General features: G+C 35.4%; 2 protein-coding genes across 2 annotated transcripts; both read right to left on the bottom strand.

Annotated features, from left to right (window-relative positions):
- Nucleotides 1-22174: 22174 nt before the first annotated feature.
- On the bottom strand, nucleotides 22175-25976 carry LOC149152445 (BAHD acyltransferase DCR-like). Its single transcript, XM_089443481.1, has 2 exons — nucleotides 25413-25976; nucleotides 22175-23197 (listed from the first exon to the last, which is right to left on the bottom strand). The coding sequence occupies exons 1-2, from the start codon at nucleotides 25974-25976 to the stop codon at nucleotides 22175-22177; spliced, it is 1587 nt and encodes a 528-aa protein (XP_089299607.1).
- A 6721-nt stretch (nucleotides 25977-32697) lies between these two features.
- On the bottom strand, nucleotides 32698-44135 carry LOC149152444 (uncharacterized). Its single transcript, XM_089440751.1, has 4 exons — nucleotides 43925-44135; nucleotides 33405-33491; nucleotides 33219-33311; nucleotides 32698-33047 (listed from the first exon to the last, which is right to left on the bottom strand). The coding sequence occupies exons 1-4, from the start codon at nucleotides 44066-44068 to the stop codon at nucleotides 32850-32852; spliced, it is 522 nt and encodes a 173-aa protein (XP_089296877.1). The 5' UTR covers nucleotides 44069-44135; the 3' UTR covers nucleotides 32698-32849.
- Nucleotides 44136-72089: the final 27954 nt, after the last annotated feature.

The following is a 72089-nucleotide window of genomic DNA, read 5'->3' as shown; positions in this document are numbered from 1 at the left end:
TGATTCGAACCCTAGGAAGGAGTGGTTCGTTCCTGTTTGTAATTGAACAGGTCCTTTACTGTGAAATTTTAACGAGGCCATTATAGGAGAAACTCGGCGTTTTTCAATTTTAGAGAGTCTGAAAAACTTAAGAAGACTCCAGGTTGAACTTTTTCGTAAATTTGTGTCCCCCAAGCCCGAAAAAGTATAAAATAATACCTGGGAGAACCGCTTGATCTTGCGACCAAGGAGTACTTTCATGATTAGTGCCACTGACCTGAAAAGTAAAAAGCGATCAAGGACACGTCATTTTATTTCCAGTATCGAGTTTGAAACGACAAAAACCCGGCAATCTATTCCTGTTTTTACGGTCAGAAAAGGGCTATAAGGGGACCGTCTTCTAATTCCGTTTTAACGAGTGTAAAAGAAACGCTCGGCAATCTTTTCATATTTTTAGGAGTCAGAAAAGGGCTTAAAAGATGACTCTGATGTTTTGGTTCGTGAAAAATGACAATTTTCCCTCTAAATCCTTTTTGTCCTGCACAAAAACAACACATTACTCATACCTGTTTAAGATAGGCAAAAATACATTGAAAAACATCTTTCCATGGTGAAAAATAAACAAACTTAACATTCATTCATCCAAAAAACCTATAAAAAGACTTTTTACCATGTCATTTTTACCATTTCACTGTTGAGGTTGAGAAAAGGGTTTTTGACAAGAAAACTTCCCGTGGACATTGCGGAGAATCCGACCGTCAGAATCGAGCACTGTCTCTTTCAGGTATTCCACAACATCCTCCTCTTCAATTTCATCCGTTTAGAATTTCATTTCAAGTTTTAGTTTGATTTTTTAGGGGGTTTAGGGTTTTAGGATATGTTTCTCGGGGTACGCAGGTGCCCCATGGGCGACCTGCGTACCCCGACCTTTTTCGTATATAGGAAAAAGGTCGGGGTACGCAGCCCGCCTTCAGACCAGCTGCGTACCGCCGCTCTGTGTTCTGAACGCGGGGTGCGTACCCCGTGAAACACGCATTTTGAAACCCCAAACTCCAATTTCAACCAACCAAATTTTATCTAATGAATTCTAACTATTGTTTTTTGGTGTGTAGGGCATTCACCATGCTAGATTGGAGAGAAAGAGAACACGAAGACGTTGATTTGGCCGCAATTGGTCATCAACCTTCTATTGATGCGTTAAAAGCATGCGGCCTGTACAAATACTGGGCCATACCTGGCATGAGGGGCCAGGTGCCATTCCTTGAGTGGCTGGTTGAAAGGTGGAACATTCAGGATCAATGCTTCTACATCAGAGAGAACCAGCTCGAGATAGAGCCCTCCGACATATATTTTCTCTCTGGCTTGCCAAATAGGGGCGAGCAACTGACTCTGTCCGGGACTACGCCGGGTGGCCAATCCCTTGCTAGCCTCCAGCTAGAGTGGTGCAATAATCAAAACCAGGAGAAAGGGATAGAAATCAAGTACATATCCCTGCCCGAACTTATGGTGATAGCCTTTACTATTACCAGACTCTGCGGCGCAGTCGCCTTGCACATTGCCACCGGGTCCCAAATGCGGATGGCGATAGATTGCTACCGAGGCACCATTTTCAACTGGTGCGATGCTGTGTTGGCCAATATGAAGGGCCAACTAACCAGGGCAAAGAACGGACAACTGAAGACCTTTGGATATGGGCCTTTAGTTGTGAGCTTTGCCTTAGAGAGAGTTCCAATGCTGATCCCCCAGCATCTTACTGTTCCAGTTGGGGCTCCTCGGGAGCCTAAGTTGACGAGATGGGTTGCGGTAATGGCCCGGCATCCTGATGAGAGTGCGACAGTTGTTCGATTTCCTGATGGTTACTTTCACTGGCTAGAGGGCCAGGTCTTTGCTATTCAGGATTTTCCCTATGCCGGAATGGATTTTCGGAATGATCCGGACATGGTTCTTCCACAAGGAGAACAGTGGGATGACAGAGGTATTCCATTTTTCATAAGTTTTTAAATTATGTATTTTTTTTTGTTTTTATGTATCGCCTCAAAACTGACAGCACAAATTTTCAAAATGAAGATGTAGGTCCACGGCGTCCGGCCAACCTCCAGGATTTTGAGAGGAGAGTACCAGCTGTACCAGCACCAGCCCCACAGGATGCGGCCGCAGAGACCTTAGCCGAGCTGGAACAAGATCTAGAGCGTCTGACGGCGGGTATACCAGAGACCACCATAGATGACATTCCTATTCGGCTTCAGCGCTATGTGGTCGCAGTCCCAGGACCTTTTAGGAGGTTCCTGTGTAGGGTAGCGCAGGCAGTGGTCTCGTATAGAGAGCACCACCAGTGATTGGCTAGTCACTTTTGTAGACACATATGACATTTTTGGTTTTTTGTACTTATCATTTTTCCGATCATAAGGTGTTTTTCAACCTATGACCGAAGACGATGTATATTTTTGACACACTCCTATCTATATATATATATCATTATTACCGGCTTATCTTGTTTTAACATATGTGATGAAATGTTTTTAAATTTACTTGCATGATTATCGCAAATGTCTGTCCAACATTCGAGAAGCAATTACATCTGCTAATGTATTTAAAGACCTTGGAATATGCTGATATTCAATGTAATCAAATTCACGTTCCAAGAGGCGCACTCTCAAAAACAACCTTAATAACACAGGATTTCTAATGGCATATACTCTATTAAGTTGTAATACAACGAGTTCAAAATCTAACCTCACTATCAAACGTCGAATTCCAAATGAAATAGATTCAGACAATAATTCAACCACTGCACTGTATTCTGCAATGTTGTTCGTTGTTTGACCGAGGCTCACCCCATGCATAGAAACTAACTCGTCAGAGGGCGAATAGATAACCCAAGCTGCGGAAGAGATATTCCGTGTACTACGACAAGCACCATTGGCAAATCCAATGTACGTTTGGAGAGGCGTCGACATCTGCAATATCAAGAGTAAAACCAAGATAGGCCAGAATAACGACGAAAAACACACTTTCTAAGCTAAGCACACTATCTAAACTAACAAACATACTAGCTAGAAAGAAAACCTAACCTAACTAAAAATTCTCCATACCCATCATTTAAGCATAATACCTCTTTAGGTAAAGTCCATTTCTGGGTTTACCCAAAGAGTCCCCATCAAAATCTACCAGCTCATAGGCCCCTTTTGCTAGCTTTCGCTTTACAATGTAGGGTCCATGCCACATAGGAACGAATTTTCCAGCACCTAGCTTATCGTTAGCTTGATCATATAATAGCACTAGGTCTCCCTCCGAAAAACTTCGAGGGGTCACATTTCTATCATACTGAGCTTTCATTCGCTTCGCGTGAGTCTCGATTGCCAATGCAGCGTCACGTCGAGTCTCATCTAATTGAGCTAAGTATAATAAACGTTTCTCCTCTTCGGAAGTAGCTGGGAGTAATTCGATAGCCATTTGAAGTGATGGGATTTCGCATTCAATAGGTAACACAGCTTCCAAGCCATAAACTAGCTGGAAAGGAGTGAACCCTGTTGAAGTTTTCACTGAAGTTCGGTATGCCCATAGCGCTGAAAATAACATGTTGTGCCAATTTGACCGATGAATACCAATGATTCGTCGGATCATGATAACCAGAACTTTGTTGATAGACTCAACCAAACCGTTGGCTTGCGAATAATAAGGAGTAGAGCTATCGTGGCGTAAACCAAGCTGGCTTGTAAGCTCAGTCATCATGATGTTTCGAAAATGGCTCCCATGGTCAGTGATGATTGCTTGCGGGACACCAAACCTAGTTATAATGTGATTGAATACGAAAACTGCAGCTGTTTTGCCGCTTGCGTCGAATGTAGGCATCGCCTCGGCCCATTTAGTAAAATAATCAACCGCGGGATCTCTAAAACTCTGGGTCACAAGACCAGTCCCAGGAGGAGGATATCCAGGATAACTAGGAACAGGAATCGCATTAGGGATATTATATCCTCCTGGAAAACCAGGATTAACCGGACCGTACTGGGGTTGTTGAGGTTGTTGATAAGTGTACCCAGGATACGGTTGATACTGGTAAATCGGCTGTTGGACAGCTTGCCCATATTGGTACTGTCCCTGGTACGGTTGATGAACAAATTGAGGTTGAGTAGTGACAACCGTACTTATACCAGGCTGACCTACAGGCATCTGAACCGTAGTTTGAATCGTAGATCCAGATAAGGGTAAAGATGTCTGAGGAGTAGTTACAGAGGCAGTAGAAACAGGAGCTGTCGATACTCCAGAAGTAAGTGCGGCAGATGTTGCGGTAGTTGTAGCAGCCGTTTGAGATGGAGTACTGGGTGCAATTGGCGGCTGAGTAACTACCGAAGTTACAGAAGTTTGAACATTTGACTGGACAGGTTGTGGTTGCTGGGGTGAACCAGAAACTACGGGTTGTCCGGTTTGAGGTAACAACTGTATACTTGGTTGCAACACCTGTTGACCTTGTGATGGATCCCACACTATCATTCCAGGGTATTGACCCGTAACAGGTTGAGGATACTGGGATCCATAACCGGATTGAGGATAGGATTGATAACTGAAAGGCATAGTTCCCATACCTTGAACATATGACTGACCTTGAGGTGGTTGATAACCTTGACTTGAGTATTGACCTTGAGGTTGATAACCTTGGGGTAAATACTAATACTGGGGTTGACCTTGACCTTGAGGTTGATACCCTTGAGGTAAATATTGATACTGAGGTTGACCCTGGGGTACATATTGAGGCTGGGGTTGACCTTGAGGCATGTATTGTACCATAGGTACATACTGACCTTGAGGCTGCCCCCCAGACACAATTTGTGTACCTTGAGGTTGCCCCCCAGGCGTTAATTGAGGCTGCCCCCCAGGCGGTAATTGACCACCTTGAGGTTGAGAAATGGGAACTGAACCTGACATCATGTAAATGTCCCCTACACCCAACGGTCTATTACCATTGTTTCCAGCTAATAACCCATGATCAACGGGTTGAGGAGATGCCCCCGCAAAGATACCAGAAAGTGACTGATACCCGGTGGGAACAGAAGGTCCACCGTGTAAGAAAGATTCAGAAGATTGAGTGAACACGGACCACTGACCAGACATATTTACAGGAGTATAAATACCTCCAGGTGGAAAAGGAGTACGAGGTGGAGAAAAACTTAACCCTGAGTTGTCTAAATAGTTAGTTAATGAAATGTACCAAGTAGTACTTCTAGGAGGACTGTAAAAGATAGATTCACGCTCCCTTAGATCAATAGTAGGTCGATCTTCAAGGTTAGAGACGCCTATTTCTTCCTCTGGAGCAAGTTCTTCAATAGCAATCAAACCAGTAGGAAGATTTTCGGTGATAACTCGTTCTACTCTTGGTGAATCTGGAACACTAGAAGTTGGAGTAACAGGTTCAGATATTTCAGGTTCTTCGCCTATATCACTAGTAGATGAAAAGCTACCAGCAAGCTCGGAAACTGTAACAGCTTCGGGATTATAACCTGTCTCTAGACTTTGATAATCTGGATGGACTACCAAGGAAGACTCTCCTTCTTCAGGTGAACCTACTCTACTGCCACTACGAGGAGTTACAAGGACCTTCAATCCTTCGTACTGACCCGGGACGTCTTCAGGAGGTCCACCCCGTGATCTACGGAGTTTCCTCAACAAATCAGTTCCGGTAACAATCTCAGGTGACTTGCCCCGAAGTCTACGGGACTGTCTCGGTAATTCCGCCACAGCTAAAAACTTTTAACTACTGCACACGAAAACAAAGTAAAATATCAAATCAAACCACCTAAAGTCTCTAAAGAACCAAACAAATTTGAATCATACGCCTAAAGAATCTAGGGCGTCAAACCAAACACAAACAGTAGCCTTCCAGACCGAAAACGCTAGTTGGAGATGAAACCCAACATCGCTGGATTCAGTACAGAAGTGGTGGGTGGAACAGTTACCCCGGCAACCTGCTTAATGAATAGACCGGCACAAGTTCCTCCACTTTAACCGTCTCGAGTGAAGTGAACCCCCCGGAAAATCCAAGTGAGTCTAGCCGACGTCTGCTCCAGGTACAGTGGGATCTTCCCTCCACCGTCACCTCGGTAGAATCCTAAAGATAATGGTCACTAAGGTTACCAACCACAACAAATGCACCTGGGGGAACAGTCTACACTCCGATAGCACGCAAGGGCAGAGTATCAAGCTCAATCCCCTTGTCGATTCCTTGACAATAATCCAAGGTTTACCGACAAGTGACCCCTGGCTCCTCGACAATGGTTAATCCGAGGTTTACCGTTTGTAATACGTGTGTGTCTGGCGTCGTTCCCAACGAGGGAGGATTGATCCCCTCACTGGTTCGGACACGAGCTCGTGCTTCTCCTTTAAGAGGAGCTTTCCTAGAGTACAAATGAGACGATTGGATTTATTCTATCACAAGATAAGCTACTTGTTTGGTTTTGTTGTCTTGGAGAGTTAATTACTCTCCTACTCCAAGACACTAGCCTGATCTAAATTGGTGTTTCAGAGCCCTATTAAATAAAAGTTACTAAGTTGATTTTACTTTAAGCGTTAATTTTATGGTTTTTCTTAAAGGCAAAAGGTAGCGGAAATGAAACCAATGGTGTGTAGACTCGACTCGCAACCACTACAAAGATGCACCTAAGATTATTTACGCTACTTTTCTTTTTCAATGAAATTCTTAGCTAAGAAAGTTTAGAGAATGCAAATTTATATAAAAACAACTCTCTTGGCAACGAAAATCAAGGAAATAAAACTCTTTATCTCTCCAAGCATACAAACATGACCACTCATTACGTGCACGAAAAATCCTTTCTCTTTCAAAACAAAACTTTTCAAAGGAGATGTTTTTGTATTTTTTTTTTTAATAAAGCATATAAATCTATTTTAACGAAAATCAATCTCAAAATCTATAAAATCTATGAAAAATTGACTCACAAGCAAATCAAAAGGAAATTTACTCTAAAGCAAACCTAACGAGGCAAAAGCCTACAAGGATGATTCTAGGTTGTTTTACTTGACCACAATCAAGCCAAGGACCAGCTAATGCAGAATCAAAAAACCAGTCAAAACAAAACTCAAATCTTTTTGTTCTTTTTGTAAAATGGAATTCAATACTCAATCAACAAGCACTTCGAAATTCGCCAAAGAGACAACTCAAAGGTAAGTTGCTCTCACAGGTAGACTTTATGATAGGTCCGACTCCTAAGAAGGCTGACAAAACCAGAGAGATCTAAGGCTTGACAACTTCTACCGCCAAAGTCACTACAGGACCTACTCAAAAATCAAACCCTAGGGCTTAAATTTCTATGAAATCCACTAAAACACTCAATGCTATCGAAACAAGTTTAGGTGAAGATCTTTGACAGGAGACTAATGGATCTGGGCAGTAAAAACTAAGAAAAAGCAAAATCTAAGAGGAAAAATGTAAAAAATGGAAATTTCTTAATTTTTAGCAGGGTACGCAGGCAACCTGTTAAGATAGGTGCAGGCCCGCTCTGTGCACACAGCAACAGTGCGTACAGGTACGCACTGTGCAATACTCAGAGGGTGCGTACTACTGGAAAAATCAAGAAAAACTAAATCTAATTTAACCCTAAGCTAGCCCACCTAAATACAAAGTCACAGAGCCAAAAACCAGAAAATAAATGACTTTTCTCAGATCAAAGTTGCATACAAAGGAAAAAACTTTCACATCAATGGAGTCCCCAGTGGAGTCGCCATTTTGTCAGGCGGAAAGAGTCGATAGTGCGGACACAACCAACCTCCCTAGGAGCCTAAGACTCTCTAGTGACAAACAAGACAAACAAGAGCAATCCTTCTCTAAACATGCATTTACCATACGAGAAATCAAGTGTTTAGATCCTACCTGTAGTCCAACGCTGTTGTAGCAGTCCAGCCTCGCCGATCCGGATGAGCTCCTCCTTCACTTCGAAACCTGCATTCACTAACAATCAAACGATTAAATAGCACTTGATAATCTCATAAAATAAAACATATTTAACATATAGACCAAGGAGTACATGAAACAACTCATAAATAACAAGTTATTGAGAAGAATGGACTCATTTGCATTAATAGGAAACAAAAGGAACAATTACAACCTGAGCCTTGGTGTTGTGCAAGTCCCTCCCAGGGTCCATCAAGAGTTCTCCTTTACTTTGACAAAGCTCACCCACTTCCAAATGAAACAAGAAAGGATGGGAATCTCTCCTCACAAGCTTCTAAATGGGAGTCCTAATTCCAGCAGCATCTACCCTTAGAAATGTTTAGCTTTCAACCTCTCCTCCTTCTGGCCCAATGCCTGTATTTATAGTCCTCAAGAAGAAGTTAATCAGGTCCACCATCAATGGGATAATCCCCTTTTTGGATGGGATAGCTCCTCTCTTGATGGGATAAATTCCTCTTTCATAGGGGTACATGAACCATCTGGAGGCGATCAATACACGTCGAAAAACCTTCTAGAATGCTCTAGAAATGACCACAAGTAACTTTTGAAAGATGAAAATCGCGCCTTTTGACCTTTACAGGGGTACGCACCTGCCCCTTTACATACAGAGCATACAAGTACGCAGTTTTTGTGAACATTAGGTGCGTACACGCAGGTAAGGCCGAGAGAATCTGCGTACCCAGAGATAAACACATTTACTAAGACTTTCTCTCTTTTTGGAGTTTGACATGTGAGAGCAGAGGCATAAGACTTGCCCAGGAGGATAGCATGATTGTTGATAGAGCCATACTAACTGTAAATAGCCATGGTGACATTTTTTTGTGTAACAGTGACATGGCTTGTGTCAGCCAATTTACTAAGTAAATTTATGTTGGAGGAGTTAGAGTTCAGTTAAGCATGGGTGATTTCTAATTTGTAGCAATCAAGGTCAGTTATCTCAGGTTTTTTTCCAGTTAAACTAGTTCCAACTATTTGAGGAACTAGTGGAAGGTCAATTGTGTAGTGGGACTTGAGTAAAACTCATTGGTCATCTAATTAACTGATCAATCATCCCAAATAGCTAGTGCATGCAGAGAATTCGAGTTCCCCATCTGTGGTGGAGTTTCCAATGCAATGTAACATCAATTGTAGACTAGTCTTGAGTGTACATGTGGTGCATGAAGTCAGATGATCAAACTTGGGAATTGTGTAATCCATTTTGGAGAAATTCCTAAATAATAGGGGCCTAATTTATCAAGGAATCACATAAGTAAATAGGGGCTCAAGCAGAGGTAGAAATTTACTAAGTTTGGGTAAGAGCTTCTCAGTGAGCAGAGAGATATGTTATTCACTTGCAGGTTGTGCTCATTTGAGCAAAGCAATTGTAATACATCTCTATTCATCAGATTAATGCAAGCATGAATTAGTGTTTTTAGTAGAATGCTTCCCCCTAAAACAAATATTGTGTGCAAGTGAGTTATTTCTGATTGCATGTTTGTGATTAACGTTCTAAATTGTGAATTGAATTCTGTAAAGCAGTAGAGTAGGTTTGTTTCTTGTGATTTTGATTAAAACTTCATGAGTAGTTGAAAATCTACAACATAATTTCTACATGTTTAAAAGGGCTAGAGAACCATTGAAAGAGGTTCCAAATTTTGAAAGTTCAGAGACTTTTCTACATATATTTGTGTAATGTGTAAGTGATTTTGGAAGATGAATAATGTTTATTAAGTTGATTCCAAAATACTTGTTGCTTAATGTATGTGTGTTCTTATATGATTTGTTCAATTTTATTCTCTCTTTCCAAAGTATGTGTATGACTGCAGTTGGTTTCTTACTTTGAAAACATATTTATATTTGAATTTTTTCAAAATTTGCAGAAGATACCTGTAATTATTAAAAGAAACCTTAATAAAGTGCTCCACTGCTTCATCACTACCTTTTTCCTTTCTTTCAATTGTTTTCTTCTAGGGTTTATTATATTTGATTTTGTAATAGCCCAGTCCATAAAATTTGTTTCTTTGATATTTTCTTGCTATTTCGCAAACTTCAAAATAGATTGTGATCACTAATACAAGGCCAACTTGAGGGTTTTTCAAAATTCCAAGATTGAAGTCTCATTACACTTAAAGGGTTTGTCTCTGGGCATATTTTAACAAAATATTTATCATATTTGAGAAGATGTCCTAGGCACTGGTTCCCCTTCAACCAATAACCGTGTCTAGGGAGACAACACCATGGATGGCATATGGAGTTATTTCTAAATTTATAAAACTTAATTCTCAATGATCTTTTAATTACATGATATGATAGTTTTACTCATTTCATTATATTATTTAATACGTTACTCCATTATATTCTTACACATTATCCGTAAACCATTTAGGGAAGTGCTTGATCCTACCATCATTTGGCTAATTTTGAGCAACCCTCCTCAAGTTGTGTTGGATGAACTGACATGTAAAAGTACATGTAAATGGGAAAATATCATTGAAGAATCTAAAGTAGTAAATGCTAGTAAGGAAATGAAATTTTACTATGTAAACGAATTTTCAGAATGACATACATATTATGGAATAAACACAAGTCAATATGTAAATGAAATTTCCTCTTATGCATGCAACGAAACATTTAAAGTGTTCTTATACACAACAAGGGTTGGGTATAGGAAATAAGCCATTAAGAGATTCCCTGTAATCATAACTTGCATGGATTCTTTGCAGGGGCTAGAACATAACAACTTATACACCCTCTTGTCTACTTGTTATGGAAAAAAAATTCAAAAAATCCTTTAAGGTATGAAGATTCTTAGCGAATAATGAAATGAATATATGTCTAAACTTTTTATGTATATCAATGTAATTAGTTCCTTTTCACTTCCACAAATAGGAAGAAGAGTAGTCTCATTTTGTTTGTACGATTTTGTAGTTATGGATATAGTTTCTAAAAACATACGTGGAATTACAAGAAAATAATGCTCAATGCAAATTTAGAATTTCACCTCAACCTTGAGGATTTTCCCTAGATCTATTTTCTATGAACTTTTAGCTTTAGGGCTGAATTTGAAATATAAATTACAGTAGTATATATTTCACTTCTTTCCAATACACAAGGGTTGGGGTTTCATCATGAACCCCACAACACATGAAGGCACCCCTGGCATTTTGTCAACACTTTCAGAACAATGAAAAGTAACAATAAATAAGCCTACCGCAGTTTGGATAGGCTCAAATTGATGGCAATACATGGGTTTGATCAATTTCACAACCACATCCTACAACCCTATCCTACATAACATTCTGATAGATGCATGTTGAGTAACCTCCATATTTCTGTTAGTAGGAGCCTCAAGATCAAGAAGAATGTCTTCTAGTAGAATTAGCTGAAAATATGTTGCATTATATAGATGTTCATAGAGCTAATGATGAATCATTTCCAAGAATTTTGGTAGGGTGGCATTTAAACCTACTGATGCCTCCATAAATATTTTGGGTAATTTTTCATAGAACAGTTTGGTCTCTTCAAAAATCAATGTTATCTAGGGTTCTTTTCCTTTGATAATTTCAAATTTACATTTTTGGGTGGAGGAGGATTGACAGGAAAACACAACTTGATGTTTCTCATACAAAAGAACAAAAACACTGACCAAGGAAACTGTTGTCCGCATGAAATTTCTACAAAAAGGGATCTCAAATCAATTGATTCCCTTCCTTTTATTACTGGTGTTCATGTCACTGAAAAACCTTTCTTTCAATATCTCTTCACTTTAGAATATAGATCTCAATATAGTGCCTTGTTGGAGCATGTCTAACACACATGGACATCTTTTGCTGAACATTTGTAGGTCACAGATCTAAAAACAAAAACAAAAGACTGACTCTTTCTAATCCCCTAATGATCGAATTTAATTTGTGCTGAAGCATCTCATGAAATGATAAATTACAAGAAAACACATTATTAACGAGTTGCAAATTATTATGATTAATGATTGAAACATTGTCACATCCTACCACCCACGAAATTGTGTTTTTAGCAATAAGAATTGGATGTGATACAAAGAGTTTCCTACTTCAATTAATTGTTAATGTGCAATTGTATGACAAAAATGTTGGAAGCCATCCAAGAGGATCCCATAACCATGCTTGGTACTTGGGACACTGACTAGGTGTGAAAATTTGCTAGATTATTTCCTGGTTTATTTTATGAGTCATGAAACCTGCAATGATATGCTTGAAAAAGTGTTTTCGTATAGCCATTGGCACCTACCAATCAATATTCATAGCTTAATATACCCATGAAACAAAATTTCTTGCACTTATCGCAGAAGTTATTATGCCAAAAGTGGTTGGATCGCATTGCACGACTCACATGTTTATTGCAATGTTGAATAGAATTTTAATAAGCTCTCATGCCAAAGGTGGTTGGATCTCACGACACGGCTAACCTAATTATTAAAGTTGAACTCAAATTTAGCTGAGAACTTTATTTTTGTAGTATAAATAGATAGTTTAGATATCTCATCAGGTAACACCTAATTGACTGAATAAAGCCCTTCAAGTAACCATATCAATATTAAAGATGTTTTCCAATAAATAACGGTCTTTGGAATCTCTCCAACACCTGAAAGTGGCAATAGATCACTGTTGCAATGTTTAAAAAACCAAGTTTCTATTCTTCAATGTTGCTTCAAGCTTCATCATTGTTCTATCATCCCCACACTAAGGGAAATTATATAAAAAACAATTAGTATAACTATCATCAACTTACTATCAGTTTGTTTCTTAATTTGCTAATTTAAATTGTCCACTTTTGTAGTTCCACCGTGACCACTTAGATATTTCCTTTACCACCATAACTTTTGATGTGAGTGACTAGTGACAAAGAATGCCAACGTGATATCCAACAGTTGATTTTAAAGCTAACCCACATGTATTCCCTTAGAATTGCGTTGTTGAAGAAAAAGGAGAGACAAACTCAATTCTTGGTCTCCAAAGATAAATTGCCTACAGAATTTAAACCCAGAAAACATCCTGCCTGAATTGATCTGATTTTCCAATCCATATTTACACTTATTTGCAACATGGGTTTAATAGAATCCATTGCAAACATGGAACAAACACCCCCAAAATTTGATCATCTTTCTATCAATTTAGTCTGTGCCCCAATTCATTTATTCTCAAGCTCTATTAGCATTAAAATTTTGCTAAAGCTGACTGTGTGTCCTCGAGAACTCAAAGTGAAGGGATTACCTATCTTCGGTGATGATGATCTTGACTAGAGGTGATAAAAAATAGTATTTATGTAAATACCTAAAATAACTCAATTAATGTCACACTGTTTGTAAAGCAGGGACTATAGGAGGGACTTCCTTGGAACTAAAAATGAAGAATATTATTGAGAAGGGGGTTCACCCAGTGCAACAAGCCTATTTGGATGCATTTTTAAAAATCAACTTCAACGGCTCTTTTTACCACATTTGTACATGTATGAATTTCCGATTACACCGAGCTACCTCATATTAAAAAATTTAATTCGTTATTAATTTTCTAGATCTCAATATTAAGTGGTTAGATCCTTCAAATATAGTGACCATGACCAATAAGCTCTGTAATGAAGGAAAATTGATACCTTTAGATGAACTCCACGTTTGAATTTGAAATAAAATTGGGGAATGAAACAGACTCTTAACTGCTTTTAGATCAGATCGCCAGATCAAGGATATTCTGGACCTTTTTTGGTCGTTGGGAATTATGCAAAGAAGGTTATGGGGATTGAAGGAAGCTTGCTATGAAGGGTTTTCAATGGAATAATGGAGATTCTCGAAGCAAGGATTTATGAAGAATTTTCAAGGTCCCAATAAAATAGTTAAAACTGTGATCAATGACTTCTTTATCCTACGGAGATGTGAGCAAGCAGTAGATAATGTTGCATAAAATTATACTTATAAGAGGAACTTTTGTCAGCGTATAGGGGTACTAGCTCTATGTGTGTGGTTGTGGTGGTGTATGTGGATTGAAGTTTAATTATTTTATGTCTTTATTTTTTGGTAAGAAAAAATTTGTGTTGTTTGAACGAATTTACAAGTGGCACTATCAATGATTGAAATTTTAAAAAGAGCAGAAATTGAATTTTAATTTTAACGTATCATTGTAATTCCGACACCAACATTGTTTGTCTCACTTGTGACAAAAAGAATCTATCATCGCAATTGTGATGCCTTAGAAATCATATGTCACAATTAAGACTCACGCCAAACATGTTCTCATCACAATTGCGACGACTTATAAATTGTAAGTCGCAATTACGAATCACGCCAAATATGTTGTCATAATTGAAACATGGACTAAAACTAAAAAATGGCATTTTTCTTGACCTTTGGACAGTATGACTCATACCATCGGACTGTGTCGTCGCAATTTAGTTATATGTGTAGTGGTGTGAGAAGAATTAGGTTTTTGTTGGTCCTCATTTTCTTTCCTAATATTGCTTTCATTGTTGATTGAGTCTTTGAGAATATCAACAGCTTTTGGGATTTTCTTCATTTTCCTTTTTTTTATGGCTTTTTGAATTTAATGGTTGGATATTCCTTGGGGGTCTTTTGTTCTTCATCATACCCATTACCTATCGGACTTGGTGACCTTCGGAAAATAATATCTTCATATAAGATTTTAGCACTCTTTCCAAAACTCAAGCATTTATTCAACTAATTAGTTGTTTTCTCTAGTTCCCTTCATAAGGAAATGGCTTTATCTTCTAGCTTCTCACAATTTTCTTCTTTTTATTTTAATTGGCTTCTCACCACTCCTATTGTTTTTTTGTTTTCTAGTTGAGTTTTTGGGATGATAATTGTCTTTTATGTTTCATTAATATTATGATCCTTATTCTCATATTTATGAAATTTATCCTTCTTCAATTTATTCTTTTCCTTGGGCCTACCTATTTCTAAGACATTAACTACTTCTGCTTCAAGATTCACTTCCCCATTAAGGTATTCTTCTTCTTAATCTCATTTTTCTTTTTGATTGTCTTTATTTTTTGTATCAATAAACTTTGTATCCATGGCTATGAAAATGAATCTTCTTTGTCAATATCAAAAACTTATCCATCACTTTCTTGAGATGAGCTATTGTCCTCTCTAGAGTAAAAGGCTTCTTCTTAGTATTTTTTCCTATTTTGTGTCTATGAGGGTAGCTTTTATTGTTATGTTCTTATTCATCATCATTGTCTTCCCTTTTTACATATGGACATTTAGTATCAAGATTCCCTACTCTACCACAACTAAAACATTTGAAGGATACTTTACCTTTGTATTTATTAGATGCTCCCTTCATATTTCTCACAAATTGCGTTTCTTTTGTATTTGATTCATGGATGGAATAATCATGAGATTTGTGTCCTTTTGTGTTCTTTGATGCTTTGTAATTTTCTACTTCTATGCTAGATTTTCTTTTCATGTCCTCATTTCATGTGCGGTGAGAAGCTCATGCAACTCATCCATCATCAGTTTCTCCAGATATTTCATTTCTTCAATGACAAAGACCTTAGCATCAAATCTTAATGGGAGTGACCTTAGCACCTTTTACATAATAATTGGTTATTCAAATTTCTTACCAATTCCTATGATGATGTTAATGATTTCATCCACACGGAGGAAATAAGCTACAACATTTTCTTCATCTTTGATATTCAAACTCTTGAACTACCTTTTATGAGTTTGGAGCTTTTCCTTTTTCATTTTGTTAGTTCCTTCATAGATGTTTTGAAGTTTGTTCCAAATTTCTTTTGTCAATTCACAATACATGCCACATATCCAATTTTTCAAATATGATTATGAAATTTTTATCTAAGGCACTTCTATATGACTCCTTAGATCTCTAAAAAATTCACAGTCTGAAAGGTCCCAAAAAAGAAGTTACAACAAAAATTCCAAGTTGATTTCTTTGAAACTAATTTCAAGCTCATTCAAAAGCCCTAGGTTCCATAAGGAATATATTAAAAATAATAGCAAATCAAAGACTCAAATTTTTACTTGAGGTACTTATTTATGTCTTCATAGACCTCCAAAAATTTCATAGTCTAAAACACGCCAAGAAAACAGTTATAACAAAAATGTCAAATTTAACTCTTTGAAATTGATTTCAGGACTATTCATAAACCCTAACTTCCACATGGAATATCCCTGATTTTTTTTTTTGAAATTTTAACCACCTGTATTGAGAGATCTTGCCTCTTTTTTCTTAAAATTTTATGGCATCCCAAAACTCAAGTTATAGTGAAAATCCCAAGATGGATCAATTGAAGTATATTTTAAGATCAATCACAAACTCTAAATTCCTTAGAGAATATCTCAGAAAGTAGAGAAAACCAATGCTTGTAATTTTTACCACATGTACACAAATATCTCTCCTTATGGGGTTGACTTATAAAACTGGTCAGGCCAACTTGATAAAATCTTGCATATCTCCTCATTCCTATTGGATTTAGAGGGAGTTCCATATGCCATTGAAAATCTCTCATATCAATATTTTCAACCATATATCCTATGCTCACATTTGAGCTAGGTATTTAGAGTAAGAATCCCTTCAAAGATAGGGTATCCAAACTAGGCATAAAAAAAAAGGGTATCCAAGGAATATTTCCATCAATCTTCATCTTGCAATATTAATCTTAGACATTTGTAGGCCCCTTGTATTTTTCATCAAGGATAATAATATTTCCAATAGTTAACATAGTCCAACAATTATGAGTACCTCTTCTCTTTAAAAATAAATTTAGTTATCTTAGAAAAGTCCTCTACTTATATGTAGATCAACTAATATTCCTGCAATAGACTTGTATCCTTTATAGAGGAAGCTATCATCCACACGAATAGTTTTTCCATGTTGATTTCCCATTACGCATAAATCCTAAACATCCTACAATTCCATGGGGAACCTTGGAAGTTTTATCCATAGTAGGGTACTTAAACATGGTCTCGTCCCTAGCATAAAAAAGAAAGTGCTAGTGTTTTATGGACATGTATGACCCATCCATAAATCAAACTTCTTTTAATAGAAAATCCATGTATTCTTCCTCGCGAAAGATGAAACCAAATTATATCTTGCTAATAGGTTACCTACTAGTGTATATCCTAAACTTGGACCCATTTTTCCTTTATCCATCTTAGAAGGTATTCAATTTACCCTCCCCTAGAAAAGCTTCCTCGCCAAAGTGTGTTCTAAAAGGCCAATGGCAAGATTTGGCGTCTGTGCCACCAATCTTATCACTACATGTGCCATTTAATTGTGGACTCAAAAAACACTTAGCTTCACATTGCCTAAAGTATAGAGAAATGATTTTGTCTTCCCCCAACCACTAATACTTAGTCTCCATAAGGATGTTAGCTACACTAGCAAAGAGCAAAATACTTAATCTGGAAAGATATTATCATTTAAATAATTCACCAATTAAACCTCTTTTTCCATGGTCGTCTCATTCAAATTTACCACTCCTATCCTTTGATACCATTTAAATCTTATTAATTTAGAAAAAAACATAGGTAGCAAAATCATAAAATATATAATTAACATTTTAATTTCTCATACATTATAATGCTATGTTCTAATTAATTATTAAATAACATTTTTTTTTGTTATTTTAAAATTTTATAATTAAATGATTATTGTTATTCGTTTACAATATAAAATTTTCATTTTAATTTTACTAATTAAATAATTATTTTCATTGATTTTTATTTATTTATGGCGTTAGAGAAATTATATATTTCAAATTAGTTATAAATCATCTATCATGTAATCAAGGATGCGAGAAATAGAAAGATAAATACCATTTAAATAAGAAATCAGAGACCTACAAACCTAAACTAAAAACATATAAATTAAAAAAAAAAAAAAAAAAATTCTACCTATTAATTTTTTTTCTTAAATTTATAATGATTATCTTGGTAAAGTTTAACCACACTAATATCAATTAGTCAGTAGGGAACACCACTTGAATGCGTTTATTATACAGTTTTAATTTAGTATGACAAAGACGGTAACCCCGAGATACTACGGTAACTCCAAAGTTATTAAACCCCGACATAGGTTAAGTCTTTTTTAAATGAAAATAATTTTTAATATATAAAATTATATATATATATATATATTTCATTAAAGTTAATTTTTATAAAAAATTATTTAATAAAAGTATTAAAATTTAAAATAATTAACGAATAATAATATAATTTAAGGTTATAGTAAAGTTAAATATTAAATTGATATATAATTTTTTTTTATACTCATTTATAAAAAAAAAATATAACTTTTTATTAGGGAACACATATCTACTATATATATATATATATTCAACTCATTAAAAATATGTAATTTCAATATCAAATATAATATTTAAAATATCTTTATCTTTTATGTAAGTCAAGATCTAATTTATGTGTTGATAAATCATATTGTTAATTGAAAATCTACAACTTAATGTAAATTAAGATGTTATGTATTTGTTATTAAAATCATATTTATTTATTTATTTTGTAATTAGGTTGATCTTAGGATGCAACTAGCCCATCTATTGGATGGAAGAATGATTTACCCACTCGTGGCATGCTATCACTAGGATTGTGCAAGGGTCGATCGAGCTTGGATGTCACTTGGGATTGTTTAATTCCCCCAAAAGTGGCTTCCATCCTCAACCCTTGCCCATGAGGTTTGAACCTGAGACTTGGGGGGACTAAACCCCCCTAAAACCAATTGGTCTACACCTCGTGGGTTAATAAAATAATAGTGTTATAATACTCATGGTGTTAGAGTTCCTATCTACAATGATTAGGGTTTTTCCCTAACCACTTATGCACCCATCTCCTTGTGATTAGTTTTCTTTGCTACATTGTGGTTGGCTATGGTTCCCCACCTTTTATCTCCCTCCATTCAACCATTGTCCTCCCTGTCATGTTTGATCCTAGATCCTTTCATACATCTATGACTCATCCTGAGACTACATCTCCCTCAAGCATAGTTCTCCATGTTTTGTCGATGTGAGATCCCATCATGAGTTCTCCTCGTGTTGTCTCTTTCTAGAATATCATGCTTCAATAATCCTCTACCCAATATTGCTCTATTCCGACTAAGGAAGCTCCCTCCATTTTCATCCCCATTACATTAGAGGCTGATGAGGAAGAATATTTTCTCATAATGTAGTTTGGTTTTTCATTTATTTAGGTTTTGTCCCCTATTGCAGATCTTTAAGCTTGGATAATAAAAAATTAGATTCCTATAATCATCCACCCTTCTGTAAAGGGATATTTTGTTGTTGAGTTTGACAGTGTTGAATACAAGGATTTGAACTTTAACTCAAGTTTATTGTCCTGGGGCAATGCTAGTCTATGTTTGAAGCCTTAGTCGCCCTCATTTGATTCTTTTATAGAAGTTTTGTGCTCAACTCTTGTTTGGGTGTGGCTTCAAAATCTACCACTACATCTATAGTGTTTTCCCTCTCATGAGGCCAATAGGTTTTCTTTAGGAAAGTTCCATTGTGTCTCTAGTGAAACTCAATGGTGAAGTATTACAACTTATGCCAGAGCCCGTGTAAATGGATTTCAGTTTAGGGTTCCCCATTGAAATTAACTTGATTGGAAAATATTTTTCCTGGACTAAAAAATTAGACTATGAGCATGTCTCCCTATGGTGTAGGGCCTATTTTGCTATAGGCGATATAACTACTCATTATCCAAATGGGGTTACAAATAGTAAAAATAAGTTAGGAAAATCAGCTTTATGGATATGATCATTCGAGGATCACTAGCTAGTTATGCAAGATAAATCTCCTCTAACTCCTCCATCACCTCAAGTGGCTCAAGTTTCCTAAGAAAAACAACAATATTGGGTTTTTCAAAGTTTCTCAAATGCATATTACGTCGAACATGATTTGGGACATGAATTCCATGGTAAGTTAGGTCCTCATATAATAGAAAGTTGGGAAAATCAAGCTAATGAAGCTAATTCTCGATATCAAGAAGAACTCTTGCACAAGATACTCTAGGTATGAACAAACTAGTGAGCACTATATCTACTTCAAAAGGAGTCTAGACAAAAGTAAGGAAGAAGAATAAAAATATCAAGTAGAATCCTAACTAATGTTAATAAGAAGTTGTAGCAGAACACTAGATTAATCATGTATTGCTTTTGTATACTATTATGTAATCAATTCATGAGAATATATTCATGTTAGAAATGTTGGAATGTAGTTTTTATAAGTATTTCACAACATAAGTCCATGAGCCTCTTCTTAGGCATGTTGATAGTATTTGATTTAGAACTCCCCACCACATGTTTTTTTGGAAGATAGATATTCTTAATGTAACTCCACTATTTTTTTGGAAGATAGATATTCTTAATGCAACTCCACTGCATTTCATAAATTTTGACCCCAATTATTATTAAAATAAAATAAAACAAAATCATATTATTAATAAAAAAAAATAGTTTTAATAGATATTTTATTAAAAAATAAAACATATTTTATAATTTATTGAATAAACTACTATGAAATGAATATCATGAGTTTGTAATGGTAAACTACAAAATATAATATTCATAAAATTAAAAGAAACCAGAGAAGTTTTAAGTCTCAAGAGAAGTTGCACAATTTCATTTAAGAATTAAAAGAGTCAACTCCACTTTTTTTTATAGTCCAAAACATAAAACTCTTATTGAGGAAGTTTTTTAAGTCGGAAGGTTTCATTTCAATGTGAAGATTTCATTTCATTTAGAGATTAAGAATCATTTTCACTTTCTTTTTGTTTAGTTTTTAGCCTTGAACATAAACCTCTTTATATGGACTTAGATTTTCTAGTGATGAAAGATTTATATATTTATTATGTGATTTTAGGTATTTTTTTATATTTGGGTTTTATGTTTGTTTTTTTTTTTTAAGTTTTTGGTTTTGATTTCCATTAATTATGGAGTTTTTTGGGTGTGGTCAGAACTCTTTCTATATTGTGACTTTGTTTTATTTTAGTTTCACTTAAGTTCATTTTGGTATAGTTACTTGGTATATTATTTTTTTTATCTGTGTTATTAAGATTTATATAATTGTGAAAGGTTGAATAATTATGATATTTTTTCCAATGATATAATTTTTACATATAAGATTTTTATTGATTTTTTCTAAATTCTGACTTTGAATTTATGATTTTATGTTTTTTGTCTTTGGCTTTCTACTAGTGTTAACACTGGAAGAGAGAGGTTCACTAAATGGTGCTTTATGTCATTTAGTTCACCATTTTTTCAATATGTTAAATATGTTCTTCTTTGGAGTAAATTTTTAATTATATATTCTATAATTTTCTTTTTTCTTTTGTAATTTATAAACGAGTACAAAACATAAAAAACTAAAAACAATATTGTGAAAAAATTAGAAATTATTAAATAAAAAGTAAAAATTATGATTATAAAATTGAATTAAAATAATAACCCCACAAGTGCAACCACACTTTTAAAAAGTATTGATGTTACATTAAAAAAATTTATATAAAAAAATAATAATTATAAAAAATATTTAAAAGAAATTCATAACAAACGTAAAAAAATAGTAACTCGTTTATTCATTTCCAACTCAATAATTCTCGGTTTTATTAAATTCAGAGCCCTCGTAAAGATGGTCATTTTTTTTCATTATCCATATTTTAAACTCATTAGCCCTCAAAATTTATAATTTTAATAACGAGAAAATTGGCTACTATTAAACTCTAGAGATTACTGATCTGGTATTATCTCGGACTGACATGAACTTGATTGGGTGACTTTTCACATTATAGAATTATGAGGGAATAATTTTTGATAAGTCGATCATCGCTGTTATACATACGAGAAGGAAATAGCAATAAAAATATAATTGCTAAAGATGAAAATTAAAAAATTTCAAATCCTATCAATCCACTGATTTGAATGCGATTCACATCAAAATATGTTTTGTGTTTGTTAATAAAATCAGTTCAATTTATTGGAAAGGTGGGAAGTACATTCATCACTGCCAGGCTCTTCCTACAAAGTTAGGAGCTACATCCTAGAGGGCCTCATGAGCAAGAGAAAGAAACAACTGAGAGCATCTATTTTCTAATGAGCAACCAGAAAATGGTGCATCTGCCTACGCCAAAACATCTACACGATAGTCCTATTCCAACTGCAACGGTCTCCTATCAAGGTTATACAAGTTTTATTATATATATATATATAGTTCAAGAAACATGAAATAGGCCGCTCAAGAGCAGGAAAGCATGAATGCAGAATCAGTCTCCATATTCTCCATGGCCTCTAGACTCAGCATAATCTCTGCATCAATAGTTGCAGTTCCATATTCATCGTGTTCCCCTCGGAACAATGTGACTTGCCCATCTTCCCACCTGCTGCTACTGGTACTACTACTAGTACTTCTCATTGCCATTGCACTTCCCCACCCGAAATCTGAATCTTGATTCACCATCTCACATTTGGTCACATAAACCATGTTTATGTTTTCTTGGATGCTCGTCACAGTTTCTCCATGAGAAGGAAAGTAGGTGGTGCCTGCATTCACATTAGCAGCAGTGGCGTGATGGTGATGGTGATGGTCATCATTATATTCATGCAACAGAGCAGCGGCGAAGGCCAGGCTCCGCTTGGCGAGAGTGCCAGCAGTGGCTGTGCCGTGAACAGGAACAGGAACAGGAACAGGCACCGCATCGTTGAGATCGCTTATATCAATCGAGCGGAATGAGCAACGTGTGGATGCGGTGGCGGAGAGATTTCTGGCCCTGGTAATGCTTCTCCACAGATGAGCCCCCAGCGAGTGGAGGGAGGAATATGCACCCAATTTGCTTCCCCTTCCTCCTCCTCCTCTTCTACTTTTCGTTATGCTGCGGCTGGCGTTGGCCACACTCTTGAGGCCCTCCATTGCCCGAGCACTGAATCGGAACGTTCTCATCCTCAATCTGGACCCCACCGCAGGAGTCATCGATATGGTCGGCGTCCACTGTGCTGCTGCTACTGCATGCACCTCTGCGCTGCGGAAGCACGATTTCCTGCTCTCCATTAAGTGAGGCCAACCGCCCAGTACAGGGTTCTCATCATCAATATCAATATTAATATCGGGGCCATCTTCAGTAATGCTCAGATCGGGGATCCCTGCATCTTCTTTGCACAGGTGAGCCCATGAAGATAATAATTGTCTTGCCGAGGCTGCATCTATCATGCTCTCGTTCGTTGCCCACCCCAGGGCCATTGTTCCGCCTTTCAATTCCGTAACCTACAATTCACGCAACAAAAAATCACCTCATTAAATAATCAATTAACAAAAAAATTACATTGAAGCCAGTAGTATTTTTTTTATTTAAGCTAGTATTTTATGGAAAGCAATTAAGAATTCACTAGTATGAGAGTAAGTGTGTATTCCAAAATATTTCATTGTGGAATATCATGTTTTCAGAAACATCAACCACAATTAAAACAAAAACTAATAAAAAATTAAATCAGCTCACCATTAGTATAAATAATAAAAAATATTGAATTAAAAAAAACAAACAACGGAAAAATTAATAATCCCATCACCTAATATCGTCAACTTTAAAATTTCTCTCATTCATATCTCAAAGATCAACCGTCTGCGCTTATGGACCTGAAATATTGTCAGATCCAGGCCTTGTCCAAGTGTAAAAGGATTTACACGAAAAGCTGTTACGTGTCTCCACAATATGGGCGTGTCAAGTTTTCACGAGTAAGCGCAATATTAAACAACATAAAAGGGTTCGAACTTTAAGCTGAGACTTGAATTTATCTACATCTCTTAAACACCTCCTTGTAACTAAATTCGAGATTTTGGAATATTTTCATAATCTTATGAGTAAAGTCAAAATATTCATGTTTATCAATGTTTATGAAATATTTCAAAATTTTTAATTAACATAGACTAATTAAATTTTTATTATTAAATAAATTACAAAATTCCTAAATTTATATATTGAAATTAATTATTTTGCTCAATAGTAATTTGCAAATAAAAATATTTTCAAAACTAAATTTATTTTATAATTTCACAGCAATTAATTTAATTAATTAAAAATTATATCTAAATTTCTTGAATTACCGAAATAAATTATTTTCACTTTTAAATTTTAAGTTGAAGAAAGATAAATATTTATACAATATCATATATATAAAAATTAGAACATTTCAGAAATATTTAAACAATTATAAAATATCTTTCTTCTAGATAAATAAATTAAAATACTTTAAGATTTTTAACAATTATGAAATCTTTTATATTCATATAATTTTTTTTTTCCATAATTCTACAAATTAGCAATAATGAGATTTTTATTATGTATTTCACCATCTTTCTGGTAGAAATCAAATATAACGAATAAATTTGTAAATGGGTGAGAATTTTTATGTTAAAATTTATAAATTGATGAGTATTTTTTTATATTGAAGGTAGGTTTTTGGTATCTAATAAGTATGGAGAATAGCTTTGCTCCCTATCATATATTATAAAATTTATAAATTATTGAAATTTTTATGTTAAAAATTATATAAGTCAATAAATGTTGTGATGTTATTATAGATTTTGTATATTTAATATTTTTTTCAATATAAAAAATATTTTGTATAAAAATATTTTATTTCATATTAATGAGATAAAAAATAAAAATAAAAACTTTTTTTTATTAGAGATGAAAATCTGTCATCAACCAAATTAGTTATTTGAACAACAAAATATATAAATAAAATAAAAAATAATAATTTTAAGATGTTTTTATTAATCATGTAACTTATTATATTTGGGGTATTTTTATCTACATTATTGATTGGTCAAATATTTGGTAATTAGATTGATATGGCGTGGTCAATTTTATGAACTAGCCTATATCTTACTGATTGTGAAATATTCAGCCAATCAGCAATTGAGATAAGTTTAGAGTTATATTTATTGTTCAACCTTTATCATTGAGATAAGGTTAGAGTTATATTTATTGTTCAACCTTTATCATTTATAGAGATGTAGACTTCAGCACACCATCACTCAAAGTGCCTCCTAAATATTGGCATCATATATAAAATTGATCAAAACTCCTAACCAAAAATTGATTCCTGACCACTAATACCTGACTCCTGACTCTTGACTCTGACACGTGACTCCTGACTCCTCTTGATACCAAATAAATAAATATCCCAAAGCTTGATAATAAATATTTATTTATCTAATACCTAAAGGGTTCACCAAATCCTTAATGACTTTTTGGGAAATAATAAAAAAGACTTATAACTTATGAGATTTGTTGTTTTGGGAAATGGTAAAAGAGAGATTTGTTGTTTTGGGAAATGGTAAAAGAGATTTCGATGGAAATGTAATTTTTTTGATGTGGATTTTAATTCAAAACTAAGATAAATCTATAAAATACAAGGTGGGCCATGTCTAAATTTTTTTAAACATAAAGAGATAATTACGAAAAGTATATACAGACCTGAACGAGAAGCAAGGGACGAGTAGTCTTGAGGTGTGAGGCTGTGTCTTTTACGAGCAGTGTATCATAGGTGGGAACGAGGCGACCGAGAACCGAAGGATCATTGGAATCCACAGCATCCTCACGAGTAAACTCAGCCGAGGCTTCGATGAAATCGACGCCTGCATCGATCCCCATAATGGGCAGTACATTATTAGATTGGAGTGGACACAACTCCACCAACACTTGAGATAAGCTCTGTTTCATTTTCTCCACGATCAACGAGAAATTGTAGCCTCTCGTTGAGTAAAACAGCGTCTGTTGACTGTACTCAATGTGATGGAAGCTCATCATGAGCTTCACTGCAGGCAGAACAAAGCGTCGAGGCTTTCTGGCTGCCATTGATCGCACAATTCTGGATCTGCGATAGTAATACAGGAGACTGCTAGCTGAGGCATGGGTTACTCTCACGGGTCCCACCTGCTGAGACTTCATTTCTTCAACACAGTAACTCGAATCGTTGGCAACTTCCTCTTGCTTCAACTCCACTTTTGGCGATGGAGATGTGTCCGACAGTGTCACCATCTTGCAGTCAATTTGCGGTGAAAGAAAGCTTTTGCAAAAACGATCAAAGAAATTAGTGGCTACTGATAGACACAAGTATCAAAACAAATTGTAGCAAGTTAAAGCAAGGAAATCTCAATTATTATGAAAACTTACAGCCACACGTAGGATAGGATAATCGCCAAATGGATCTCAGACCATGAAACGAAAGTGAGCAAAATTCTGGACAGAGATCAAAACCAGATGGTAGAAGACGGTGAAAAAGGTGGGGATATATAAGATGATGTAGTGATTGTGTGAGAGCTTTTTAAGGACTTCATTTCTTTCGAGGCATATGGAGATGAGGCATTCAAGATCTCAGAGTGTGAGGACATCGATTGTTTGTGGCTTCCAATTTGATAAACAAATGTGGGAGAATATTTCGAGAAGATACTGGATGATGCTTATCTTTCGAACATAACACCACAATATTCAACCATCCATTTTTTCAAACACAAATAATATTTGTCCATTGTTTTTTAAAAAAAAATTTTAAATTTTTATAAAGAGTTTTTTCAGTTTAATTTTTCTAAAATCGGATTGAAATCACAAATTTGATGGGTAATTCTTACATAATTCCAGATACTTTAAAAATATTTTAAGGTATTAAATTTTTCAAAAAAATCAATTTAAATAACACAAATTAAAATTTCACCTCAAAATTTTTAACCAAAATCTAAAAAATCACACTAAAAACAACTCCAATATTTACTTGAAAAAACTCTCCAATATTTACTTTGAGAAGCCTCGAAGAGTGGAAGGGTAAGTAGACAATGGGCTGTTTGGTTACGCAGTTTTAAGCACCCACCCCTTACCTGGTACAACATTTCTACGTAGGATAGGCCATTTTTTTCAACTCCTATTCCTCCTAGGCACTTATACAGGAATTGCGTGCGAGCATTGGATTCCAAATGGCATCATATTCAATGAAAAATGCAGGGAATAATATACGGCATCTCACTCTGGTGGACATTATATTTTCTTATTAAATTTAACTTTGATAGAGTAAATTAACTTTAATTTTTGATCGAGGTATTCCAAAACGAGAAATACAAGTGGCTGACCCATCTCTACGGGATCTGGGTTTACTTTTACTGATAACTAATAACACATGTCATGCAAAAACGTTTAAACTATTTGTTGGACTTGGAAGGGCAAATATGCTTGACAATGTTGAAACTTTGATGAACCCCGACATTTATTGTTTCCTTTCTCTAAGATTTTCTATAAATACACTTTGTTAAATGATGTCAAATCTATGAATTGATTTTAAAAGAGCTGAACATTGTAGTGAAATTATGCAAAAGTTTCATTAAGATTCTGTTTAATATTATTCTGTTTTCCATGGTTTGTTTAATTCCATTTTTTAATTCAAATTACTATTTTAGATTAAAAAATATGTTATATATATATATATATATAATTTGTTTGATTGGATACAAATTATTATGAATATTTTTATTTTGATATCTTAGGTATAATCATACTAATTTATATATTAATTATAAATGTAATTGGTACTCAAACCCTTTAAGGTTCGCCACATCTCATAGATCTTTGTAGATATGGGGAAGGATGCTAGTAATAGACTAATCCCATCACATTGTCTACGACATGAGATGCCCTCAATCCATAAGAAGTACCAGGACGAGGAAGGTCGGGAAGAACAGTGTAAACATAATCGGATTGGGCATAGATTAAATCAAACTACAGAGCCTTCTAAAAGGCTTCTTATTCAGTTTGGGGAAAGGGGGATGCGACATATTTAGCAATAGGTGAAAGAAGGGATTTCAAGAAATAATCCAAAAAGGCTCGGACTTTGAACCCTAGAGCTTTGCAAAAGCTTTGCCTTATGCACCATTCCTGAACATGATAAAAAAGAAGGGTTGCAGAAGATTGTCGACAAGCGGTCAAAAGTCTAGTGTTGGTATCATAACAGAAAAGTAATTGCAAATAAGATAAGAATGTGTTTACAAGAGTTGCAAACACTTGATGTGAAGCATGGGGTTAGTTTACATACAAATTCATGGTAGAGCCAATGAGGGTGTGTTGAAATAGGTGTAGATGAATGGAATCCTCCATTATGGAGTTGGAGGAACACCACATATGCAAGGGTTGTGTGTGGTTGGAAGGATCTTCTCCAGAGTTTCCTTCAAACTTAGGGATGTTTGATGGAAGCTTTGTTGGCAAGGGGGTCAATTAGCATCATATTGAAGAGGATCATTAATAAGCTTATTCAAGCATAGGATATTTAAACCAACCATTTAGGGAAGGGTTGAGTGTTCCTTGTGAGGTTCCTGTGTTACCTCTTGGAGGAGGACCCTGAGTATTACTAGTGTTTCGGTCGGCATTTCCTCTGTTATTGGTGGCCGCATTGGGACCAATGTTTCCACTAGCATTGACACCAGACATGGTAGCAAGTTGGGGTTGAGACGTTTCAAAATATGAGGAAGAACTAATATGAGGAAGAAATATAATCCAAAGGTGGACTAACAAAATGGACCTTGACTCATCTAGCAAGTGTTAGAAGATGTCCTAATAGAAAATGAGGATGAAAACCACATGGTCTCCACAACTGATGTGTAGGGGGCGCAATGGTGTCTAGACAATAAAGGATCTAAAAGGCTAGAGGAAAAGAATGGTGAAATAAAACAACAAAGAGTAAGAAAAACAATACGTGTAGTGGTGTGAAGTATTAAAAAGAAATAACATTGCAGCGGCACCATCATTTGAAAATGTCAGTATAGCCACAACCCACTTAGTGAAATATCCAATAGCAATGATGATGTAATGATGATCATGAGTTGAGGGAGTGTTATATTGCATAAATTCAATGCCCCATTTTGCAAAACGCCTAATAGCAACCACAGGGTGAAGTGGAGCAGGGTGAGTATGCATCTTCTAAGAAAATATTTGACATGAGTGGCATCTTTGAACAACATTAATACAATCTTTGAATATCGATAGCCAAAATTACCTAGCACGTAAGATTTTCTAAGAAATGGCAAGCCCATATAGATGATTGCCACAAGCTCCAGCGTGACAATCATTTAAAACTCATTCAACCTCATCATGAGTGAGACATCGATGTAAGACAACTTCAACTCCATGGTGGTAAAGGGTATCAACAATAATAAAGTAATTCCTAGACTGGTGGTGTATATGTTGACACTCATTGTAATATAGCTCAAACAAAAAATGATGAGTCTGGAGATATAGCAAGACATCTCCATACTGGGGATCAGAGGAGCTAATGAGAAATAAGGGCGCATTAGGTAATGGGTCCTCAACTGTAGTTTCTTAATCAACTGGAGGTAACTCGAACATTAACTCAGTGGATGCCATGGATTTCTTGGACTTAGCAACCATAAACTCCAAATCAAACTCTTGAAGGATAACCATCCTCTTAGATTATTTTCCCCAAATGATTTGACGACTAAGGATATGTTTCATGGGGTTGGATTCAATGATCACAATTGATCCATAAACTGTCATGGATATTCCACTGGATAGTTCATCGCATCAGATCTCATAATACTGTATTAAAAATATGAGACTCTACATTATTACAGTTTTATTTAATTTCTAGATCTGTAAAATTAACTGTAATTAGTGCATGCATGTAAAAGTAAATAAAGCAGAAAAGTAGAGAACAACAAAATAAGCCCACACACACATAATACATAAGATATGTTCTCTGGAAAACCATTTAAGGAGAAAACCCAACTGGAAGGTGAGGCTGCTTCGCTCTCTTTCTATGTCTGGAAATTTGGCTGCAGATACAAAGAAGTGCGTGTGGTCCGTGGGCTGCTACAGTGCACAGATCCTCTCTGTTTTCTCTACCTCATATCTCTCCTAGCTATCTTTGTTCAGATATGGAATAAAATTCTCTCAAAAGAATGGAATGCCTCTTCTTCCTAGTGGCCCAGTTATAACACATCCCGGTAGCCTACTAGTGGTTAAGTTTGACTACATCAACTCTTAACTAGAGTTAAAAAATAGACTCTTCTAGAGTTTTTTACATAATAAACATGTGGCTATCCCCTTTTCCCTAAATAATGGGGTCTCACATGGCATCCTCCCAAACTATAGGTGTGAAAACAAGAAGGTCAACTTATGAGTGGCATAACGTTTGCACACAGACTCCGATTGACGCAATTATTGCACCGTTGGAAAGCTATTTGTGTGTCAAAATCTTATTTGATGCCTCAAAATGTTCTCGGAAGGTTTGATACCTCGTTTCACCAAACTGGGTCCCAACGGTAAAAATGGTCCCGTGAGTTGATTCCTCCACTTTTTCCACTCCAAATGCATCAAGATGGATGAAAAACAATATAATGGTCCAATTTGGATCAACAATGGTCTTTCGAAAGAGTATGTAATATTGTGAATGTTGGACAAAAACAATGGCTACCAAATCCAACTTCTCGACATGAGAATAACAAAGCTCAAGACTAAGAAGGCCTTTCTTAAGATAATAAATCATATGTTCATTGTGGATCTCATCCTCTTGGACAAGAACCAAACTAATGGTGGATTCAAAACCCACTAGATATAATAAAAGGTCATGGTTGAAATCAGGAGGACTAAGTAAAGGTGCATACAAAAAAGCTTGTCTCAAAGCATCAAAATATCTTTAGGCTTGGTCATCCCATCTAAAAGCTACTCCCTTTTCAACCAATCACATACAACCTTTAGTAATCTCGACATAATTGGAAATAAAAATAATCAAGAAATTAGCCTTTCCTTGAAGTGAAAACCGTGTGGGGAGGAGGCAAATTAATGATGGCCTCAATCTTAGAGGGATCAACACGAATCCCTTCCTTGGATACGATAAAATCCAGAACTTCCTGAACCATACACAAACACTACAACAAAACCAGCGATTTGCGCCAGATTTAGCGCCAGATTTTAGTGCATTTTTTTTGTAATTGTGATGAGCAACCTGGCGCTAAATCTGGCTCTATTGTACAATTTTTAAAGCGTCCTTTTTTGCACCTAATTTTGCATCCTTTTTCACGCTAGATTTTGCATCATTTTTTACACCAAACTATGCATCATTTTTTGCGTCAAATTTTGAACCAAGATTTGCATCTTATTTTATGACAGGTTTTGCTTCTAGTTTTGTGTCATTTTTTGCATCTATTTTTCATTCTCTTTGCTTCCTATTTTGTGTCATTCTTTGCTTCCATTTTTGCACCATCATTTGCATCAAGTTTACACTGTATTTTGAATCCAATTTAACATCTTTTTATGCATCCATTTTGTGTCAGTTTTTGCATCTAGTCTTACGCCAGGTTTTGTATCTAGTCTTACACTAGTTTTTGCTTCTATTTTTGCACCAGCTTTGGTGCCTATCTTTGCACCATGTGTTGAATTTGATTTAGCACCAAATTTTGCATCCATTTTTGTGCCCATTTTTGCATCTTTTTTTGGACCATTTTTTACATCCACATTTACGTTTGATTTGTCTCCATTTTTCCCATCTCATTTTGCACCATATTTTGCATCATTTGTTTCATCCAATTTTGCATCATTTTTAACACCATCTCTTGCATCTAATGTTACATCATTTTGAGCATCCAAATTTGCATTTATATTTGCATCTTATGTTGAGTCATGTGTTGTGTCCACCTTTGCATCTTATTTTGTGTCTAATGGTACATTCAATTTAGAGCCATTTTTTACGTCTACTTTTGTATTTGTTTTTACACCAAGTTTTGCATCCAATTTTAAGCTATTTTATGCCCCTTTTTGCACCATTTTTTTGTGTCTACTTGTGTCCAATGTTGCACCATTATTTACACCTACTTTTTCATCCAATTTTGCATTTTTTTGGTGTCTAGTTTTACATCGTTTTCACCATCCAAATTTGCATCTTTTTTGCCTCATTTTGTGTCCACATTTGCATATAATTTTGTGTCTGAGTTCGAGCCTAAATTTGCATGTGATTAGGAATCATTTTTTACATCCAATATGGCATCCTTGGTTTCACCTTTTTTCAGCCCCATTTTGCATCTTGTTTTATGTCTTTTCTTACATCTTTTTTTTTTCCTTTTTTTGCACCCAAGTTTGCATCCCAAATTTACACCATTATTTGCATCATCATTTGGCATATTAATTTGTAACGTTTTTTGCTTCTTTTTAACGCTCAACTTTGCATCTTATTTTACATCTAGTTGTTGTCTTTTTTTGCATCTAATTTGGTGCCCATTTATGTGTCCTTGTTTTTGCCCAATTTGATATCCTTTTGTATGCCATGTTTTGTTCCCTTCTTTGTGTCAACTATTGCACAATTTTTCACTTCTAATTTAAAACACTTTGTATGTCAATTGTTTGCATTTTGTATTAATTCCTAGTTTAACATCCAATTTTGCATCCATGGTTACATCTGCATTTGACTTCTTATATAGAGTATATTTTTCTTTACATATATGACCCCCTTTATAGATTCATAGTGAAATATATGATAGTTTCTAAATATCATTAAAGCAGATATCACAATTCAAAATCATTTGTAAAGAAATTTAAGAGAAATTGACAACATCCATCCAAAAAAATAACAATGTGTCATTAACAATTTTCAAAACATGTATAAAATAGCAACATAATACTAATAAAATCAGTATTATTTTTAATCAAAACAAGTAAAATTCAAATATGATTAACAAATCAAAATATTTCATGAATATCGTTATTCTACGATAAATTAACAACATACATAAATCAAACTCATCGTATGATTACAAAATCAAAATGTCTCATTGATATAGGGTAAATTCACAACACCCATCTAAACATAACAATGTCATTCTACACAATAATTTCTTCATAAAAAACAATGCATGTGCATGCCTAGCTACCACCACCAAGATCATCCTCATGATCATCTTGACCATCCTCATTACTCTGATCCACATCATCACCAACACCGCAACTATCATCATCATCTCCTCCTTCACCACCATCATCCTCATCCTCATCCTCATCATCTCCTGATATATGTTGAACATAATTTGGATCATCGTCTTGGCAATCATTACCTATAGCATTCTGACAAAAAAATCAATATTACATGTTAGTATTAATTACATAACTCAACGCATGTTTTTGTTATACAATGTTAACCATAAAATGAGGTAAGATATAATATCTAATAGTACTAAAAAATAAAATGAAAATATGGTTTAAAAGTATATTGGAAATCCAACTAAAATTACATACCATAGAGTCCATCCAAACAACAAATTCAACCCATCTCTTTTGCTGCAGCACCTCCTTTTCCAAATGATTTGGAGGTCTTCCATATTTTAGTTCCTATCAATCAGTAAATAGGGAGAAATTAGATAACAATGACTTTCTTCTAGTACAAAATTTATTAAAAAAATATCACATGTTTAATATAATTACAAAGGTTGTTATCAGTGCTTTTAAACCTTTCTGGCCACTACGATGAGTGACTTTTGTCTTGGTTAACCTCGCCTTGGATGCCTTGTCCTTAAACATAAACCAATTCAATTTATTTTCACACAAATACATGTCTAAGATACTTATAAGTATTAATACATTCTAAATAATGTTTAATGAAAAATTCAATACCTGAATGCTCTCATTGCCGGCTTTTCTTTGTGCATCCAACTTCTCATATGATTTTACAAGTTCTTTCCATACTTTAAAAGGTATGTCAATAGGTCTTTGTTTCAGTCTTTGATCTTGAGGCATTTTTTTAATTTTTCTTGTTTGGTTAAAAATTTTGGTTAAAAAAAACTGAACAAGTAATTCACATCAATGGCATGGGGACTCTATGGATATGTGTAAAAAAATGGCTATAAAGAAAACATCCAAAAAACATATGAGCTCTCCCTTTGATGGTCACTTGGGGCATATGGCTGGAAAGGAACAACTCCATTTTTGAAAATCAAGGACAATCCTTTCTCAAAGTCCTTCCTAATATTTGCTCCAAATGTCTTAAAATGAAAAACAAAATTCAAACGTCATCCTTAAACATCTCCCTTAAATATAACGTTGGACCATAAATTCTTCATTTTTATTGTTATCGGCTCTGGAATGATTTTTCTATATGCAATTATATAATGAAATATGTGTGCACTAATGAAAAAACATTGAGTTTCATTTTTCATAATCACAAACAATGAAAAAAGAATCACACGTAACTAGCATCATTTTGGAAATTTTATATTTATTAAAAATCTTTAACATGTTTTCCTCCCATATCTCATAAAAAGGTGTGAAATTTTTTATATACTCTCCAATAAGCACTACAACAAAACCATCGATTTGGAGGTTTTACACTAAGTTTTTCAACATCGAGCTTACTAGGGCTTGCACCACCGGGGTTATTAGTAAGAATCTCATGAGGTTTGCATAGCCATGATTATTAGAATCAAAATAGTAGGATTTGCACTAAAAAACAGTTGATAGTGCTTTCTTGCTGGGGAGAAAATCACAAGTTCAACTTCTGCAGTGCAGAGCACCGAGAGCTCGTAAGCTTTCTTCAGCAATCCACCTACGTTTGGAAAATGTAGCCTGCCTGCTGGCGATGTTCTCAATCCTCTTCCTCTGCATCTTTCCCCTCACTATTCTTGTATGTCCTCTTTCATTTTTCCCTCCAAACAAACCCTCTCAAATTGAGAAAGCAGAACAACTCACTCGATGAGAATCTGAATCCAATTATCACTTCTAACAATAACCCAATACGATACCAGAAGTGATTACACAAAACCTCATTGACTCTTCATTTGTTTGGAAAAGAACCAAGCATAAACTTTTGATGAGGGTTTCCGTCTCAAGTCTGGCTCGCAGGACGTCGCTTAGTCAATTGCGAGAAAAGTTTTCCACCTGCCTGTCACATACGGTTTGTCACACTAAATATTAAAATAAGGTTGATCATACTAACAATAAGGTTGTATAGTGTAAAAGGAGGGCTCTCCTGACTGCATTTGGTTGGTTTATAGAAAAGATTGCTGGAATGTGTAATGTGAATGCTCTGCTAACTGTTTTTTAAGCATTTGGAAGTATTAAAACCCCCTAGGATAATTAATGTAAGACATGTTAATTAATGTGTAAAGATGGCTATTGTCCTTGGGCTACCTTAGCTGTTCGTGTTTAGTGATCTGTGGTATTATGACTCCTCAAGTCACTATTAAACCATGAGAACCATGCCCAGGCAGACTAGTGTGACATTGTGGATGAGAACCAAAACTAGACTCCTATAACCTCCTTTTTCATCCTTTAAATTGCAGAATTAACTGACTGTTCTAGTAATCGTTCTTGAGCACCTGAAGATGTGCACCCTAAATAATAAGAATAATACCTTGTAACATATGAATAGTCCATCCTGTGCATGTAGGATATGCACATGAGGTCCAATAAAATCACTAACCAGAATACCAGGTGTTATTAAAGCCTCTACAGGTTGATATATATGAATGTTACAGTGTGCAGGAGTATGATTCAATTCCATACGAAAATACAAAACATCTGATAGGATTTCCTTATACCTCATAGGCAAACAACCATTGTCCCTTCTATAGATGAGCAGAATAAGTGCTTGGTTCTCTACACTAATTAAAGACAAAGTATAGTACTTATTGCTGACAAAATAGGATTTAAATCGCGGTTCAATTGCTTGACATTCAGCTGGTCACAGAATTGTAGAGTGCATAATCATAAGTGATGTTGCGAGCCTCATTGCTCAAAGTCTAAGGGTCTTGCGAGCCATAATCACAGCCATGTATGGAATATCTTGTGATTATGGCATTTTATGAGGTCAATTCTTGTGAAGACATTTCAGTTTATAATAAATTTTGAACCTCAACAGAGTTTTGGCAAGAACTGGCTGAGCTAGGACATCAACAACACAGCTGATATGAATGACATAATCTAGCCTCAAGAGGGAGCCTCTTTTGTTTCATCACTCTAACAATCTATGAAGTGGTGGAAAGCATAACAACTTCCCCTTGAATATGACACCTAAACTGAGTACAAATCCTAAATGATGCAGCCTTTGGTGCATGTCTCTCAAAGTATCGATATTTCAAATGTTGAAAGCTCTTGTGCCCATTTGATATGCATTCGATTGCAATTCCCCTGAAGAAAGAATCTTATAAAGGTGAGGCCATGGCCAATATGTTAGCCATATCCATTGGAGTTGCCATTGCTTGACAACTTTAGTGTGATCAGTCCCACCATGATTCACATGGGCTTCTACTCAACACTGGCTGTTGCTATTGTAAGAGTCTTCAAGCTCGTTGAACCCATAGTATTGATAAGTGTATTCTTTGGGTCTCTGGTTTTCAAATTCTGCCTATGTTTTCCTCTCAGTATCATTATTTCAAATGCTGAAAGCTCTAATTCCCATTGTTGTGTATTTGATTGTGGTTTCCCTGAAGAAAGAAGCTTATAAAGGTGAGCCCGAGGCCAATATGTTGGCCATATCCATTGGAGTTACTATTTCAGCTTATGGGGAGGCCAAGATGAATGCATGGGAGGTGATTCTCCAGTTAAGTGCAGTTTCATGTGAGACTACCCAATTGGTTCTCATACAAATTCCACGAACATCAAAAGGGATTAAGTTGAATCCCATCACATCTTTGTTGCTCCTTGTTGCCTTGTTTTTCTCAGCACCCCCTGGGCCTTAGTAGAATACCCATTTCTGATAATTAGGGTCTCTTCCTTTGATTTGGATTACATGACATTTCTGCTTGTGCCTTGGCTCTTAATCTTGCAGTGTTTCTTCTGATAGGAAAGACTTCAGCCTTGACTATGAATGTTGCTGGTCTTGTCAAGGACTAGCTGCTCACAACATAATCTTTGTCTGTAATAAATGAAAAGGTTACAGTCATAAACTTGAGTGGGTGTGGACTGGCTTTTCTGGCTGTCTGTTACTATAATCATTTGAAATTTCAAGCTCTCAAGTCCAATGACAACCAACCAACGTACCTCAGCAGTGCAGCTGATGCCAATGATGAAGGAGAAGGTTTGATAATGACGAGTGGGAGATTCTCAATCAGAGATTCAGAACCAGTAGAGAAAAATCAAACTCAAGCTTCAGGATTAGGTATTTAGATCATTAATATTGTCTTGTGCTAGAGATTACTGTTCTTGGATTGGCTCCTCTATGCCCAGATCTATTTGCAGGGAACAGGCCAGTCATTCACAGTGAAGAAGATAATGACAAGATTAGTGTATAATGATGGACAGGATGGTGCCATGGTGCCAACCTAAATCTCAAGTAAGGAGACATCTGTTCATCAATTTGTCAAGAAGCATGGCCTACAATTCAATTGCTCTAAGCCTATCACTTCTTCCACCTGTCAAATAAATTGTTTCCTGTTTGTTTAGTTGACTATGGTTCTAATAAATATACTATTGTTTGATGTAAAAAGACAAAACAAAACAAAAAATATGGAAAGTTGTGACCCCATTTTCTAACTACAAATTGAAATCGGATTACCATAGTGACCACCTCTGCTTATTGGAATCAAAAAGGGGGTGGGTTATGCACAATCCTCCGTATCATTTTCTATTACCAAAGATAATTAAAGCCACCCTAAACTCAAGTCTTAACTATGCTGATAGGGTGTTTGGGGAGGGGGATCCCTTACCAACCCACTATAATCTGCACAAAAGCATCCTAAGAACATATGCAAAATGCTCTCCTATCATCTAATGTCCAAGCAAGGAAACTCTTAAAAATATTATCTCTGCTCTGTTGAATGTAGGGCTAGTCTAATAGGTGGAAGGTGCCATACTCTGGATCAGTCTGGAGCTGGTTTACCCCTAATGGGTGGAAGGTGCCATACTCTGGATCAGTCTGGAGCTGGTTTACCCCTAATGGGTGGAAGGTGCCATACTCTGGATCTGTCTAGAGCTGGTTTACCCCTAATGGGTGGAAGGTGCCATACTTTGGATCTGCAAAGTATCTGTCTGGAGCTGGTCCATAACTCGCTCTGATTATGTATGGCCTAGTCTAATAGGTGGAAGGTGTCATACTCTGGATCAGTCTGGAGCTGATTTACCCCTAATGGGTGGAAGGCGCCATACTCTGGATCTGTCTGGAGCTGGTCCATAACTCGGTCTGATTATGTATGATCTGTAACCTAATATGGCACAACCCCGAACAGGCATCAAAGATGTTGATTGACCACCAAGGCAGAAGGTTGAGGTGAGATCCCATCTAAAGTTGGAAGGAAAGAAACTATGGATAAAATCTTGGCTGCTCCTCTGAATCCGGGGTAGAATAACAGTTAGGAAGTACCCTGTGTAAATGATGAAACAACATAGAAATGCTCCCTTAGTGCTTCCAGATGTATACCAATTAATGAGCATTCAAGTGTTATTTCAAATATGAATCAAATTTGAAACAATGTCAAAATTTTCCAAAATTCAAGAGAGCAGTCCTGTAAATGAAATCAAAGTTTAGATTCCAACATACAATGGTCAAACTAGTGCCAAATAAACACATTAATGATGTTCAAATATGACAGAAAGACACCAGCACCAAAGCACAAGACTATGTATGTAAAACAATGCATCCACAATAATAATAATAAAAAATAAAAATAAAAAATAGAAGATATATACTAGTTCCAAAACAAGAAAGTTTACATAACAATGATGCAAATAAACCCCAAAGTTTGATCATTCAGGACGTTAGCATGATCTCAAGAATTCTGCAGTAAAAGCTAGTACTTGAACTCCTAGTAACAGAAGATAGAACCAGTGTGATGCTAGTATTATTGAGTGGATGTTTGGGCTGTTATCAGCACTGATTTAGTTTTGGATATACCTGAGATATCAGTCATGCAAAAATTTTCAAAAAGGAAACGTTTTGACAGAGCAGAGTGTGATCTGGTTGCAGAGTAGCAAACCTTGTTCATAAATTCCAAAGGGAAGAGAGATAGGCTTGTTCATGCGTCAATGTGAGTCTTTAGAAGATGTATCAAGCTATAAAATACCAAACCCATCATGAATACTTGCAGATTAGAATAATGTGATCTCAAACTCCAGACATCGAACTTCAATAACATAGATCATTCCAATTATATTAGTCAAATTGTTCATCTTGTTTTGGCATGACTCTGTCCTTGGAGATGTTCTCTGTTGCTAGATTTATCAGAATGATTGCAAGGAAGCAATGGAAACAGGCTAAAAATTAAACTGTTTATGGAGTCAATTGTTCCATCATGAAAGTGACTTGGAAGGTGTGGATCTCATGCATTTGAATGTTATGATGAGCAATAAATGATTATTATGCCATTTGTGTGTTTTATCTCTCATAAACAGATTCAGATCTGAAAAGAATTAGATTTGTAGCCCTGAACGTCAAGCAATAAGGGCAGAATTTATTCAACTTGCCAAGCAAGTTGTTCACCTTGATTTAGGGTCGACGCTTCTGTAATGTGTAGATCAAGAAAATGGTGCAACACTTACCCTAAATCCTTAGTATGTGAACTTACACAGGAACTAATGGAAATTTCAAGCCTCCTGCAAACAATTCTGCCTAAGGATAACGCAAATGACAAAAAGGTAATTTGTATCAACAGGATGACCAATGTCAAATATTTTTTTTTGGGAAGATTAGAAAACAGCCAGTCATGATTTTGGCAAAACTGAAAAATCAGTTGCCAGTCAGAAGATGCATATATTTTTGCCTAATTAATATATACATTTTTTTTCTTTGAAAAAAAAAATAAAAGTCAAATATTATGTAGAATATTACAAGAAGGAACATAGGTTATCAATAAATGGATTCCAGCTATAACTGTGAAAAAAATTATTAACCTCGGAACCATTCTGCAATCACAAGAAATTAACATAAAAGCCACTTATCCCTGCCTGATAAATAAAATAAAATAAAATAAAAATTAAGAAAAATCTCATCCAAGACTTTCACAATGAACTCTGGGAGCAAGAGTAAATCAAATTGAAATTGACCAGCCTCTGCTTTTTTCAATCTTAGAGGAAGTACTAAAGAATTTACAAACCGTTTCTCTGTTTTAAACATCTTATACACTCCAAGATAATTGAAAATTATTCCATTTAACCTGGGATATAGATCAGGACAGACCAATCCTGTAAAATACAATAGCAGTAGATTGAATAAACCATTAACTTGGGGAGGATGAAAAGAATATTTAGTTCCACAGAATTCTATAGAAAGAATAGGAAGTTCCACAAAATTGTAAAATAGAATTCATGGAATGCTAGATGACCAGTCTACAAATCACTTTTATTTAGCTTAGTTTATTTATTAGTGAAAAGTAACCTTAACTCAGCTACAAACAATTGTATCTTAGGCAACTACTCTCCATGGTCAGTCCAAATGGTGAATAGAATTCATACTTGCAATGTTCAGAAAGGTTCAAATCTCATGGGGATTATACTGGCCTTGACTCATGAGGACTTCTCACTCTATTCAATGAAGCAAAATAACTTGAGAAAACTGCAAGCAACTAACTTGTTTCTGCCTTTGTGGAAAAAGTAATTGAACTCGAATTGTACCACCTTGCTGCAGCAAACACATAGTTAGAAAGCTATGTCGCACTGGCTTTGGGACGGGGGGTAGCAGGGATGGTGGGTAAGTTTCCGGAACCACCAGAGTGCACCCCCAAATTTTTCAGGGGACAGAAAGTTGGAGATGGCAATAATATATAAATTATTTTATATATTATAATAATAATAGTAATAGTAATCATAAATATTTAAAATTTTGAAAATAATAAAATATTAAATATAATAATAATAATATTTTTTCCTTAATTCACCACGATAAATATAAAACATTTAAATAAATAAATTCCAATTGCAAATAAGAAACACTGTGAATAAGAATTTAAATAAATTCAAAGAGAAAATTTAAATAGATCCTAAAAGCCGCCGTTGATGCCCACCCCCCTGACACTGATAAAGATTATAAATACAGTCAGGGATAAGAATTGCAGAGGAATAGCAAGTATTGACTGAGAGTATGATGCACTGGAGTCTGTGAGTGCCAGCGCTGCAGAAAGGAATTGCTGAGAACAATTTTAGAATGATATGCTGAGATGACAGGTAGGATTTAGAAAATTAGAAGCAGGTAGGATTTAGACTTCAGGCAGGTGCAGGGATGGATTTAGGTTATATATATCTATATATATAGATATAATCTTGAACTGTCAGTAGGTTCAAGGGTCAGTTGACTGTCCCAGATATTTTTGTGAGGGACGGATTTGGAATGCCCTAGAAGTTCCCATGTCTCCCATGATGCCCCCAGCTATTCTGGGACATTCCCAAGCCATTTTTAAGTCCCCAAAACACTGGAATGCAGGGTACAAGGGATTTGTCATCAGGCACATGTTGACTCTCCATGCAACATAGTTGGAAAGTAAGAGAGATATGGGAGACACGAGTTGAAAAAAAAAAATTTAAAAAAAAGAGTCTGAAGTACAAGTTAATTACAAAAATGTAGATGAAAGTAAGAATGACCAAAAATTCTTTCAGTACGAATGACCAAAAACACTCCAGTGGTATTTCATTAAAGAACATAAGTTTATTATTTTGAATCCTGATTGTATTCTCCCATATAATCAACTTCTAAAAGGTTAAAAATTCCTCTAATGTTTAGCAAACAGACAAGTTGCTGAGTCGAGAGAACAAAGGAAGGCAAGTAGCATCTGTCTCCCTCTCAACCCTGCACATCCTACCCCACACCTAGAATGGTTTCGCTTACTGTAGAGGAGATTCTGTAGCACATAAACAAAAAACTTAAGAGCCACCCTTATTTTCTTTAGCATAAACACTCTCAATAATGAAAAAGAATTTGACTTTGTGTTTAAAATGGCAAATGCATGATGTAGAAGTAGTTTTAGATAAGCTAACTCTAGCTGCTTAGTACTTACTAGATTAGGAATGACTGCCACAGGTTATTCATGGATATAAATTTTAAGATAATGTGTTGGATAGCAAAAGGTTAGAATATGATTTTTATTAGTATATTTGTTGTACTTTGAACTGCAGCATTTTGCTTGGAACTGGATACAACTTACGCTTAATTAATTAAGATAAGCTAACTATAGCTGATTAGTAGAATGGGGACGACTTTCAGTGGTTGTTAATAGTAAATTAAAAGTTGGATGAAAAAGTGTTAGAATGAAACTTTTATAAGTTTAGGTTTGTTGTACTTTGAGCTGCAATATTTACTCAGAACTGAATAAAACTTATGCCTGATTAACAGCACATGCAACAAAATATTCAATATGAACATATAAGGGTTTAAACCAGGAATTTCAAGTAAGGAGATGTTAAAGTCCTATCTTTTTTTGAAAGATGTAAAGCAATGAAAAATATAGCACATACTCAGAATCAACAGGGGAAACCATTATTATCCTCATTTTGTTACAAGTTGTATTTTAATAAAATCTTAATTACCCCAAAAATCAAAGCATGCAGCATGAAACGATATTGAAGACGACTGTGCTGAGATATTATCTAAACAGCACTGTTGAATGAAAAGAGATTCAAACTTCCTAATGCCAATCATTTTCTAGGAATGGAACCTAAGCAACATTAAGCTAATTAAGACTCAAAATTTCTGTATTTAAATTTCATAGACAATTTAATTCCTCCAGAGCAGATTGCTTCTCATTGACTTGAAGTGTTTTGAGCTGTATTTTTCACTCAATTTAGGTTCAGCGAGTCATACGATTAGCCCTTGTCACATGCCAGCCAGAGGTCACAAGTTCAAACTGTGCAGAATCAGCAATTGCAAAAGTAAACCTCTCAACAAGCCACTCAGTTCTGCACTTCAACATGTTACATAACACACAAAAGTTCTCGCATTATCTAGAAGCGTGATGATTCATGTTTACAGCCCTAAATTTGATCAACTTAGCAAATCGTTAACAACAAAGACTCAACGAGAACCCTTTTAACATAATGCTACAATTCATTTGAAGGTAAAGCTCAACCTACATGCTTAAAACTTCAAATAACATAACAATCAACCCTCAACATAGCATGATAGCCCTTTACACATGCCAGCCAGAGGTGACGAGATCAAGCCCTGGGGTCACCGATTGCCAAAGGCAACATCTCAATGACCTAACAAGTTATGTTCTTTCCGCCACTGTGATCAAAAACTTCTAGGATTTTCTATCTAGCGACTTCATTGATTATCTGTGAAGTTAAGACAGGCTATCCTGATATTTGAACTTTTACCCATGGAAATTAATCTTTCATTCGAAAGGAACACTTCAGTGATTATCTATGAACTTAGGACAGGCTGTCGTGATATTTTAGTTTCACACACGGCCATAGAGTTTTGCTTTTAAATGAATACCTCATTGATTATCTCTAAAGTTAGGACAGGCCGTTGTGATATTGGAAGTTTTAAGCATCGAACCGCGCTTTGCTTTTAAAGAAATTGAAATGCTACGTCGGAAGTGATTGTTATCGGGTTTACAGATTCAGTGTAAAAAGCATTGGGATTAAATGTTAGAAGTCTAGGATGTAGTGATTTCATGCACTATATTTTTTTAAGTTAGGATGGGCTTAATAAACCTCTAGAATTGTCTAGATGATTAAATCATCGCCTAAATTCGATCTGCATAACTCGAAGAAAACCGTTTTGGGCAAAAAAAAATGCAATTCATTTTAAGGCAAAGCTCAACTTCCATGCTTGAAACCTGAAATATCATAACCTGTCCTAAATTTACAATTTATCAAAGAAATCACTACATTCTGAACTCATCAAGAGAACTAACGCTTCGCATTTCATTTTTGAAAATCATTCGTCACAGGCTATCTCTAAAATGCAACAAGAACCTCTTTATCGCGAATTCTTTTAAAGGAAAAAGCTCAATTTTCTTGAAAATATGAATAACGCAACAGCATGCCCTAACTTGAAAAATGATCCATGAAATCGGTACCTGGGAAGCTTGAACGAGCTCGTCCAGGGAAGCCGGAGGTGGCAGCTGCTGCTGCTTCTGGCTGTGATAGACCGTGCCCAGTTTCTCTTTAACTCCATGTTTGCTGAGTGAAAACCCTCGCAGCTTCCTCAGAGAAGACTTCATTTTCGCTACAGAGATTTTATGCTTCAGAAACAAAACCTCGAATCACCGTCTTAAAATGCAGAAAACCCCCCCGTCCTGAATCTGTCCAAACTCCATTACGCAAACCTCGCAATAGCCCCTCTGAAACGGTCAAGACATTATTGAGGGTCTTGGTATGAACGGGCATGCTAAAAATGCTCTTGGGCTCTTTTCTCAAATGGAGCACAGTGGCGTGAAGCCAACCTACATCACATTCGTGGGTGTTTTGACTGCATGCAGTCATGCCACAACATCTCTGTCAAGACATTTTGTCAAACAATAGACGTGCCATTTCAATACTTGCACATTTCGAATAGAGATCTGTGAGGGAGGTATCTACAAAGATGTTGATCTCAATCTCATTTCTAATCATGTAACTATGCACACACTTACCTCGTTGAAGAGCTTCGACCTATGTACATGCTCGGAGAACACTAACTATAGTAACGGGACCCGGTACCACCTCCTCTAGCAGCATTTGATGGAAAAGCGTCAATGCCTCATAGGCATGTCCATTCTGAGAATATCCAACAATCATAGAGTTCCATGACACCAAATCTCTCTCACACATTTTGTTAAACACTTGGCGTGTGTTCTCTATACTTCCACATTTTGCATATAGAGCAAGAAGGGCGTTATTGTATAAACAACATGGTTGCAAATGTCCCATCAATACCTTTCCAACAATATATGCCACTCTCCAAAACTCCTCCTAGATGAGAAGTTATGGCCATTTTAAGTTTAGTATAAATTAAGGGCCCAAACTATAAGGAACCCCCCCCCCCCCAACATTAATTGGTTGAACAATGTGAACCTTTGGGAAGATCTACGATGGATGATAGCCAAACATACACAAACATTAACAATGTTAAAGTTTGAGTACATTTTCACTAATAGGATGAATTGGGCAGTGAATGAGAAATTGCATGGAAGATGACACAACAACTTGATTAATGTTTCACATGGATCGTTGGCCTATCCCATAGGGACACGTGGTAGCCATCTATTGGAAAGAAATGATGACATAGATTCATAGTCAAAGAATATGACACATGGTGTCACACAGTTAGGTGACATGGCAGCCTTACATGACAAATGATGACATTAGTAGCATGACATGGTGTCATGAGGTACTACCATGTGTTAGGCACATTTGGTGCATTTTTATTGGTCAAACGTTCAAAAATGGGTGACATGTGGCACCCCTCAAGAGCTTCTATGTGGCATGATGATGTCATGTTAAAGCTTCATGCGGATGACTAGGGGACCATTCACAAGTTATGGTCACATGGGACCTTGGTGAAAATACTAAGGTCAGGACCTTAGCAATTGGATCATAACACAATCATATGGAAATGGTCACATAGACAAATCCCCAGTTTAAAAGGATTATACATTAACCCAGGGTTAGCTTAACCAAGCCCCAGGACCATAAGATCAATATATATGTGTGATTAAATGCTCATAAATATGATAGGAGTGTGAGTGATATGTGAATGGGCTCTATGGTTGGTACATTGCCTTGTTTGGTTTCAGGTGCAAGTCTATCCAGGTGAAGGAAATTTCTTTTGTTTCTTTTTGTTCTGGTTCAATGGAAATGGCCACCGTTGTGAGGTTGGATTAGAGGAAACATTAATTCATTGATTATTTGACTAGTTATGTTGGATGATCGATCATGGACAAATATCAGTGAAAGCATATGCCACATTTGGCTAAATTGGAAGGCATTCTTGTAACCACATCCATAGACACTTGGATACATTTGGTGAAAGGTTGGAGATGGGAATACATGGAAAAAATTGTGGCATAATGTAACAAAACTTTCACATTGGATATATAGTTAAGTTGGATTGATGAATTTGTTAATGTGTTTGTGGGTCAACTTGGCACTAGCAATATGTGTACGTGGGTCATACCATCGACTAACCTGGCAGTGACATTTAAACAATTTTTTTCAATATACGTGTGTGTGTGTGTGTGTGTGTGTGTGTGTGTTTGTGTGCGTGTGTGTTTGTGTGTGTGTTGGTGATTTGGTAGTTGGAACCATGATTCGACCCAATTCGTTTAATAAATTGGTTTTACATTTGATCGGTCGTGGGGTCAAAATACTAAACCTTTCATGTTGAACAAAGTTGGCACATAACAAAAGGCATGTGGACGTATGATGTTTCAAGTCTCAACAAATATCCCAATAGGTAACAGACTGTGGTGTGTTGGTTGGGACTCAGGTTCAAGCCTCGAGGGATGTCAGTTCAAAATAGTTTTTATTTTTATGCCATACTAATCATTATTTCAAACATTTAACATGACGATGATGTTCATTTTGTAGTGTCAGCACTCGAAAAGGTACATTCTGTCTAATTCACCCTAAAATGAGTATTTTGTATAATATTTAGTTTAATACATGGTTCTAAATGGTATTTTATAGTTTTAGAGCTCGTTCTTTAGCTAATTTGGAATCTAGAAGATGCATGGTGATAAATCTTTAGAGGTGGATGCTTATAAAGGAATGAAAAACATTATTGATGTATTTTTTATGATTGAAATATCATTTACATGTTTTAAAGGTATATGAGTATATTGCAAAGTTCTGTCAGGGCATGACAGAGCATTGAAAGCAATATGAAAGTAGCATGATATTAAATTTGAATATTTACGTTTGAAGAGCAAGTGGATCGAATTTGAAATATTTTAAAAAGAGGTCCAAGAGATTTTGAGGAAAGGGGTGTGTCTCCACTAAGGTTGGAGCCTCAATCAAGTTGGATCCTAGAGCGGGTTGGAACTTTCTCATCATCGTGGTTAGAGCCTCAATAAGGTTATATCCTATTGTAGGTTGGATATTTCTCATCATTGAGGTTAAAGCCTCAATCAAGTTGGATCCTAGAGTAGGATGGAGCTTTCTCATCTTCGAGGTTGGATCGTAGAGTAGGATGGATCTTGCTCATCATCAAGGTTGGAGCCTAGAGTGAGTTGTTGCTTGCACATTTTTGAGGTTGGTGCCTCAATTAGGTTGTAGCCTACTGCAAGTAGCAACTTACATATTTTGGGGGTAGGTACCTCCAACAAGTCAAAGCCTGTAATTTTGTGTAATGAATTAAAGCATATGAAGAAGAAAAACATGTGGTTTTCTCCCATATGGGGTTCCATGTAAAATCTTGTGTCTCTTTGTGATGTGATGGATTATTTATGTGTCATTGATATGATGGTAGTTTTATGATGCATTTTCTATTTGTTGATATAACTCATATGGTTATGATTTATTGTAATATAATTAGTTGATTATGGAAAGTCATGAAATCGTAAAAATTCTCTCACACTAATTCACTCCCCCACTCAGTGTAACATTTGTTCCAATAGTTTTCATGATCAATGTGTTCATTGTTAGAGATCCTTAGGGCTCTTATAGCCAATGTGTTCAGTACAAAACTGATTTTTTGAGAGGGATGGTGGTGAGAACTAGCGTGAAGGTGATTATCAGTGTGTGTTTTCTTCCTATAGACCTGGTGTACTAAGGTTCCATCAACTTTATTGGTGATTAACAAATCATGAAAAGGGATGATATTTTTCTATTTAGTTTCCATGGTAAATTTGATGTTAGAGATGGAATTGAGGTGGCTAAAAAACTTATCTATTTCTTTATTTGCATGTGTCCACTTGATGTTGGTATCACCAACATAACTTTTCCACCTTCCATGTTTTAATGGGTAAGAATCAAGGGCTTTATTGTTGAATTTTTCCATGACAAGATTAGAAACAATGGGTGAAAGGGAAAATTCCATTGCTAGACCAATGATCTATTTGTTGCACATTTTTTAGAAGATAGAGAAGATAGAGAAAAGGAAAACCTTAGCTATTTTAGCAGTTTATGAGTTCACCACTTCTTTGAAAAGCTAAATATATTCGTTCAAATGGATCTTGGTGAAGAGAGAGGCCACGTCAAAAGTAATTAATATGTCATTTTATTTAACTTTTTCTTCACTATTAAGCCATACAAAGTCATTGAAGTCTCTTATGTATGAATCATAATTTCCTACAATTGGTTTTAAGATCTTGGACAAAAATTCATCAATTAGTCATAAGTGGGGGAACCAATAATGTTGACTATAGGCATTAGGGTGGGGGGGGGGGGCGCCGTGGGCTTGGGGTGGGATTCCTTGTGGAATTTTGGTGATATCATAAATTCTAAATGTAATTTAGTTAGAGATTAGTTTTTTCTTTTTATAATCATTAGGTTAGATTATCTAATTATATTCTTAGCTTATTTGATTATTCTGGAAGTCAGGTTACTCTATATCCTTTTGTAGCTTCCACTACAGTACAAGTGTTCATTAATTTTAATGATATAATCACACTTGTTCATCACAACAATAGCGTAGAACTTATCATCCTTAAGTATTATAATGTTGTCATTGCTCATTATGTTTTTTATTGCTAGTAGTTCCCTCTTGTCAAGATTTAGTTTTGATGGCTTGGACTTCTTGAGTATTGTGGCATAGTCCAGTCTTATGGATTGTTTTTCCTTGTTGCTCAAACCATTACTTCCCACAAAAAAAAACACATTCTTTCAATCTAACTACCCAGGTCTCTAATTTATTTCCGAGGCTCCAGACAGAGAAAAAAATTAGTTACAAACTTACAAGCCTCTCAAATAACCGAAGAATAGAATGAGAAGAGTTTGAATAAACCTAATGAATTACAAGAGTGGAAATACTATGGGATTTGGTGTCGTTAATTTCCCACTCTTTTCAGATTCAATGCATCGCATTTATGTATATGCCAACTTCCCCACACAACACCATCAACCTTACCACCTTCACATAACATGTCATGTTTAATCATTAACCAATGATTATTGCAATCAAGCCTATCATATGATGCTATAATGCCATTGAAATGTTCAAACCATATAACTCAACATATCTTATAACATGCATCATAACTTCATACTATATCAAAACCCAAAGCCTTTGCATATATCCATTGTGTGTTGTGCATTTTAATATAACCTTTATATATTGTAATAATATACCTCTTAATGATAAGACTTGTAACTTTATGATAATTGAAATGAAAGGTTAAGAAGCTAAACCATGATTATTACTATGCACTTCATATCTAAACCTTTGTTACTTTCATGTGAGTATTATCATGATTGATTTCTCTAATTATACCACTGAATAATACCATGATATTTTTATTATATAACGTTCTTACCACCATATTAATGTGATCATAATGCCGTAAAACTGCTTCTGCTTGGCTAAGAGCTCGTCTTCCTCGGACGTAAGGAAACAGGTTAACGGCCCAAGACCCAGAGGCATCTGGCAGGAGTGAGAGCCTGCTCCCGATTACGGACCACCAGCAGGGTTATGCCAGGTGGCGTGGTTTTCCTATTTAACAGTGATGAGTCAACCCAGCATTCGCGGATAGCAGCCAGAGATGGCTGTCCTCACTGTTGGTTTGACACCTGAGTTGATAGGTTTTACCACCTTCGGAAAAAATTAATGTGATCATAATATGTTTGTATGAAAATTTAAAAGGACTATACCATAATGTGTATGACAATATATAGAAAATCACGTCATTTAAGCATAGAGCATTAAGAAATGTTATTCACCTTGATGGTGAGCTTCAAACCTTATTTCAAACCCATGGTCAAGGTGTGTTTTCAGTCTCATTCAGCTTTCCATGTGACAACATAAACATACTTACGTAAATCCACTTTACATCATAGAATACCATATCTCGAGATGTGTTTCTAAAACCATATTCATGATAAGAATAACAAACCATTAAGGATGCTAGTGTAAAATATAGAATCATGCGTCATATCATTCATCAGCAATACTTTCACTAGGGAACCACACCTACTTTTGTTTTATTTTAACACATGTATATAGGCTTTGCAACACTTTGTAAACTTTTATACATAGGTCGAAAATATTGTTAGGTAAAAATTTTCTCAGTGAAAGAGTCGAAGTTGCTCTATCAACAATAGTGGTTTTGGGCACATGGTTTTGGTTGCACATGGTTTTGTTCTCATGGGTTGCATGTAATGAAGCCTTTAAAATTTTTGGGAAAACTTCATTGTAATGGGCAAGGGATGTGAGCGGTGAAGGCTCACTTGGATGTCCTAGCCACGTTTTGGCCAAGGACACTAATATAATACTATTAGCTAGTTTTTTCCTCGAACTGGGGTTTTTCTAGGGTAAGCATTGTGTACATGATTTTTTGTTAGTTCATTTAATGTTTCTCTTGTTAAATTTAAGTTATATCTTTTGGGCCATTTTAACATTCTATCATAGCTAAAGTTTTTTGGTCTCGCAACTTGAATCTAAATAATATATCAAAGTGAAATGTTGGATTTAGAGGGATTCTTTTATTGCCAATGGTTTTTTTGGCCTGGTGAGTGTGAGAGAGGAACATGAGTATGGAAAAGGGATTTTACAGTTTTGGATCTCATGGTTTGACTCAGATACAATGGAGATACTTAGCACTAAGACACAATGGAATCATGGTGAACATTGTGATGTTATGTTTGAGTTTGTTTGCTTGGAAGTGTAAGTTATGGTGGACATGGAAAACTTAGCAAAAGATGCCTAGGCTTTGAGACCCACCCAGACCAAATAGGAATAGGTTTCCATCAATGTAAATGATATGGAGCTTCTACCTCTTAAGGGATGGTCAAAGAAGGTGTTTTTGTAAAAATAGTGTGGCCCAAAAGAGGGATGACGTTATTTTCTATGTCCCAATCGGGGAAGAGATCAAGTCAAGGGAATAGTTGGATCATTATCTCAAATCACGTCACAATGATCCTTCCATCTTCGAGTTTAATTGAGACATAGAGGTGACACTGTGGAGATATACAAGTCAGAGGAAGCTTTTGAAGTGATTGTCGATGGTTACCTAGTGTATATTTTGAAGGGTGTGATGATGCTCCAAGCATACAAGTTAGCAGAGGCTAAGTGGGTAGATGCAAAAGGTTACATGAAAAGGAGGAGACTGGGAATGAGTGAAGTGATGTTATGACTGGACAATGTTATAACCACAACCTCATTGGAGCGTGAGAAGCAAGGCCATGAATGTATCGGTGCAGGTGTATTAATTTATTTATTGTAGTAGAGGCCGATGAGAATGAGATCGTCATTTTTTATATTTGAATTTATGATGTGGTGTCTTCACCCCATTCAAGTGGAATGAAAGATCTTCCCAAGGGCATCATTCTCATGAAAGGGACCATTGCTTCTTATTTTTCACATTACATGGATGGTTTCACATTACATAGATGGTGAGAATCCCAATCTATATCTACATTCCAAGGACACAACTCTCTACATATCAATATTGTTTCATGTTTATTCTCACAATTCTATGTTTCTTTTTTCTCGTAGAGATTATGTGGATTTGTTCATCAATGGGGTCTAGACACTTGAGTGTATTTTGGATATGAAGTAATGAGCCATGTCATGAATGAAGATGTGAATAATTAGGGCATAATCCAAGGATGACAGTGATGCTTAGGAATGATGGGAAAATGATTTTCATGAGTGATTTGGAACAATTGTGGGAGTTGGATTTGTCTATGACCAAAGGTTTGGATAAGCCACAAAGAGAATCAGAATGAAGGGGCTCAGTGAGTGGATAAATGACAAGGAAATAACATGCTAGTTGAGATAGCAACAATGAAAAAAATATTATTATAATGAAGTTGATAATTTTTAAATTGCATGTAAATGGGTATAAAGTTGTAAGCCCTAGTAAGGCATGCTTGCTCATAGGAAATTACGAGTAAAGTTTGGATTTAGATCTAGGTGATAGGGAGGTCATGTTGAATTATTGAATACCTAGATACAACTTTGAGGGGGGGGGAGGCCTAGAGGTGAGTGATGCCGCTCACATGGCTAGTTTGGCCAGATTTGGTCCAGGGAAACCCCAAGTCAAGTTTTAAAGGCGGGGAGGTTATTATCTAAAACTTAACTCGATAAAAGAATCAAAGTTTCTCTCTTGATAATGGTCATTTTTGGCACATGGTTTTAGTTGTACATGGTTATGGGCTTATGGATTTCATGCAATGAATCCTTTAAAAGACTTGGAAAAACTTCATTGTAATGGGTCAGGGATGTTAGTGGTGAAGGCTCACATGGTCAGCTTGGTTGGGTTTTGGCCAAGGATGCTAATAGAATTATATTAGCTGGTATTTTCAAAGGATTGGGGCTTTTCTAAGGTAAACATTGTGTATATGATTTAGTGTTGGTTGGCTTAATGTTTCTCTCAAAAAAATTAATATATTTGTCTCTGATAATTTTAATAAATACATGGGTCAACATATGGCGACTTATAACTCATGATATTTTGATGCAGGAGCATGTGACTCAGAGGGGAAAAATCTTCCAAATTATTCCAAAAAAAATCCAAAAAAAATTACAGGCAAGGGAGTGGGGTCCTTTAGCCTGCAATTTCTATGCTTTCTTAATTAAAAAATAGAATAAATTCTAGCAATAAATCATGCTATTTGTAACAGAGCTTTTCAAGCTTTAAATCATCCTGTAAAGCATGCTTTTCTTTGTATCGAATAAGGACCAAGAGGGCCTATCCTTAGTTATAAATAAAGAGGCAGCAAAGCTCTCATCAGACAAAGGAGAGGGGCGAGTGCCATAGTATTATGTTAAAAAAATTGTTCTCTCAGTGTCTCTTATTAATGATTCTGTATATGCATGCATAGATTATGGGATAGTGTTGACGGTGTTGAATGGTTCTAATTCCCCGTGCTATAATACTATATATAAACATTGAAGGCACCTTTCCTTTCATTCACGTGTATATTGCTTGACTCTTATTTTACAGTGGCGCACATATATTCTGGATATAACAAGAGCGTTAGCAATTTTTCATTAAATAGTCGTAGTGTATTTGAGGACTGTATAACTGTATGTCCTTAACCACCGTAGTTCCAAGATTATATTGGCGTCGAGAGGACCTTGGGAACGTCGGTTGTGTGCTCGGTTTGCGAAGCCTGCGGTTCGAAGGGAGCCACATTGCAATAGGGGCCGAGTTCCGGAATTTGGAAGCGAATTGATATAAATTGCTACATAAATGTATCGCCAGGTCCGGCATTTCGGAGATGGAGCAATTTTTAATTAAGTCAACCATCAAATAGTGGAGCCACCGAAGTATTAAATGTTGCATATAAGAGTATCAGTTCTGGAGGAACGGAAGACCACTGTTTGAGCGATCGCCGAACAGCGGAACTGGCGACATATTAGAAGGCTACATATAATTGTATCGGATCCATTGGGAAGACCTTTGTTTGAGCCTCCACCGAATTGTATATGCGTCGACCGAAACTGTATAGAGAGGGCGGAGATATATATATAACCATCGGCCCATTATATACGAGCCTTTGGTAAGTCCCCACCTATAACTATCACCGATGCCAAAAAGGATGCTGTAGATATATATAACGTATCATATATATAATGTTGCGTAAGACCATCAAGTGGATATCGTTTTAAGACTTCACCGAAAAGCCACTGTTGGTTAATAAAGCACGGTAGAGGATTTTTGAAAAGAAATGAAATATCATTTTAATGACTGATGCGCTCAATCCAGAAGAAATGGAAGTTGATCGAGATATTGAAGAGCTTGCCGGCAGATTAGGGAGATTGTCTCTAACACCTGTACCGACACCATCATTAGTGGTATCAGAGCCATCAACTGACATTGAATTGAATCTCAGGAGCAGAAGAAGGATGGTTTTCAAAGTTGGAAGAGGACGAGGACGTGGTGGGAGAGGACGACCTGCTGCAAATGCTGAACTAATGGAAACAGTAGAAGAGCTGCGAGCTAGAGTGGATGCACTAACTTCAGATAGAAATATAGATGATGGAGATGTTAGTGAGCCCGAAATTGAAGCTGCTAAAGAGGAGGAAGCTGTACAGGTTACTCCTGAGATGAGATTCTTTCAGTCAGTGTTAAAATCCACAACCAGGCCATGGAATCAATTAGTACCGATATATCAAGGAGGACTGAATCCAGAAGAATTGATCGACTAGATTAACAACATGGAGAAATTCTTCGATTACGAGGAAACAAAGGATGAGAAGAAAGTAAAGTTTGTTGTCACCAAGTTAAAAGGCCATGCAGCACTCTGGTGGGATGGTGTGCAGGCAGAAAGGAAGAGACTTGGTAAACAGCCTATCAAGAACTGGAGCCGAATGGTATCAAAGTTAAGAGGTAAGTTCTTGCCAAGTAATTATCAGCAAACATTGTTTAGACAAATGCAAAATCTTAGACAGAGAGCTTTAACAGTAAAAGAATATACAAAAGAGTTTTAGAAAGTAAGCATAAGAGCTGGAGAAGCCCAAGACACAGATGAGAAGGTGGCTAGATATATGAATGGCCTCAGGATGGACATTCAGGATGAGATAAGTCTGATGTCTCCTAAAACAACAGAGGAAGCTTATCAGATAGCGCTGAAAGCTGAGGAAAAACTCATAAGGAAGCAATCTGCCAAAGGGAGAGGGACTTTCAGAGGAAAAGGAAGTCAAGGTGGTAGAGGAAGATCTACAACACCTAGAGATGGAGCTAGCAGTAGCTCAACCCAGCATGCACCCAGAGAAGGTGATGCAAGAGGCAGAGGGAGTTTTTCCAGAGGAAGAGGAGGCAGAGGAAGAGGCAAAGAAATAAGATGTTACAGATGTAACAAGCTGGGACACAGAGCTTTTGAGTGCCCAGAGAATGCAAACATAAAGCAGAGGAATGCAAGTGTTGCTCCAGCTGAAGAAGAAGCACCAGCGACAATGGCAGCAGAAGAAGAAAGCACACCAGAAAGAGGAGAATCTCTGGTGGTTAATAAGGTCTTACTTAAGCCAATGAAGGAGGTGGCTGCTGAACTGCCACAAAGGAAAACTTTATTCAAGACAGTGTGCAAGGTCCAAGGGAAATGTTGCCAGATGATCATTGATAGTGGCAGCACAGATAATTTGGTCTCTACAAAAGTAGTGGAGAAATTGAAGCTGAAGACAATGAAGCATCCAACACCTTATAAAGTGTCATGGTTACAAAAGGGACATCAACTGTTGGTAAGTGAACAGTGTGAAGTGGAATTTCAAGTGGGCAAGTACAAAGATAAAATTGTTTGTGATGTGATTCCTATGGATGTGTGTCACATATTGCTTGGAAGGCCTTGGCAATATGACAGAGGAGCCATACATGACGGGAAGAGAAACACCTACAAGTTTGGAAAAGATGGTGTTAATCATACATTGTTGCCTTTGCAAGAAGAAGATGTACCGGGACAGAAGGCTGATCCAAAAACTCTGTTACTTGGAGGGAAGGAAGACTTGAAGCAGACTGAAGAAAATGAGGTAAATTTTGCCATAATTTGCAAGCCCAAGGTAATATTGACTTCTACTAAAATTTCTGAATTACCCATTGAAATTCAAGAAATGCTGGAGAATTATTATGATATTATTGTTGATGACTTGCCTAATGAATTACCGCCAATTCGAAAAATTAGTCATCATATAGACTTGATTCCTGGAGCAAGTCTACCTAACAAAGCAGCAAATAGAATGATTCCTGCAGAAAATGAAGAAGTTAAGAAACAGGTGCAAGAATTGCTTGACAAGGGGTTGATCAAAGAAAGCCTGAGTCCTTGTGCAGTGCCAACAGTGCTGAGCCCGAAGAAAGATGGAGGCTGGAGAATGTGTACAGATTCAAGATCCATCAATAAGATTACAATCAGGTACAGATTTCCATTATCCAGAATTGAAGATTTAATGGATTGCTTGTCTGGCGCAAAATATTTTTCAAAGTTAGATCTTAAAAGTGGTTATCATAAGATAAGGATAAGAGAAGGGGATGAATGGAAAACCGCTTTTAAGACCAATGAAGGATTATATGAATGGAGAGTGATGCCTTTTGGGTTGTCCAATGCACCAAGTACATTCATGAGGCTTATGAAAGAAGTCCTTAAAGAATTCATTGGTAAATTTGTAATCGTATATCTGGATGATATATTAGTCTATAGCAGATCCAAGGAGGAACACTTGAGGCATTTAAATTATGTTTTACAGAAGCTGCAGCAAGAAAAATTATTGTTGAATCTGAAGAAGTGTTTATTTATGAAAGAGGAGCTGGTGTACTTGGGATTTGTTATCTCAGCTGAAGGATTGAAGATGGATCCAGAAAAGATCAAAGCAATTGTGGAGTGGCCTTCACCCAAGAGTATTTTTGAGGTAAGGAGTTTTCATGGTCTTGCTATTTTTTACAGAAAATTCATTAAGAATTTTAGTAAGATTAATGCACCTATTATTGAGACCATAAAGAAAGATAAACAACCATTTAAGTGGACTGCTGAAGCCGAAAGAAATTTTCAGCTGTTGAAGAGGAAAATAATTGAAAAGCCTGTTTTGGTTCTTCCTGATTTTAACAAAACTTTTCAAGTTAAGTGTGATGCCAGCGCAGAAGCAATTGGAGGAGTTTTAAGCCAAGAAGATAGACCAATAGCTTATTTCAGTGAAAAGCTAAATGATGCAAAAAGGAAGTATTCTTCTTATGATAAGGAGTTTTACACAGTTGTGCAGGCACTAAAGAAGTGGAGGCATTATTTAATGTCGAAAGAATTTATTCTTTATTCAGACTACCATGCATTGCAGTTTATAATGCAGCAGCCCAAAATCAGCCAGAGACATGCTAAATGGGTAGAATATCTTCAAGGCTTTCATTTTGTGTTAAAACATATAACTGGACAGTCAAACAAAGTCGCGGATGCCTTAAGTAGGAGAAGTGTATTGCTGCAAGAAAGTCAAATCCAAGTGTTGGGTTTTGATTTTCTTAAGGAATTATATGAGACCGATTCAGATTTTAAGGAGGCATTTGAGGCTTGTAAGAATCCTGATTTGGTGGACAGGAGCAAGTGGTTGGATTATTTTATACAAGATGGACTGTTATTTAAGAAAAATCAGTTGTGCATACCCAACTGTTCAATGAGAGAAAATTTAATCAAAGAGAAACATAGTGGAGGACTTGCAGGACATTTTAGTAGAGAGAAGACCTTTGAACAGCTCAACAGATTTTACTTCTGGCCGAAAATGAAATCTGAAGTAGAGAAGTATGTAAGAAATTGTAAAGTCTGCCAGTATGCAAAAGGAAGGAGCCAGAACACAGGGTTGTATATTCCATTGCCAATTCCAGATAGGCCTTGGGATATGGTAAGTATGGATTTTGTGCTAGGATTACCAAAGACTCAAAGAGGCTATGATTCAATTTTTGTGGTAGTGGACAGATTTTCAAAAATGGAACACTTTATTCCATGTTATAAAACTAGTGATGCTTCTCATATTGCTAACTTGTTTTTTAAAGAAATTGTAAGATTACATGGATTGCCCAAAAGTATTGTGTAAGACAGGGATTCAAAGTTCGTTGGACATTTATGGAGAACACTATGGCAGAAGCTAGGAACTAAATTAAGTTTCAGTTCTGCCCATCATCCACAAACCGATGGACAGACTGAAGTTGTGAATAGAAGTTTAGGCAATATTTTGAGGAGCTTTACTGCAGAGCATCCAAAGCAGTGGGATCAAGTGTTACCACAAGTTGAATATGCATATAATGATTCACCGAACAGGAGTACAGGACAAAGCCCATTCCATATTATTTATGGAATGCACCCAAGGGGAATATCTGAATTAAGGAATCTGGGAAAAGAAGAAATGAGAAGTGCAGAAGGCGAAGACTTTGCTTCAAGAATGCAGACGATACATGAACAGGTGAAACAGCAGCTACAGGACAACAACATTCAATATAAAACCAGAGCAGACATGAGGAGAAGAGAAATGAACTTTGAAGTTGGAGACTTGGTTTTGGCACACCTCAGAAAGGAGAGATTTCCAAAGGGAGCATATAATAAGCTAAAATCCAAGAAAATTGGACCATGCAAGGTGCTAAGGAAATTCTCTGCAAATGCTTATGAGATTGAATTACCACCTGGTGTGGGAATATCACCAATTTTTAATGTTGCAGACCTGTACAAATATGAGAATGAAGATGCAAATGATACAACACAGGATCAAGAGACTCCAGAGATTGACTGGGTAAAACAGTTACCCACAGCCAAGAATTTACAGCCAGAAAGAATTCTAGACAAGAAAGTGTATAAGAAGACAAGGGCACGAGAGTATTTCCAGTATCTGGTGAAATGGAAGGGACAACTGATCGCTGAAGCTATTTGGGTTACAAAAGACATTCTACAGAAATTGGGAGAATCTGTAGATGAGCTCATGGACGGGAGCCCATGAAGAATTTTGTCCTCAGGAGTCTGATGCGGGAGCATGTGACTCAGAGGGGAAAAATCTTCCAAATTATTCCAAAATATCCAAAAACATTTACAAGCAAGGGAGTGGGGTCCTTTAGCCTGCAATTTCTATGCTTTCTTAATTAAAAAATAGAATAAATTCTAGCAATAAATCATGCTATTTGTAACAGAGCTTTTCAAGCTTTAAATCATCCTGTAAAGCATGCTTTTCTTTGTATAGGATAAGGACCGAGAGGGCCTATCCTTAGTTATAAATAAAGAGCCAGCAAAGCTCTCATCAGACAGAGGAGAGGGGCGAGTGCCATAGTATTATGTTAAAAAAATTGTTCTCTCAGTGTCTCTTATTAATGATTCTGTATATGCATGCATAGATTATGGGATAGTGTCGACGGTGTTGAATGGTTCTAATTCCCCGCGCTATAATACTGTATATAAACATTGAAGGCACCTTTCCTTTCATTCACGTGTATATTGCTTGACTCTTATTTTACAGTGGCGCACATATATTCTAGATATAACACGAGCGTTAGCAATTTTTCATTAAATAGCCGTAGTGTATTTGAGGACTGTATAATTGTATGTCCTTAACCACCGTAGTTCCAAGATTATATTGGCGTCGAGAGGACCTTGGGAACGTCGGTTGTGTGCTCGGTTTGCGAAGCCTGCGGTTCGAAGGGAGCCACATTGCAATAAGGGCCGAGTTCCGGAATTTGGAAGCGAATTGATATAAATTGCTACATAAATGTATCGCCAGGTTCGGCATTTCAGAGATGGAGCAATTTTTAATTAAGTCAACCACCGAATAGTGGAGCCACTGAAGTATTAAACGTTGCATATAAGAGTATCGGTTCCGGAGGAACGGAAGACCATTGTTTGAGCGATCGCCGAACAGCGGAACTGGCGACATATTAGAAGGCTACATATAATTGTATCGGATCTGTTGGGAAGACCTTTGTTTGAGCCTCCGCCGAATTGTATATGCGTCGACCAAAACTGTATAGAGAGGGCGGAGATATATATATAACCATCGGCCCATTATATACGAGCCTTTGGTAAGTCCCCACCTATAACTATCGTCGATGCCAAAAAGGATGTTGTAGATATATATAACGTATCATATATATAATGTTGCGTAAGACCGTCAAGTGGATATCATTTTAAGACTTCACCGAAAAGCCACTGTTGGTTAATAAAGCACGGTAGAGGATTTTTGAAAAGAAATGAAATATCATTTTAATGACTGATGCGCTCAATCCAGAAGAAAGGGAAGTTGATCGAGATATTGAAGAGCTTGCCGGCAGATTAGGGAGATTGTCTCTAACGCCTGTACCGACACCATCATATTTGGTCTCACAGTTATGTAATTTTGGTCTTTTCAAATTGTTGTTTATATATTTATTTTGTATATATGTTTAGAAGCAAAAAAAAATTGAGTCATAGTTTAATGCGCGCCAATAGAACCCTCATGAATATGAAGCAAGGGAAAGAAGAAGATTGGGAAAGACTTAATACAATCAAGTTCCAACAAGGCATTACTTTAATCACTTAACAGTTACTAGATAAAATATAATTGCGAACACAATAGGAAAATTTATTTAACTTTGTTGTTTGCATTCATTAACATCATATCAAATTAGTAATAGTTTTATAATCTATATGTAAAATCACAAAAATCAATTGGTCTGGATATTAAAATATTCTTCAAAAGCAATAAAAATTCAAATGAAAGTGAAAACGATGGCATAAATAAATTTGATAAACAAAGAAAAGAAAAACAACAAACAAACAAACAAAAATTCAAATATGTATAGAAATACTAAATATTTGTCGTTTTATCTTGTTGTTGGTTCAACATTGTGTTTCAAATGTGAACCAATTATGGTGTAAGAAAATAATCTATCATATCCATCCTTAAGAAGATATGGATTATTTCCAATGAAAAATTCAACATTATACGACCTTCAATATAACTTTTGAAACTTAGCATGCTTATTTTTATTTTCATGAGAAGAATCCCATAACAAGAGACATTTTAACCAACTTTGAAGGTAGATGCCTTTTCCCTTTTAACAAAGTATATTTTGATAGTTTGTTGTCTGAATTTTAAACTTTTCAAATAAAAAATTATTTGCTCTTATAGAGCTAAGAGGACATGAACTCTTTGATGAATGTTAATTTAATTTAACTCTTATACTTACACATCCCATCTCAAAGAGGTGAGGTAGCTCTCAACTGACATAACAACCTCCTATTCATAAACTATTTGAAAAGGATTTAGACTTGTGTTGGTCTTGGTGGTGGTGCAATCTGCCCATAAGGTAGATCTTAATCAAGTGCACCACTGTTGAGGCTTATCATTAATAATTTTCCTTAGAATTTTGATCAAATATTTGGTTGTGCACTCAAACAATCCATTCCCTTGGGGATAATAAGTTGATGAAGTAAAAAAGAAATCTCTATATTTATTATAGAATTGGTTCAACTTTCTAGACATAAGGGTTGGACCATTATGAGAAACTAACTCGACAAGTAAACCAAGTCAGGAAAAGATATTAGATTGCAAGAAATGAATAACTCGTTCATCTTTAGCATGCTTAATAGGAATGAATTTTTCCTAGTTAGTAAAGAAATAAGTTGCAATTAAGATAAATGCATAGCCTGCATATGAAGGTGGATTAATAGCTTCGATGAAATCTATTCCCCATTTCAGAAAAGGAAAATATGGTATTATTGGTTATAAAGGCATGGTAGAAAATTTCTCTCTACTTGTTTCTATTTGAAATTCATCACAATATTTTATATACTTGTATGAATCCTTGAAACCTCAAGGCCAATAGTAGCTAGTCCTTAGAATCCTTTTCAATATCACTTAGGATGTTATATCATAAACACATCTTAGTAATAGTCCATCAACAAATCTATGGAAAAGTTAAGTATTTAAAAGAAAATATTTGGAATCTTCAAGATGAAGCCTCCTTTATGACATCCCCTGGTTAATATTCCATTATTGCAAATAACTTGTAATTAATTAAAGGGATGAGAGAAAGGGACACAAATTCTAGTTACTTGAGGAAGGATTGTTTTAAATAACACTATTAGATGGCTAAGTGGTTTTAAATGGGTTGAATTTGCAATAAATTCAACTAAAAAGAATAGGGCAAACCAAGGTATCCTTCAAAATCTAACCATAAGAAAAAAACGGACAAATTATTGAAGACAACATGGGGTGTGTTATCCAAGGCAGTTGACCTGTATGGGCGTAGGAAAAATATGGGCAATTGGTCTTTTGGTGATGGCACAAAACAAGTTGAAGAGGGAAGAGAAGACAATAGGGCATATTATAAGTAGGGAGAACACACTCATACTCTCTCACGCATGTGCAATAGAAATAAACATTAGTGATCCCTGGGGAAGTTCCTCCAAGAGTCGGAGTTGTAAAGAAAGAATAGTGATCAATATCACATGGATCAAGTTCTGAAAAAAATGTGAAACATCTGAGGAAACTTCAAGAGGCTTGCTAGGTCAAATATTATAGAGAGTCGTAGCTTTCCAAAAGGCTAAAAAACCCACTAGGGATCTTGTGGATGGATGAAACTATTGGTTAAGGAAGAGACATTTAGGTATTTGGGAGGGTTGATGAACCGCCAGCAGATTCCTTTGGGCTAAAGCTCTGGTGTTTGACTCACTGATGAAGTACATGGAGAAGTGATCTCTTTAACCAAACACTAGCATATTGATCTGATGAAAATTCCCTTATAAGTGGACTCTCTTCTCCTAATAGTGAGTTAAGACTCTATGTACAATTGTATCCTAGCATGGATGTTATTATGCTTGAAAGGACTAAGTAAAAAATTTGTGTAGTTGTTAGATGAAGGTATTGTGGCCTTATTGCATCCTATTTCAGTTGTTCTATTGGTTGAAATCCCTCATAAGTACTCCAAGTCAAGCAATGGAATCTAGCTCGGGGTGACACCTATAAGTGACTATGCTTGTAGCTTATCTATGGTTGGGTGGAGAGTTTAAGTCCCAATCTCAGTCACCAAACTATTTTGCCACATAAGATAAGTAACACCTTACGATTTCTATATTTGAATGATATGCACAAGTTAGTGTATTGATTAAAAGATTATGAATATGGTGTTAAGGAATGTGCATTTATGTGTGTATGTGTTAATGTTGATTCATGTATATGTTGAGGAATGGCCAATTCCTATGTTTAAGTCTATGATTAAAATCTATTGATCTTATTGAGTAAAGGAGACAAGTTCATGTCTGTTATGGTTGAAGTTTCTATGTAATAATGAAATGTTGTCTTGTTTGTTGGGATCTGTAAAAAAAAAAAATTGTTGTATTCTTTTGAGTATAAAATTCATACTAATGGTTGGAACTTATGGAATGCATAAACATGTAAATGTGTTTGTGTAATACCTTGTGTTTATCATTTGAATAATGTGAGCTATTTTCTAAAAGGAAACGCATGATTATGTTACGGTTGGGAAACTAGATTGATTTCCTTGAAGCTTTGAGAAGTGTACTTTGATGCCCATTTTCTATGTATTCTATCATGAAAGTTAATGGACAAAAGTTATGCTCATTTTTAGCAAACTCTGGGAGTAGGAATTCATTGCACCTTAGTGAAATATAGTTGATGTATCCGAGCGCGTTGATCCATGACCATGGTGCATCAAAAGAGAGGTGAAAGATATTGGATCTTCATTCTCAACCTTGTGACGTTCACAGTTCAATCAGACAATTGAGTCATGAAGGCCTCAGGTCTGGGTGATATCTCGGGAAATAAAGAAAAAAATTCTAAGTATAATAGTTCACAAGACGTTTTCAAAACTCATCTATACGACCCTTCAAGTCAGAGATTGGGTGAGTCGATCAGAAGGAAAAACTAAAGTGAGTTCTCATCTAACCAAGTGTGGTTCTCGATTAAGGTTGAGCCAACCTCCAAGTCAGGGGTCGAGATAGTCAATTCAAAACCTGGTGTAGTGGTTTGCGGTTGATGCAAAAGGGTTGACCATTGACCACGAAGGTCGGCATGTTTTTCCACATAGACTTTCCAGGTTGCATAGTGGCCATGTGGGCACCAAGTGAGGTTCCACATGGAAAATTAAATCAGATGTGGCATTGTTTGATAGGCTAGCTTTAGACATTGATATCTTTTGATTTGGATGTCAAATCAAGGAAAATTTTATATCATTGAAAATGTCTTGACAAGATGGATGTAATGGAATTATCCATTTTAGGTTTTAAGGAAGCCAGAAAAGGTAAAAAATTTTGGACCCCATTTCCATAACTAGACCTTGGATATTGGGTCAGCATATTAACTAACCTTATTTAGGGCTAGGGTTAGTAGGGTGTATGTTATAGAGTGGTATCAGAGCTTCTAGGATCAATAATTAGATTGGATGGAATCTATCACAGAAGAAATGTAGACAATAGTTTTAACCTATTGTAGTTACAACATCCCCCCGTTTTGATTCTAAATAATAAATGGGGATGCTCCTATATCGCTTTATTTTGCTTTGTTTTGGTTTGTCTTTAACTTGCTCAATTTGTATATAAGGTTTGAAAAAACAAAGTCACCTCAATTTTGATTTTGTCGACATTAGGTTTTGTTAGTTGTTCTATCACCTTCCCTTTGCATGACAACATTAACGAAAATGGTCTCAAAAAGATGATGTGGCACCTTTGGTTGTCACATTATCTCATATTTTATGTCAGGTTTAGCTTGTTGGTGCTCCCTCTACATTGCTTGGTGCATTCTTGCATTAAAAAAAGTGTCATTAGTAAAACATGTAATGCTATATATATATATATATATATAATAAAGAAAATATTAAACAAAATATATATATATATATTTATTGTTTAATATTTTCTTTATTATACATATATTTACAATATGTGGTGTATATATATATATATATATATATATATATATATATATATATATATATATATATGAATATATATTGTATTATATATATTTTTATTATGTATTTTATTTTATTTTAATATATTCTATATAAAAAAAAGCGTATCGTGATATATTTTGTATGTAACAAGTTACATAGGAGCGAATGCCCGCTCTTTAATTTAAATAAAGAAGAAATATAATTAAGGTATTAATAAATTATTTATTGAAATTGTTTAAAAAAATTATAATGATAAAAATTTAATATTGTGAATAAAGTTAAAAAAAATAATGATAGATGAAAATTTAAAACTTCAAAAAACTTAAAATAACTTTCATGAGTTTTTTAAATAAGTCTAATTATTGTTACTTTAAAAAATCAAAACAATAATAATGTTAACTGAAAAATATATTACACTTAAGTAACATGAATTTACTCACATAAATAAACACTCTCCACTAAAGTAAAAGTATAGATATGTTATATGTGTTATCATAAATACATAAATGAATATTAACAAATACTTCCAAATTTTATAATATATTACTTTAAAATGTCAAAAAGATTTTAATAAACAAATCTTAATCACATAAGACATAAAGATTTGACGGTACACTAAATTAACTAAACCAAACTATTACATAATAAGATATGAAGAGAGGAAACATACTAAAAATTAAAGTTTATGACCTTCATTGTCATTGTCATGCACACCATTGTATGCTTGCTTTCATTGTCATTGTCATACATACCATTGTGTTCTTGCTTGTTTTTCTAATAATGTTATCTCCTAGACTAGCTCTTCAACTGAATTAACAAAGTGATAATATCTCCATTTGGATCTAGAATCTTACTATTTCCCCTTGTGCTTGCCTTTGCTTATAGGTCTCTATCTTTAGTTTATTAAGCTTTAGTAGGAATTACATAAATAATTGAATCATTATGAAGAACATTGTTACATGTGTTTTTCTTACTACAACCACTATACAATGAACCATATCTTCTCATGTTGTTATTGGTGATGCTAGTAGCAATGTGGTATACTTTTATTTCTTGTATTGGATATGGGTACATTGGATAAATAATGAACATTATCTGTTAGTAATGAAAATCAAAATTATGGTCACAAAGATCATTAAGTGGACTAGGAGGTGATACATTTTGCTCTCTAATTGCATTTATGGGATCTTTATCAAGGGCATCACTAATTGTTGGTATTCAACCTACCCAAGAATTTCCATTAGACTCTATACCACTCAGCATGTGAATTTGAGAGTTTAGATTAGATCTACTACATATGCTTCCCTTAATCTTGGCATTAGACATGGGTATGACACTAAGCAAAAGATAAAAACTATTTTAAAAAAAAAATATATATATATATATATATATATATATATATATATATATATATAGATAATAAGAAATAAGAAATTTGTTAGGTTTAAAGATTAAATTGTTATTAAGATAGCATTGACTTTCATATATATAATTAAAGTTAAATGTTACTAAAAGAAATATAAATGGTGAATTAAAAGTAGTTTTAGTGATAGCTCCAAGAAAAACTAACTTTTAATTGCCTAAGAAATCATATTTCTTAAACATAAAAATAAATATTGATCATTCAAAAATTGTAAAAATAAAAGTTTACATTTTTATTTATTTTTAAATAAGTATGACAAATTGTATATTGAGAGATAGTACCAGCAATTATTTTTATTATTAGTTAATAATTAAATTAAATTATATATATATATATATATATATATATATATATATATATATATATATATTTATATAGTTTACTACTTTTAATACTAATATATATTTTTAACCACTAAATTATAAAAAAATAGTTTAATTATTATGTATTCTTTTGTTGTTGGATATTTGAATTTTGTAAAAAAATTAATACAGGTTGTCTTTAGGTCGACTTTTTGGAAGTTTTTCCATGGATTTTTTAGGTCTAATTTCTCTAAAAACTGGCAAAAATTCATTGAAATCATAAGTTTGATGGGTAACTCCTACACAATAGAAGTGTCCTAGAGGTTTTTCAGGGTGTTGAATCCATATATACAGTAAAAAAAAACAAGTTTAAATAACACAAATTAATATTTAAAAGGTCGCCCTAAAGACAACTCCAATTAAATAGATTTTTTTTATTCCAAATTCACAAAGAACAATACGTCAATACATTAAAACAAATGATGTGTATGGTTTTAATTCACGTATAATACTCCAAAATTTGTTGTAGATTATTTGGTGTAAGCACTAATTGCACTTTTGAGCAAAATAAACTAGATCGACATTTCGTAAATCATTAGGCATTAGCCAGTTCAATGATTGACATTTGAGCAAAAATAAATCAAAACAACATTTTTTATTAGCCAACAATGATTGACCTTTGAACTTATTCTTTGCCAATACTTTTGGGTATTGTTTATTAGCACAAACATACACCTACACAAAGGACATTTTAAAGTCATAGAAACACATTACATGTATCATTTTTTATTATCTTAACCATTATGTTAATATGAGGCTCACTACCTTTGTCAACACCCCATTAGCATAAGTATCATAATATGTTGGGCAATCAACACCCCATTAGCATAAGTATCATAATATGTTGGGCAATCATCATAAACATATTCTTATAGTAACAAATAAAGGATTATGTTAATAGGAAGGCAATTACATCTTGTAAGCTTCAATGTTAGCATAAAAATCCACTACATCTTGTAAACACCTTATCAACATAAAAATCATAGTATGTTGGGGCTTAAATCACATTCACAAATATGATATATTCATTATGAAGTGAAAATAAAAATAAAAATTGACATTTAAATTTAAATTTAAATATATTTAAAATTTAAAATAATGAAATATCAAATTATAGATTAAATTCGTTATTTCAAATAGTGTACTTTTCTGCTAAAAATAATTTTAAATAAAAATGTTTAAACTAAATAATACTTACTTTAAGTAAAAATGACTATTTGTATAAATAATTACTATAAATACATAAATAATTATATATTTTTACACTTTGGCTTTAGAGCATGAATTTATGGCACTCACTAGTTGAGACAACCATTGAAATTAGAAGTGCATTTTGTAAGGAGAACAATTTGCTTTCACACCACGAATTCATGGCACTTGGTCACTTAAGAGAACAACGATGATGGGTGGATAGTTGAAGCCACTAAAAGTAACAAAAGGACCAAATGTGCTAAATCCGTCTAACATTAACATTTCCTGGGACCATGGGTGGGGGACAGCTCAGCTCACAGTTGCACAATGTGAATGTGAATGTGAATGGGGTCAAGTGATGAAGTCCATCCGTAGTATTTAAATAGATATACCTAGATGCTTAGTGGTGTGGTGGGTGCTAGGTACCTCTCTAATTTATTATGTTTAAACAACGTGTGAAAACCAAAATTTGCAGAGACACAAAACAACAACGTGTAAGACTGCCGTTTGTTCCTTCATGTAAAGGTGGATTCTGAAATGGCTTTAGCGTGCCACGTGGGCGCTAATTGGGAGTTATAAATGTTTAGCAATAACTCTTAATCAAGGAATCCGGTGAAAAAGAGTTGGTGATGGTGCGAGTGATGGGCCCACCACCAAGGCTGACGTGTCTGCCCCCACGAATGGATATGAGGGAAGAATATTCTTAGCGGGGTTTTATTGGGCAGGTCCGTGGGATTAAAGCGTGTGAGGATGACATGCATCAACGCCACCAAATCCAACTCTTCTCGCCTTTCATCGTTAAAGAAAGTGAAGGCATGGCCGTACTCTGTACAAATGTAATTATTTTAAAATAAAGAATTCAACCAATTACATTTAAAATAAATAGATTTAAATATTATGGAAAAATAATAATTTTTTTTAATTAAAATACAACTAATAACTAAACTAATCAAATATAAGACTGAATACAATATATACTGCCTACAGCAACAGCAAGCATAATAAAATAAATGTTAAACAACTAGAAAAATAAAAATAAAAAATACAACCCTTAAAATAAAGACTTCAACCAATTACATTTAAAATAAATAAATTTAAATATTATAGAAAAATAATAAAAAAAGTTTAGTCAAAATAGAACTAATAACTAATTAAACATAAGAGTGAATACAATAGATACTGCCTACAGCAACAGCAAGCATAATAAAATAAATGTTAAACAACGAAAAAAAACAGAAAAAGTTTACAACCGTCTAAGGACCCCAATTAACGTTACAAACAATCCAAAGATAGTTGTATTTAAAGTAGTCTTAGATTAAATATTGGAGTCATCTAACAAGGCGGAAGAATTGCCCAGACAGCCAAAAGTGGTCGGAATCCAGGCAAAAATTTTTCAAAAAATCTTGTAGAGGCAGTGGTTGAATCATGTTTTTGATGGTGGAAATGGATTCAACGCCATCAAAAACGTATAGGACACCTTTGAACTTTAACAACTATAACTTGGATTTACAAAAATCCTTGCCGAATTTTCTCTAAATATAACCGGAATTTCCATAACTTTCATGGAAACTCCTCCACCTTGTTAGACTACACGTTAAATATGTGTTCATACCACTCAATTTTAAAGATTTTCTTTCATTAAACCAAGACTCAATTCATTGGAGCATCATCTTGTGAAGGGTTCACTGATCCCAACAATACCAGTCAGGGTTTCCAGCACAGAATAAAATAGTCTAATCAAGAAACTCCTCACGTGCTGAGACAGGACATTTCAAGGCTTCAACACAACCCTAGAACTTTTGTGATAAATTGGTTCCTATTGTAAACTTAACATAGTAGTAGATCCAATGTTTACATCTTTGGGGCTAGGGTTGAGCTCTAGCACTGAGTGTTGTAGTTGAATGTGGATAAGAATGTATGATAATTATAGCATTTGAATGTGATTTGCATGTTTATTGCAATGATGTTTTGGTATGATTGTTTAAGTGGTGTGCTCCTACACACTTGGGAGGAATGGGCATGTGAATGCTCCTATGATATGAGGGATTTTGGGAAGTCCTTGTGTTGCATGGTATTGATGTTTCTGTCAATTAAATATACATATACATATTCATACATACATATATTTATATATCTATTGATTGGATGGGAGAATCCCATGGTTTCTATGTTATATGACAGAGGCCCATGATAGGATGAAGGCATAGTGTTTGTAACTCTATTAGAGATTCAAGTGGTTGATAATTTCTTATTGTAGGTGTTGGTAATATCACTATGACCATGGCTTGTATATTGGTCATCTTCATGAGCAAGGTGAATGTTGGTGTAATAGTGTAATGAATGGTTATGTGCTAACTTGGGATTGCATACATATCTTATGTTGCATTACATAAATGTGAAATATATATATATATATATATATATATATATATATATGCTAGATGCATGTGGTCTCCTAACTAACCCCCTTGAGGTTGCAGATACCATGATTGCTGACCTTGAAAAAGAGGTTGAACTTAATGGCTATTCATGGCCTTAGAAAGAGGGTTAATTTTTCTTTAATATTTTGGAAATGGTAATCTTGGTAGGGAATGACTTTTTTAAACATCTGTGATGACATACTAACATATACATTTGTAGGGAAGTGTGTTTGGCTTAGCTTGGAAATGGGATAGCTAGTATATCATTTATTGTATTTCAGTATTCCACTGACAGTTGAGTGTGTGTGGCAACACATAGCAAGATTTAGTGCCAGTGAATGGAAACATGTATCGTAGTATAGTGCAATAGGGAATGGATTAAAACCATCAAGAACTAGAAAGAGGGAAATCCATACAAGGGAAAGGAACCTTCAAGAATTTGGAGGTTGGGCTCAGGGACTTGGAAGATGAGCTAAAGATTTGCAATGTGGAAATTAGGAAGCTTGCCAAGAAACAGTAAGAATTGGCCAAGCGGAATTCTAAATTGCAAAAGAATTTGCGGGAACTGACATCTTAAACTAAAATCTCAAAAATGGAAAATCACATTGGTAGGAAGAGGCCCTTGAGGCTGAAAAGGAAAAGAAGAGGACATTTCCCTATTGGTATTATAAATAAAAGCATCTAAGAAAGGATTATCCCCGCAAGCAGAAAAATAAAGAAATAGGCCCTGCGATCCATAGGGACATGAACCATCGATGCAGGATGTTGAGAAGGAGGAGGAGGCATTCCATCAAGCTCCTTGATATATACATATATGTATTTAAAAGATCCCTTGTGAACTATTGTGGGATGTGATACTTCAAGGCTTCCATAAAATGTGAAAAAGCCTTAGAATGATATGTGTGTGTGTGTGTGTGTGTGTGAATATGGTGATAAAGGACACACTAAATGATGGACTCACAGAGTTGAGTTTTTATTGGATATTTTTTAGTTCTTGCATAATATGCTCTTCATTATTGACTTCATGACTCATTTTTATTGATTTGATTGATGAATTGAATACATGGCCATGCTACCTTTGTTTTTGGTTTTATATTATTGTTACGGACTTTATTATTTCCCTCACTTTCTTTCTTTTTTAATTTTTTCCTTTCGACATTCATGCTAGGGGCTCGAGGAAAAAAAGAATTGTTGGGTGTGGCAATAAAGCCACGGAGCTCTAGTAAGAGAGTTGAGTGGAACCTAGCAGAGAATGAAACTTGAGAGAGAGACCTCCACATGAATGAAAAATGAGGAAGGCCAGGAAGGGTCAGTGCATGATTTATATGGATAAAAACTTGTTGATGTTGGGCAAATGGGTTGAAATAGTCCATTGTTGGAATGCCTTGGAGTGTATCTCATGAATGTGATAGTAGGCATAAATGAATAAATGTGCATGGCTAGAACTTAATTGTGCAAACATTGCTAGCAGAAAATAAAGGCTGGAAGCATTAAAGCTAACAACAAAGTAAAGGAAGAGGAAAGGGGAGGAATTCTGGAAAAGGAATTCTCATGACTAATGAATGGTTTGCTTATGTGAAAGGAGTTATATCCCCCTAGTTTTAATTAACATAATTCAATATTTTCCATGTCCTTAAGTAAGTGGACAGTAATATGACAACAAAAAGGGTTTTTTTGGTCCATGGGAAAAATGAACAGTGAAATGGAACAAAGGAAGCTATCTTAACCTTAACTCTAATTACACATGTAATTATGTATTGTATACATGATCATGTTGATGAGTATATATATGAAAATGCCATTTTTTCTGACAAGGTTGTCAGGGGTCATTCGTGTGGAAGAACAGTTGTTTCAATATATTTAATGCTCATGTGGATGGAATAAAAAGGGTTACTGTTTTTATGAGGAATCAATTGGGAAAAAGTAGCCCTGACTATTCTATGATTTTAATATCATGTGAATATGATTCTTATATTTTTCCCATTTTTATATTATGAACAAGGAATGTTCAAGGATATATCAACAAAATGAAAGTAGTATGATTTGTGGCATGTTGGGACAAGCATGGATAATTAAAGAAACCACAGATCCTAGATTTGGAATGTGGATGCATTTCGTAAAGCATGGGAAATCCACTAGAGGTAGTGTTTCCTAGTGTTTGTGAGTAGAGATGGTGCGGTCTCTAGATTTTCAAAACTGTAGTGTACATGTTGTACGGTGTCATGTGTATTGTGTATGTGTTGTGTTGTACATGTGTATTTATTGTGTTGTATTATGTATATATGTGTATTTGGTGTGTTATTTACTATGCATACATGCATGTGTTGTGTAATGTTTTAGGGCAGGAAGGTATGGGACTATATGGG

This window comes from Pinus tabuliformis, chromosome 9 (assembly GCF_031772625.1).
Source record: "Pinus tabuliformis cultivar Carrire ecotype Pingquan chromosome 9, CPIR1, whole genome shotgun sequence".
NCBI lineage: Eukaryota > Viridiplantae > Streptophyta > Pinopsida > Pinales > Pinaceae > Pinus > Pinus tabuliformis.
This window is presented reverse-complemented; position numbering and strand designations above follow the sequence as displayed.

Bases quoted from the DNA above. Each gene is read 5' to 3' on its own strand.
- LOC149152444 (XM_089440751.1), bottom strand. From the start codon at position 44,068: ATGAAGTCTTCTCTGAGGAAGCTGCGAGGGTTTTCACTCAGCAAACAT. The intron at 33,492-43,924 runs GTACCGATTTCA...TTTATGTTTAAG, and splicing joins AGCTCGTTCAAGCTTCCCAG to GACAAGGCATCCAAGGCGAG. The intron at 33,312-33,404 runs GTAATTATATTA...ACTGATTGATAG, and splicing joins AAGCACTGATAACAACCTTT to GAACTAAAATATGGAAGACC.
- LOC149152445 (XM_089443481.1), bottom strand. From the start codon at position 25,976: ATGGTGACACTGTCGGACACATCTCCATCGCCAAAAGTGGAGTTGAAG. The intron at 23,198-25,412 runs GTCTGTATATAC...CGTGAATTGTAG, and splicing joins GTCCCTTGCTTCTCGTTCAG to GTTACGGAATTGAAAGGCGG.